At 49.0% G+C, this 71174-nt stretch overlaps 1 protein-coding gene and 1 long non-coding RNA gene across 2 annotated transcripts; one reads left to right on the forward strand and one right to left on the reverse strand.

Moving 5' to 3' along the window:
* Nucleotides 1-249: 249 nt before the first annotated feature.
* On the reverse strand, nt 250-54330 carry FA2H (fatty acid 2-hydroxylase). Its single transcript, XM_047079253.1, has 7 exons — nt 54061-54330; nt 27560-27652; nt 15372-15514; nt 14454-14560; nt 6135-6307; nt 4586-4838; nt 250-1775 (listed from the first exon to the last, which is right to left on the reverse strand). Exons 1-7 carry the CDS (start codon nt 54328-54330, stop codon nt 1696-1698), a joined length of 1119 nt encoding a protein of 372 aa, XP_046935209.1. The 3' UTR covers nt 250-1695.
* On the forward strand, nt 11109-19625 carry LOC124511863 (uncharacterized). Its single transcript, XR_006961969.1, has 3 exons — nt 11109-11183; nt 18519-18640; nt 19397-19625. It is a non-coding gene; the product is annotated as an uncharacterized LOC124511863 (long non-coding RNA).
* Nucleotides 54331-71174: the final 16844 nt, after the last annotated feature.

Genomic DNA, 71174 nt, shown 5'->3' on the forward strand with positions numbered 1-71174 from the left:
TGCGCCTGCCTGCTCTCTCAAAATAAGTAGAATAAACTTGAAAAAAGAAAGAGTCGGCAAGCTTTTTATCATCACTGTGCTCCAGCAAGTCCACACAGCCTGGTCAGTAGTCACATAAACACCCCTCCCTGCTGGACCAACTGCCTTCACCCCCCCCACCGTCACCCCTCCCCCACTCCCCCCCCCACCCCACCCCCCCGGCCATGAAGTTTGGTGAGGTCCCAATCAACAAGTGCCAACAAACTTTTGTTGATTTCTTTTTCAAGGTTTTTATTTTTCAAAATATACAATTTATTTACACCTTTATGTCACAACTGTAGTTTGTATATTTATTCCAAAATCTTTAAATAACTCCACAGTAAACAGTACAAATCACAGGATCCGTCAAGCTGCTTCTCCGTAGCCTTTACACTCTTAGAGATTCTAAAATGTTTCAAGTAGTAACGGTTTCTGGGTGAGAAGAGAACAAAAACGGGACAAAATGTCTTACATAAGCCTGACGTGTGGGATTAGATACGGCGATCTGAGCAGCTACTCGGTCGGGGGCCAGACTAAGGGCATGTATATAGTTGATAAATAAGACCCTCTCATGAGCAGTGAGGGTTTTGGTTACGAGGCGGGGGTGGGAACCTCATCTGCTGGGGGAGGTGCAGGGAAGCAGCTGGGGAGGGGGTAAGGCACCGCATGAAGGCTCCTTCTCGGCGTGAGGAGGTGCTGGCTGGAAGGGTCCTGAGTGGGGCGGCAGAGGCCCACCGGTGCCAGGCGGAGGTCAAGAATGGCCAGAGACGGGGTGGGGCTCCTGCCCACCGAGAGGCCCCGGTCGCCTCCCCCGGGGAAAAGCTGTGTGATTCTGAAGGCAGGTGGGGAGGTGGCTAGAGGAGCTGGCGGTTCCTCAAGAAAGGGGCCCGGGGTCCCGCCAGCTAGGAGGCCATGCCAGAGGCCCCCCGCCCCTCTGCACAGGCGGTAAGGGCCGGGCGTGTGGGTGGGGCACGTGTGGCAGCCTGAGGCATCCGGCGGTGCAGCTGGCATTTGTGATTGGGGGCAGGGGACAAAGGCACTGCCCCGGGTCTGGAGGTGGCCCATGGGAGGCATCATGTTGTCTCTCTCTTTGTGAGAGCCCTTCATCCACCTCAGTGTTCTCCTCTCATCAGGAGAACAGCCAGAGCCACCAAACCCTCCCCGGGAAGGGAGGAAGAGGAAGACGAGGACCCCAGGCCCCGTAGACTCACTTTGCTGTTAACACCGGCAGCTCCACCACTGGGGGGTGGGCGGGTGGTTCTCCCAGGTGGCCCAAGGTGCTGAGACACAGGTGGGTCACAGGCCTGGCCCCAGGGGTCAGTTTCCTTCATTCCCCTTGGGAAATTCCCCATTGGCCAGGTCCTGAAGCCATCCTGTGGGCTAAGGCTCTGGGCAGGGAAGCTAATGGAGAGGCCAGGATGCTCTAGAAAAGAGCTAGACCCTGAGAGCCACCTGGGCACCTCGTGGACATGACCCTCCAGTGGGGGGTCAGGAGGGCAGTCTCAGGGTCTGTCTCAGTCTTCCGGGTCTCTCCAGCATGCCCCCACCAAGCCCAAAGGCCCGACAAAGCCTGTCCCGCCTGGCCAAGCAAACCTTCTTTGCAGGGTCTGGACGGGGGGTGGGGGTGAGGCAGGGGCCACGGCTGGGCTGAGGGCAGGACGGTGGGGCTGGGAGTTGTCACTGCATCTTCAGGTGGGGCTCTTCCGGCATAAGGGTGTGGAAGAAATGATCCCACAATTTAGTGCTGATGCCAAATCCTAGAGAAGGAGAGAAATGGGGAGAAGATGAGGGACCGGTGAAGGCGTGGGAGAAATTTCCTCGGGAAGGGAGCCTGGGGAGGGCTAGCACGCAGGCAGGGTTTGAACATCTGTCCCCGCTGGCCTTCCCAACTCTCAGGGCCCTCCTGGCAGAGGTTGAGAGCAGAGTACTTGTGTTTGTAGTCTCCCAAGGATGCCACTGGAATAAACCCAAGTTCCTTATCCAGCCTGTGTTTGGTGGGAGAGCCTGGCCCTTGCCTGAGTCTCTTCCCCTCTGTCTCACACTTCAGCCTCTTCCTTCTCTTTGGAGATGTCAAGTTCATTCCTGCTGCAGAGGCTGGAACAGAGGCTTTGCACCTGTTGCTTCTGGGATGTTCTTTCCCCAGACGTTGGATGCTGGCTTCTCTTAGCTTAGGCCTCAGCTGTAAAGACACTTCTGCAATGATACGTTCCTAGACCACTTTACCTAGTGCTGTTTCATCCAATGCGGTAGCCACTGACCTGTGTGGCTGCTGAGCCCCGAGAATGTGGCTGGAGCTACGGAGGCACTCGATTCCTAATTTCATTTCATTTCAGTTTTTTAAGTTGTTTTTTTTTTTTTTTAATGCTTATTTACTTTTGAGAGAGATAGAGACAGAGACAGAGCATGAGTGGGGGAGGGGCAGAGAGAGAGGGAGACACAGAATCCAAAGCAGGCTCCAGGCTCTGAGCTGTTAGCACAGAGCCCGATATGAGGCTGGAACTCGTGAACCACAAGATCATGACCTGAGCCAAAGTTGGAGGCTTAACCTACTGAGCTACCCAGGTGCACCCCCCCCACCTTTGTAAGTTTTAATTTCATTTTATTAAAAAAAAATTTTTTTTAATGTTTATTTATTTTTGACACAGATACAGAGCATGAGCAGGGGAGGGGCAGAGAGAGAGGGAGACACAGAATCCGAAGCAGGCTCCAGGCTCTGAGCTGTCAGCACAGAGCCCGACGCGGGGCTCGAACTCACAGACCACGAGATCATGATCTGAGCCGAAGTTGGATGCCCAACAGACTGAGCCACCCAGGTGCCCCAATTTCATTTTAAATAACTCTAATTCCAATTTAAAAATTTATAGTTGACTGAGTTACTGGAAAACTTTTTTTAATTAATTAATTTTTTACGTTTATTTATTTATTTTGAAGGGGGGGCAGAGAGAGAATCCCAAGCAGGTTCCCTGCTGTCAGCACAGAGCCCCACACAGGGCGTGATCTCCTGAACTGCGAGATCATGACCTGAATTGAAATTAAGTGTCAGAAACTTAACAACTGAGCCACCCAGGCACCCCTATTTATTTATTTTGAGAGGGAGACAGAGTGAGCAAGCAAGAATCCCAAGCAGGCTTTGCACTGTCAGCATGAAGCCTCACTCGGGGCTCAAACTCACAAACTGTGGGATCATGACCTGAGCCGAAATCAAGAGTCATGAGTTGAGTGATTATTCAACCAACTGAGCCACCCAGGCACCCCGATCTACTGAAAAACTTTTAGGCATGTTTAGGACAACTCACCTAGTGTGAATTCACTTTTTTAAACAGTCAATTTTATAAACTCTAAATATAGATCAAGTATTTCTAATAAGGGGCGCCTGGGTGACTCAGTCGATTAAGCGTCTGACTTCGGCTCAGGTCATGATCTCGTGGTTTGTGAGTTCGAGCCCCGCATCAGGCTCTGTGCTGACAGCTTGGAGCCTGGAGCCTGCTTCGGATTCTGTATCTCCCTCTCTCTCTGCCCCTCCCCTGCTCATGCTCTATGTCTCTCTCAAAAATAAATAAGCATTAAAAAATTTTTTAAAGCATTTCTAATGAAAACTTAGCACTTGAATTGAGATGTGCCGTAAGTACAAAGTACACACTAGATGTTGTGAAGATGTAACATAAGAAAAATAATGTAAAATATCTCATTAGCGATTTTTTATATTGGTTACAGGCAGAAATGGTAATATTTTGGTTGTATTTGGCTTAATAAAATATATTGGTTTTTTTACTTTTTTTAATGTTAATTTTTTTTTTTTTTTTTTTTTTGAGAGAGAGACAGAGTGCAAGCAGGGGAGGGGCAGAGAGAGAGGGAGACACAGAATCCAAAGTAGGCTCCAGGCTCCAACCTGTCAACACAGAGCCTGACATGGGGCTTGAACCCATGAACCAGGAGATCATGACCTGAGCTGAAGTCAGATGTCCAACAGACTAAGCCACCCAGCGCCCCTTAATAAAATATATAATAAAAAAATTTTTTTTAAATGTTTTTATTTATATTTGAGAGAGAGAGAGAGACAGAGAGAGAAAGCGAGCTTGAATGGGGGAGGGGCAGAGAGACAGAGACAGAATCTGAAGCATGCCCAGGCTCCAAGCTGTTAGCACAGAGCCTGATGCAGGGCTGGAACCCATGAGCCGATGTTAGGCGCTTAACCCACTGAGCCACCCAGGCACCTGTAAAATATATTATTAAAACTAACTATATCTGTTTAATTTTGCTTGTTAACGTGGCTACTAGAAAATTTGAAATCATATCTGTGACTCGCGTTGTTTTTATGACACAGAGCCGGACCCTCCCCGACATCTGGTGGTTTCTTTTCTTTGTGGCCCTTATCACTATCTAAAGTTATCTTTGCTATTTGTTGATTTCCCTGTTTGTCTCCCAGTGGGTAGGGTGGGAGCCCCCGGCTTGCCTTCCTGTGTATCCCCAGCACCCAGAACAGTACCCGACCCTTGGTAGGGGCTCACTGGTGGCTGTAAAATAAATACGAGAACGAATGAGGGAGGCTGGGAGTGGGCGGCCTCACCTGACTGCTGATGTGCAAAGTGATGCTTGACGTGGTGAGCCTTCATGTTGTACAGGTAGGAGCCCTTGTGCGGCGAGCCGAAGTGCAGGTAGTAATGTGTCATGTCGTAGAGGATGTACCCCAGGAGGCCCCCAGTGAACACAGTGCCCCCCACCGCCTCCGGCAGGAGGAGCTGTAGCAACGCGTAGAAGAAGGCAATCCCCAGAGAAGCCGGCACCGGGGGAAAGACCAGGCGGGACTCGTCGAAGGGTGCCTGCGGAGGGAGAGGCTCACGCGTCAGCAGACGGCCGGGCCGGGCGGCCTGCCTGTGGTCCCAGCACCGCAGAGGACAGGGGCAGAGCCGCCCGCGCGTTCCAGTGAGGCGGCAGCAACCTGTCACGGGTGGGCTTGGCACCTTCGGTGGCTTTGGGGAGGGCAGGCCACCATGCTTGAAGGCCCTTGAGAGACTGTCCCGCTCCCGATTTCCAAGCCAGGACGGGCCCTGGAGACCTGTCCGAGAACAGGGCGGCGGACGTGATGTGGGCGGCGGGCTCCCAGCCCACGAGGCCACGGTGGCCCTGGAACTTGTTAGGTGCTAGAGAGGAGCCTCACCGCCAGATACCATGCGGGGTACCCGGACGGAGGCCTGATGTTGTCTGGGGGGCCAGCACACCAGCAAGAGGAGGTTAACGCAGGCTCACAGGGTAGACCGGTACCAGAAGTGTGAGCGGATGCGGTCTCCCTGTCCCCACCTCCTAGGGGGCGTTCCAAGGGGGTGTGGTCACAGTAAAACAGATACGAGAGCCAAGCCTTAGACTCCAGCTTCAAGAGCCAAGGGCCTGGCATAGAGGTAAGGTTTTAGAGACTGCTTGGTGAGTGTTCTGAGAAGGGACAGACCCTCTCTGGGCTGGAGGAGAAGAGAGAGAGAAAGCAGGTAATAGCCACAGAGCAGTGCGCGGGTGTGCGCCTCCCCACCCCCCCACCACCCCAGGACCAGCTCCTGGAAGCAAAAGGCAGGAAGGGAGGGAAGCGGGGAGGGAGAAAAGAAGAAAGACAGTTGAGAGCACAGACTCTGGGGTTCACAGAGTGGGGCCCAACATCCTGGCTGTGCCAGGTGTGACTATGGACAAGTTCCTCAGGTTCTTAATTTCACTAAGCCTCAGTTTGCGGCTCTGCGGAATGGGGAGAACTGTAGCACCATCCTCAGAAGGAAGCTCCACCAGGACAGTGAGTTTTTAGTTTTGTTCTGTTGTATCTAGAACAGTGCCCGCAGGTAGTGAGCGCTCAGTGAACGTCTGTTGAACGAACGAACAAATGAATGAGATGCTGTGAGGATTAAAGATGACGGCTGAAATGTACCTGCAGCGTGCCTGGTGTCAATAATGAATGGTGTGCAGACACGCATGCTCACTCTGTCCGCGCCCGCTTCCAGTTAGGACCCAGTCACCCCTCTGAGCAGCAGCAAATGCCCTGATGGCCACTTGTTCCCGGCCTGACTCCCAGAAAGATCAGCAGCTCCCCCGAGCGGGTCACGGTTGCCAGCCCCCGGGCAGGAGCCTGCCCTGCTCACCTTGTGGTGCTGGCCGTGCAGGACGAAGTGCAGCAGGATAAGGTAATAGCTGTCCCCGGGGGGCTTCATGTGGAACAGGAAGCGGTGGATGAGGTACTCCGTGAGGCTCCAGAGGAGCAGCCCCAGCACGAAGAGGCCCGGGAACACGGACTTAGGCATGGCCACCGAGTACTCTGCAGAATGGCCAGACAGAGGCAAAGTCAGGGCAGACAGCCCCAGTGGGCGCTAAGGCCTGGTGGCTCCAGACACGCCATCTCACGGCCCCGTCACCTTGGGGGCTGCTGCTCTCCATCCAGCAGCTGTGGGGCCGGGCCACACTGATGGGACTCTTGGGTCAAAATGGGAAGGAGGCCGCGAGGGGCTGCGGCGCTCAGAGGGGTCCTCCCCGGGAACAATGGGGCTGCTGGCCAGAGGTCTGAGATCTTCCTTAGGGGGACTGAGGGGAGCAGCTGTTGCCAGTGCTGGAAATTTCTCTGGTGCTATGTTCTGAATGTGTCCCCCCCGCCCCAAATTCATAGGTGAACAGAAACATCACTGCCAATGCGATGGGATTAGGAGGTGGGGCCTTTGGGAGGTGATTGGGTCATGAAACGGGAACCCTCCTAAACAGGACTAGTGTCCTTATAAAAGAGACTGCACGGGGCGCGTGGGTGGCTCAGTCGGTGAAGCGTCTGACTTCGGATCAGGTCATAATCTCGTGTTTCTTCAGGCTCTGTGCGGACAGCTCAGAGCCTAGAGCCTGTTTAGGATTCTGTGTCTCCCTCTCTCTCTCTGCCCCTCCCCCGTTCATGCTCTGTCTCTCTCTGTCCCAAAAATAAATAAACGTTGAAAAAAAAAATTTTTTTTTAAATAATAAAAAAAATAAAAATAAAAAAAATTAAAAAAAAAAGCGGGGGGGGGGGGTCGAGAAAAAAAGAAGGACAGAGACTGCACCTAGCTCCTTCCCCTTTTGGCCATGTGAGGACACGATAAGATATTTGAGACCTGCAAGAGAGGCCTTCACCTGACCAGGCTGGCATCCTGATCTGGGACTTTTAGTCTTTTGAACTGTGAGTAATACATTTCCTATTTTTTATAAGTCACCCAAGCTGTGATGTTTGATTAAAACGGTCCAAATGGCTGACGCTTCTGGGAAGGGTGACTTTGTTTCGGTGGCGTAAGGGAGAGGGAGGGATGATCCCAATGAAGCCAGCAGAGCCTGGGGGTTATTGATGAAAACTGTTAAACAACCCAGGATCGGTGGGGCTGGGGGTAGGGCAGGAGGGACAGGAAACCCAAGCAGAGAAATCTTAGCAGACAAGACTTAAAATCACAGCTGTGAGGGAGACGTGAAAAAACCGAAGATGATTCGCTTGGAGACCAGAAGACTTCAGAGATGTAACTGTCATCAGGTGCGAGTTCCCAACACCCAGTGGTCTGAGGACAGCCTGCAGTCGCTGAGGGTCTCCTTCCCTTTCCCCATTCATTCTTTGACTTCATGGTGACGTCAGCTCTGGTCACTGTTTTCTCCAAGCCTAACCTCACCCTCTTAGCTTTACTTTTCCCCACAAGCCACTCCTTTGGCCAGACTTCCTCTCCCTTTTTAAAAATAATAGTCTCACTGAAATATAATTCACATGCCGTACAATTTACCCACTTAAAGTGCATAATTCAGTGGTTTCTAGTATACTCAGGATTGTGCCACCATCACTAGTCAATTTAGAACATTTTCATCACCCCAAAAAGAAACCCTGTATCCATTACCAGTCACTCCCCACTTCCTTCCACACCCCTGCCACTTTGCAACCCATGGAAACCACAAATCTATGTTCTATGGATTTGCCTATTCAGGACAGTTGATATAACTGGACTCATAAAATACGTGGTCTTTTATGACTGGCTTCTTTTACATACACTATTTTGAAGGTTCACTGATATCGGGTGCCTGGGTGGCTCAGTCGGTTAAGTGTCTGACTCTTGATTTCTGTTTAGGTATTAATCTCACGGTGCATGAGATCGAGCCCTGCGTGGGGCTCTCTGCTGACAGCTCAGAGCCTGCTTGGAATTCTCTGTCTCCCTCTCTCTTTGCCCCTCCCCTGCTCTCTCTCTCTCTCTCTCTCTCTCTTTCTCAAGGCCCATGGACGGCTCAGTCGGTTGAGCGTCTGATTTCAGCTCAGGTCATGATGTCACAGTTTATGAGTTCCAGTCCCGTGTTGGGCTTGCTGCTGACAGCGCAGAGCCCGCTTTGGATCCTCTGTCTCTCTCTCTCTCTCTCTCTCTCTCTCTCTCTCTCTCTGTGTCTCTGCCCTCCCCCACTGCCGCCACTCTCTCTATATATGTCAAAAATAAACATTTTTCAAGAAGGTTCATCCATGTTGTCGTATGTATCAGGACTTCCTTTTTAAGACTGAATATTTTTCCATGTTATGCATAGACCGTCTCCGTTTATCCATTCCTCAGTTGATGGGCATCTGGATTATTTCTATTTTGGGGCTGTGACGAATAATGCTGCTATGAGCGTTCATGGACAAGTTTTTGTGGGGGCATGCTTCAGTTGTCCTGGGGATAAGCCTAGGAATGAAATTGCTGGGTCGTATTGTAACTATGTTTACTCTTTTGAGGAACCACCAGACTGTTTTCTAAAGATAACCGTTCTCTTTTGATCTTTCCTCCATCTCCCTTACCCACCCCCATGAATCCTCAACCCAGTACAAGAACCTGTCTGTCCTCTGCATATGCAAGCTGCTGAGCACAGAGGGACAGCTGTGTAGACACGGGTCTGGAAGCTTCAACCTCAGCTCTTGCGAGGTGATCCTTTTATGTCTCCAGGCTTAGATCCCTTCCTGCTGCTCTCAAACACTGCCCCCCTCCGTCCACCCAGCCTCCTACTTCAGACTTCCTCCACACCTTCCCTTCCACCTTTAACCATACCCAATTCTGCCCCCGCCCTTGAACTTCTTTCCTGCTCCTCAGGGAAGAGAGAGGCACCCAGGCACCTGGGTACTGGATGGTGGCAATAATCATAACAGCAGGTGTATACTGATCAGTAACTACATACAGAGCACCATGTAAGTGATTTACATGGATTACTTCATGTTTCCCTTCACTGCAACCTTATGAGGGAAGCCCTGACATTACCCATATGGGTGAGGATATGGAGATACAGACAACTTAAGTTACTTGCCAGGCTCAACCCACTAGGGAGTGCAGAGGCCACAGCCTGCTTCCCCCACCCCCTCCATCCCAAGCCCCTCCATCCCAACCAACTCCTCTCTGGGCATCTTCAACTTCTTCTCTAGTGGGCTTTCCCGTCATAGACTCTGTCCCTGATTCATAGCCAAGCCTATGGGAAAGACAGACTAGACTCATATCTCTACTTGATTGCTTCCCATTTGATTCTCAAGCCCCTACAGTCCGTCTTCTGCCCCAAGCCACTGGAATTGCAAAGGCTATTCAGGATGTACTTCTTGCCAGATCTAGTAAGCTTTTCAATTCATTCCCTGCTTGGCTGTGGCATATGATATTAGTGACCAGTCTCTTCTTGAATCTGGAGCCCCCACGAGTTCCTAACCTGAGGTTGTTGAACACCCAGAGTCCTCAGCCGGATTCCAGGGTGTCTGTGAAACTCCTGAAATGGTAACCCAAATGATGCCTCTTTGTACGATTTTTCAGGAAAGCGAGTCCACAGCTTCTCAGAATATCTCGAAGGATCTACGACCAGTATGGTTAGAATACAAAGCTTGGCTTTTCTCCTCTTCTCTAGATGCCCCTTGTCAGGTTCCATCATGGAAATGCTGCCTCAGTCCCCAGCGTCAAAGCCTTCCTGCTCTACTCTCCCATACTCCCTGCTCGATGTGGGAAGGTGGCCACACCCACAGGCTGACCACCCCCCACCCCAGACCCACACTTCACCCCAGCCCCGGACAGCCACTTGCTACAGGGGAACCTCCACATGGCTGTCCACAGGCCCCCAAAGTCAACAGTGGCCAGACGAGACCAATCTTCTTCCTCTTCTTCGTGCCCATCCTATCACCCCACAATGCTCCTCTTGGGTTCTTTCCTCTGCCAGAGGCACCAATATCCACATGTGACCAAAGGCTTAACTTATCCCTTTCTCTCACATCCATCCAGGCACCTGTAGGCTCCCCCTCTTTAACATGTCTTGGCAAAGCAAAAGAAGCCAGACACAAAAATCCATGTTCTGTATGATTCCATTTGTATGGAGTGTCTAGAAGTGGCAAATGTGTAGAGACAGAAGGTAGATGTGGTGGTTGCCAAGGGCTTGGGGCGTGGGAAATGGAGAGCAATGGGATTTCCTTTTGGGGTGATGAGAATGTTCTGGAACTAGACAGAGGCGGCAGTTGCACAATGTTGTGGATGTACTAAATGGCACTGAATTGCTCGCTGTGAAATGGTTAATTTTGTTATGTGAATCTCATCTCAATTAAAAAAAAAAAATCTCTCTCTGGTCGATTCTTTGCTCTTAATCCCCTACTACCTTATTACTTCTTGCCCAGTAATGGCATCTGCCTCCCATCCCAGTCCCCTGCCTCCGTGCATGTTCAAACCCTTCCACGGCGCCTCGTTACCTTTAGGTAAAGTGAAACACCCAACGAGGCACTCAGAGTCCCTTGAGACCCGCCCAGCCAGCCACATCCCGCCTCGGTTCCCTGTTGCCTGGTAGTGGGACCAAACCAAAGCATGTGTGGCTCCTTCGATGCACCACATCCTCCCACCTCCCCATCTTATCCCTAATTTTGTTCATATTTTCTTTACTGGGATTCCCTCCCTGCTCCCTTATCCTCGGAGATTCAGCCCATGTGTCTCCTGCGAAAAGCCTCCGCAGACACCCCTCGTCCCCACTGGGGCTGGTTTTGAAGCTCCTGCCCCACCCTTCATATCATATCACAGCTACCGTGCTGCACCCTGGCTTGCGGGTTTTATCATTGGTCCCCATTTTATGGCAAGGGAGGCCTTTCATTTGATGTCTCCAGGCCTTCACACAGCAGGTGCTTGGATACTTGAGAGATGGGTGGTTGGAAGCAAGCCCCTCTGAAGGGCTGTACCCAGGTGAGGTCTGATCTGTGTCATTCTAAGGGTAGAACTGGGCCTAGAGGAAGGCAGCTTCGGGTTCTGTTGAAGGAAGCGTGGATGGCCACAGGTGGCTGCTGAGGAAGGAAGAAAGCCCAGGAAGGCAGGGAGGAGGAGGTGAGCTTCTAGCTCTTTGGAACAGAATCTAGGCCCAGCCCCATTCTGACAAAACAATGAAAGACCAAGGTGAACCTGACCTTTTGTACCAGGCTGAGCTGAGGGTGGGGGGAAGGGTGGGCAATAATCATGACCTTGGCTTGAAAGCTTCTCAAATGGGACCGTAGTGATGACTGTTGGCTCAGTGGGGAGGGAGCAGTGGCTTTCTAAAACCCCTCCCCCACACAGGGCCTACCAGCCACAGAGTGGTAATTTAGAGCCGGATCCCTAAGAACGGGCACTGAGAGGAGGCTGGCTTTCTCCGCTCTACAGTTCCTGACCTGCAGCTCTGCAGGTTACTGTCCCACTGTGGTGGGCTCAGTGGGTGGCAATTTATCAGGACATCAACCTACGCCACGTCCACATTTGGTACAAGATGCTTCCCTAACAGCTCTGTGCGAGTGGCCGCCTGACCTTGGCTGAGCTGCTCTCGTAGGCGAGGAACCCTTCTTCTAGGGAGGTCCTGACACCTTTGGGGTCCTTCAAAACACACTGGTTTTGGGCTTTGGCTTTGCAGACGTGGGTTCAAATCCTAGCTCTGTACCACCTACCTCGGTGTTTTCTCAACAGTAAAATATCCTACGCATTGTGAAAGGCTGTTGTTAGGATGGAGGGAATAGACCACCTAATGATATGATAAGTATAGACAATACACAGTAAGAATAATATATTTTCAGATAGTAATACTGATAATATAATGCTCCTCATATATAATAAGTAGCTACTATAATATTTATTTATTTATTTAGCTACTATAATTTTTAAATGGGACCATTCACATTTAAATATGAGGCAAAATACATCTAAGTTCTAACTTGTGGTCCTACTGTGCCCATCTTCTCTTGATTCTCCTTGTAGAGCTCTGGAGGGTCCCTGGTTGAAGAAGTTCCCCAGCCCCCCGCCTCCCCCTGCCCAGAGTGCAGGAGCCCCACCTCGGTGCTCAGCTTTCCCATCAGCAGGGAGAGGACTGGACACACAGGAACATTCTGTGGCCACAGACTTTGGTCTTGACCTTGGCTCGCACTCCCACAACAGAGCCCGTTGGAGGCCTGCAGCGCCACCTGGGGTGCCGCTGGGCAATGGTTCTGGCTCAGCACTCCCTCTCATCTGCTCCCAGGAACCGCTCTAGGGGCCATCCTCAGTTTCCAGAACCCCTCTGCCTTTCAGAGCATCCTCATTCACGCATCTAGGCACCTCAGCATCGCACTGGTGTCTCCGTTCAGCTTCCACTGCCTCTCGGCCTCCCGAGTCCTCTGCCTCTATTCCAGCGCGCCCTCTGTCCACCAGCTGCACCGGGACCCTGCTGAGCACCCCCCTGCCTCACTTCGCTGGCTCTTAGTTTCTCTGCTGGCGCCCGTGCCTTGCCTGACGAGCTTGGGGAGGAGGGAGGGATGTGGACACATCTCTCTCACGCCATCATCACTGGCATCACGGTCACAGACTCTACACTGGGCCTCTATTAGCGCATTTCAGCGCTCCGCGGAGGTCTGCCTTCAGGCCAAGCCCCCAGGTCACCCTCCCTGCCACGCAGAAGAGTCCCCTCCTATAGGTCAAGTCTCTGCCCGCCCCCTCACCCCAGCATCACCCCTGTCGGCCCATCCGGCCGGAGCTGGTACCGAGTGGCATCTCTGGAGGGCTCCTGCAGAGGGACCCGGGCCAAAGCTCTGGCATCCCCTTCCCCCTCCGGCTGCCAGCCCCGGCGGCCCAGCCACTGTTGGTGATTGTTAGGGGAGCGCCGGGTGGACAGTGGGCGATTCAGCGAGCAGGCCTTCTGAGCAACAAGCCTTGTGCTGTGCCTGAGCTATTCAGCGTGGGCAGAAAAGGGTAACCTTGGCATGTGGGGCGTGCATATTAACCCTTGGTGACCGGGAGCAGTTTGGGGCTCAGGGGGACTTCCTGCCCTTGTTCGTCCCCCATCCCAACCTGGGCCAGGTGGGAAAACTGAAGCTCCCATCGCTGTGGCCAGGGCCCCTCTCACCTAAGCCATTCAGGCCCTCAACTTGTCCCCCACCCCGCAAAGGTGGGCTGGGAAGAGACGTTGGAGTGTGGGGAGAAGGAGCCTGTGTCCGGCAGAGAGAGGGAGGCTCTGAAGGTGCACAGTCAGGAATGGGAGATGTGCGATCAGGAGAGGAAAGCCCACCTCACTCGCTCCCGGCACCCCTCCCCTGCCTGTCCCCTAACCTTGCCTGGGTCCGAGCCACCCACCAGGGGCTAGCACCTCCCTGAGGCAGGCTGTGACAGGACATGGGACCATCTGTGCAGGCGGTATGTTTCTGGGGACACAGGTAGGCGGTAAGCTTGGGAGGCAGCGGGCAGAAGTGGCCACCCCCAAATCTTAGAGACCCAGTCACACAGGCTCTTTGGAAGTTGCCCCACATCGGCCCTTCCCTCTGTCCCCTGATCCTCAAAGCGGGGGGGGCACCCGACATTCACATTCTAGCCATATGACCCTGAATCCTCACTTGACTTTTCTGAGGCATTATGTCCTTGTTTCTAAAAGGGCATGATGATAGTACCTTTCTCATGGGGATGCTGGGAGGGTTAAGTGAGGTGGTCCCTGGAACCTGACACGTGGTAAGCGCCCAATAGTGGTTAGTGGGGTTCGTACTCCAAGTCAGGGGTTCTGTTGCATGAGCTTTTGCTCAGGAGACACCGTAGGACACTTCCAGATCTTTCTCTCCCAGGTTCTAATCTGTGCTGTGTTCAGTGGGCCATTTTGAGTTAAGCTCTCAGCTGTGCATCTAGTGAAATGATTTCATTTTGGTTTCTTTGACAGTCCCAAGTCATACGTTTTATAGTATTACACTCAGCAAGAAGCCCTCTCCTTCACTGCTATGCCCCCTGATGAGATAATTTCGTTTAGTTTCTGCTCACGTGTTGTTGTTGTTGTTGTTGTTTTTATCCATTTGGGGCTGCGGTCGGGGGGGGGAGCCTGACAGTTTTCTTTGTCTATTGCTACAGATAGGTCTCATTTACAAATGTTTGTGAGGTGGTTTGGGGTTCTGTGTTCTTCAAAACTCAGGACCAGAGACACCACTGAAATTTCCTGCCTCCAGGACCCAGGGGAGCAAATCAGGAAGGAACCAACGTTACCTGTGGAGAAGGAAGCAAAGAGTCGAACGTTGCCCTGGGCAAAGGTTCGGTAGTAGGACCAGCTGAGGTACAGCACCAGGGGTGTCCAGATGAGGGGGACAGAGTACCTGCAGGAGGATCCTCAGGGTGAGAAAAACACATGCACAGGGGCTCGACAGGGTTCAGCTTCCCCAGAGACGCATCGCTCAACTAGAGGAAGGAGTAAATGATACCAAAGCATGTGCGGAAAGCATATGGAGACATAGGGCCAAAGGGACACTGCTTTGGGGATGGGGAGAAGAAAAGAAGAGAGAGGCTGTAAGTCTATCTCCTTCTGTCTCTGAAGTGAGTTACTGGCAGAGAAGAATTGCATCCCTGTGGCCAGACTCTGTGCCGCTGGATTGATGCCGACCTCTTGTGGCGAAGAAGCCAATTGCAGGCAAAATTGTTCCCATGGGCTTTCCAGGCTGGAAAACCCTCCTAAGAGTCTGGAATAGAACAGGGGTGGCTGTTCTATTGAGCCTGGGTGGCTCAGTTGGTTAAGCATCTGACTCCATTTCAGCTCAGGTCATGATCTCACGGTTGTGGGATCAATCGTGGTGTTGGGCTTAGCACGAAGCCTGCTTGGGATTCTCTCTCCCCCTCGCTATGCCCCTCCTCCACTCATGCTCTCTCTTAAGATAAATACATAAACTTAAAAAAAAAAGAATGAGGTGACATTTAAAGTGGCTTCTGGCTACATGTTAGGTTGCCACTCACTCAATGGATAAACCATGCATAGGAATGGATTGTATCTATGGCATGTTCCACTATCCCCAAGAGTTGACACTACAGCTCTGGGCTCTGGAGAGGGACCCAACTGTCCCTTCCCCTTCTGTATCCGACTGGCGGCAGCAGGAGAGAAGGACAGCCCCACCATGGGCCCAGAGCAGGGCTCACCAGGCAGTCTTGGAGAGGGCCTCGATGAGGTCGGAGTGGAAGAGGCGGATGGGCCTGGTCACTGGCTGGTGGACCCACTCGTCATACTTCTCTCCCAAGTGGCCTACCTGCCACAGCAGGGGCTTCCGCCAGTCTACCAAATCCTGCAAGAGACAAAGTCAAGTGGACTTGATATTCACACCTGTGCACATTCACTCTCCCATTTGCTGGTACGACATCCCAATCTCCATTCCCCACCTGAGCTCACATGATCTGTACCCGCCCCTCCACTTCAATGATCCTAGAACTGACCAAGACACTCATCTCAGCCTTCCAGTCACAGAAACGGGATCCAGGACAGGTCCATGACCTAAGCCGGTGCAATGAGCTGTCAGACACCCTTTCTTCCTGCTGGGGTTGCTAAGCTGGCACGGCACGACCCTGGAGTTGCTAGCAGACTTGGTCAACACAGAGGATGGCCAACCTAGGAGCTAGAGACACTGAATCTGGGTCATGACACCCGAGCACCCGGATTCAACCACACCCGAAGACTGAAGTCTCGCTCAGGACTCTTTAGGTCCAGAAGCCTCAGACAACAGGCCTGCTCTCTCAGCTGAAGGTGGGGCAAAAGGTGCAGCATCAATCTGAGGACACAGCTGTGAGGGTCCGTGTCTGCATCGTATAGGCATGTTTAGAATCCAGGCCTGCATGTTGATGAATTGGAGGTGATGTGCTGTTGGAATTCTCCAGTGTTAACTTTGGAACTCTGTATCCGATTGGGACAAGAGTGCTGTGGAGCCTTTATGGTCAGCAACCCAGTAAACCTCACACAAAGTGAAGGCTGTTGGACACCGTTTTGAAGGTCATGGCTGGCAGCTGACACAGGTCTTTTCTTTTTTTTCAACGTTTTTTATTTATTTTTGGGACAGAGAGAGACAGAGCATGAACGGGGGAGGGGCAGAGAGAGGGAGACACAGAGTCGGAAACAGGCTCCAGGCTCTGAGCCATCAGCCCAGAGCCCGACGCGGGGCTCGAACCCACGGACCGCGAGATCGTGACCTGGCTGAAGTCGGACGCTTAACCGACTGCGCCACCCAGGCGCCCTGACACAGGTCTTTTCTGATAGCACAGCAGTGCTGAAGCCGGAAGTTGCGATGAGATTTTGGTAGGAGAGAGACCCTAAGCTTTCTGTACATCTTTGCTCTTCTCCACTGTAATTTTTATTTCTTTGCACATTTTGAGCATGAACACTTGATGTGACATTGTAGCAAATGATGCATGACTTGCCTTCCACATCTAGCTTTAGTCCCTCAAACCCATGGCCGGGTCGTGGGCATGGACTTACTTTAGATAGGAATGGGAAAAAATGTCTATGATAGGCATATTAAGTCTGCAATTTTATGAAGTTAGCTAGAGAAAATAAATTATTTGGCCCCTGCAAAAATGAAAACAAAAACAATAAAAAACAAAAAAAAAAACTATATTAGTGGGGCACCAGGGTGGCTCACTCGGTTAAGTGTCCGACTTCAGCTCAGGTCATGATCTCCTGGTTTGTGAATTCAAGCCTCACGTCGGGATCTGTGCTTATAGCTCAGAGCCTGGAGCCTACTTTGGATTCTGTGTCTCCCTCTCTTTCTGCCCCTCCCCCACTCGTTCTCTCTCTCTCTCTCTCTCTCTCTCTCTTTCTCTCTCTCTCTCTCAAAAATAAACATTTAAAAATTAAAGGGGCGCCTGGGTGGCTCAGTCGGTTAAGCGTCCGACTTCAGCTCAGGTCACGATCTCGCGGTCCGTGGGTTCGAGCCCCGCGTCGGGCTCTGGGCTGATGGCTCAGAGCCTGGAGCCTGTTTCCGATTCTGTGTCTCCCTCTCTCTCTGCTCCTCCCCCGTTCATGCTGTGTCTCTCTCTGTCTCAAAAATAAATAAAAACGTTAAAAAAAAAGTTTAAAAATTAAAAAAAAACCTGTAGTAGCAATAAAATAGGCCTTTTCCCTTTTACCATGGGCTTTCTTCTTGATATTGGTCTGAATGATTCATTCATTCACCCATTCAAACTATTATTCATTCAAAAATTTGCTTGATATTTCATATATGTGTATATTTTTATGCAAGCAGCTGGGAAAAAGAAATGGAAATGTAAGAGACCATCTTTGCTTTATATAGCTTAGTGCTTAATTAGAGTTGACTGTAGAGTCAGGCCTAGGTGCAATTCCTGCCTCCATCACTTACTGTGTGACCTTAGGCAAATTACTTGACTTCTCTGAGCCTCAGTTTTCCCAGCTATGAGATGGAAGTAATGATACCTGCATAAAGTGTTCAGCAAGCTAAAACACGCCAGGGGAGGGGCGCCTGGGTGGCTCAGTCAGTTAAACGTCTGACTTTGGTTCAGGTCATGATCTCACGGTTTGTGGGTTCGAGCCCCACATCAGGCTCTGTGCTGACCGCTTGCTCAGAGCCTGGAGCCTGCTTCGGATTCTCTGTCTCCTTCTCTCTCTGCCCCTCCCCCACTTGGACTCTGTCTCTCTCTGTATCTCAAGAATAAATAAATGTAAAACTTTCTAAACAACAACAACAACAACAACAACAACAACAAACACACCAGGTGAGGTAGTTTAGTGGTGATGCAAGCAGACTGAGATTAGAAGGCAGAATGATTGGTACCAACGCCTGGGTCCAGGGTAGGAGAAAGGCCTTGCAGAAAACCTAGGGTTTGGGTTAGAGCCCACAAAGCTTGGAAGACTTGGAAAGAAGAGGGGAAGGGTGCAGGAGGAGATATGGAGTTGAGACTATGACCTCTGGAGGTCAACTCTATGGAGTTGAGACTGTGGCCTATCTGGTATTTTGACACCAGTCTGCAGGGCAGTAGGAAGAAATCTGTTGATGGTCTTAGATGACAGAACACCCAGTACCAGGTCCAGGAGTTGGTACTTTATCCTCCAGGCCAACTGTCTCCAGGGTGGGGGTGTATGCATCCCCTAGGGGTACTCAAGGCTGGTCCACAGATGCAGGGAGAAAATTTTAGAGACTCTTTCCGTTTGTGACACATTTATCTCATCTTTAAACCACGTATGAATATTTTCCAATACAAGAGTACATTAGCACATGCAAATAATTTAGAGACAATTAAAATAGACATGTAATGGACAAGGTGCTCTAAATGTTTTACTCATAGGGATGCAAGATCAAAAAAGCCCGGAAGCTGCAGCTCTAGGAAATGCAAAGCCCTTGAAGATTTCTGAGGAGTCCGCATATTGAAGAAGATTAACCTGGGCGCAAATCAGTAAACCACAACCGGTAAAGAACAATGAACTTGTAGTGAGAGACCGCTTTCAAAGCCAGCCATGTATCAGCCATGGGCAAGTGCCTTTACCTCTTGGAGCTCCTAGGCTCTGGCATCTGTAAAGCTGGGTGTGCCCTGACCTTCCACCCACAATAGGAGAGGGGGTCAGATGCGCCCAGTGCATGGTGGGTATCAATAAATCTCCAAAATAAGGGAGTTAGGCAGTGTCAGGAAACTAAGAGTGTGTACGTGGAGGAAGAGCACTCGCGCCTGGGACAAGGAGTCAACAGTGATTCAGAGACCTGCTTTCCCGCGTCCCTGGCCGGAACGTCATCCTTGCACAGGCCTCCATGCCAAAGCTGGTGTGGCTTCAGCAGATCCCAGCCCTGCCAGAGGCGAAACGAGCCCCATTGTCACAGCCTTGGAACAGGGTTTAGGGGCCTCAGGGCCAGCAGGGAGTTCACTGGGCCTTCTTTCTGTGCCTGTGACCAGGGAGGAAAGGCTCCAAATCTTTGTGGTTCCTGCCATGTGAACTTGGTGATTCCCAGGTGGTGGCTGCCTTCCTGCTTCTCAGGCTAGAGGATGACTCATGTCAGCCTGGAGCCATCCATCCAGCACCAGTTATACCTGGCGATCACCCAAACCTCACCTGGCCCCAGCTCCCTTCCTGGCCCCAGTCCCCAAGTCTCCTTGACTTTCTCCCTTGGTTCTAGCAGCAGATAGATTCATTGGGTACACACTGTCTCATTCCTTCCATTCCTCTGCCTTAGGTCTCTACACACGCACGTACACAGCACCATCGCCACCAGGAAAAAGAACTGGAGGAACCAGCTAGCGGCCTTTGTTTACACCTTATCTTGCAGCGCCTCCAGAGCCCCACCTCAGAGGAAGCTAAGCCGGGGTCATGGTGAGAGCTTGAGGCTTTGTCCCAATTGCAATAACCTTAGAACTAACATTCACAGGGCATTTGTCATCTGTATATTCATCATGTACCAAGCACGGTTCTAAACATCTTACGTGAATTAAATCATTTGACCCTTGCCGTACCCCTAATTAGGTAGCTACTATTATTATTGTTATTTTGCAGATGGGAAACGAAAGTGGGTAACTTGCCCAAGGTTGCCCAGTTACATCTTTTTGATGAGTTGGCTCCTTTATCATTGGGAAATGGCCATTTTGGTCCCTGGTAATATCCTTTATCCAAAGCCCACTTCGTCTGATTTTAATAGAGGCACACTGGGCTTTTTTATGCTTGGTGTTTGTACGGTCTATCTTTTCCTACCCTTTTACTTTCCTCTTGCATTTGTCTTTACATTTAAAGAGCATCTCTTGCAGACAGCATATAGTTGGGTTTTGCTTTTTTATCTAGTCAGACAATCTCTGCCTCTTAATTGGAGTGTTTGGTCTATTTACATTTAATGCTGGGTAGGTCTACTACCTTCTTTACTACCTTGTTTTCTATTTGTCTCCTCCACTTTTCTTTCTTGTCTTGTTTGCATTAATCAAGTACTTAAAAATATGCTATATTATAATCTCTATTGGCTTTTTAGCTATGTTTTTGTATTTTTCCTCCAGCTACGCTCTAAGGATGATAATACGCATATTTAACCTACCACCATCTATTTTTTTTTTTAAATTTTTTTAATGTGTTTATTTATTTTTGAGACAGAGAAAGACTGAGCATGAGCAGGGGAGGGGCAGAAAGAGAGGGAGAAACAGAATCGAAGCGGGCTCCAGGTTCTGAGCTGTCAGCACAGAGCCTGACGCGGGGCTTGAACTCACGGAATGTGAGATCATGACCTGAGCTGAAGTCGGACGCTCAACCGACTGAGCCACCCAGGCGCCCCTATCACCATCTATCTTGAATGAACCCCCTGGATTTTATATGTTCCATTTTTGCATGTTACACACAACACTCTATGCCTGTACATTTAGTTCAGACTTACCTACCTTAGACAATGAACGTTTCTAGCTATATATAACACAAGGGTATGGCCAGGCAGGCCTCTCTCTCAGCCTAGCAGTGATTTGGGCAAATTTTTGCCTGTTGATCCATTTTGCCCTTATTTCATAAAGTGAGTAGAAAACAGCATAGGATTTATAAGCTTCATTCAGTTGAGACACAGGAAGAATGTCTAGGTGAGCAGCAAGCTGGGAATCTAGCCTGAATCTTATACCCAATTGCAAAGGGAACAAACAAAAGGACAGAGCAGGTGTGGAGAGCTGGTTGTTTACAGGTGGGGTAGATAGGGCCAGCTCCCTCAGTCCCCCCCCCCCAACATGGGCATCTCTTGTTTGATGTCCTGTGGCCCACCTGGTCTTTGGACATGACTTTGGTTCCTTCCTGGGTAGGCCAGTGGACACTGGCCATGTACGAATGGAAGACTTGCTATCTAGAGTTGGTCACAAGGCTGCCTCCGACCTGATCACTGGCCTTGGAGGACCTCAAACCTGGCTCCATGTCTAGCCCACAGTACATTTCTGTGAGGGAGCCCTCCTTGGTGCCAGGGAGGGCCATGTCACTCTGGGGGCTGAGGCACTGCCCTGAAAGGATCCCAAGGAGGCTCATTTTCCCCTCTGCAAACATCGCCCTCAGTCCTCGATAGCCAACACCTATATTTCCACTACTGGAGCATTAGCCACTATTCCAGGGGAAGTAAAGCGAGCCTTCCATGCAAGTATAGAAATCCAGGCCCACCGCCCTCCTCCCCATTTTATGGGTAAGGGCATTGTGGCCCAGAGGGTACAAGTGACTCTTGAGATGGGACTGGTTGGTCCTGGGGCAGGGGTGACCCCGCCACCCCCCCTTCCCTCCACACAATCTCCTAGGAGCTGGGACATTCACCATATGCTCAACCTTCAGTTAGATATACACGCACTGACAGGGTGTCTTTTCTCAATTCTCTTCCAGCCCCAATCCCTGCCCGAGAAAGTGTCAGCTGGATGCTAATGCGTCCAACACTTCTCACTTACTGGGTCATTTCCAACATGGCAGCTGGCTGGGAACTGGTCTTGAGAAGGGAGGATGGTAGAGAGGAGAGCTCAGAATGCAGGGAGATGGGAAGGGTCTCAAAGTAAATTTCACTTCCTCTTCTCCCTGGCTGAGGACGCCTAATCCTCCCATACAAATGGCTCTCTTCCTTCCCCTTCCAAGCTGGCCCCAGGTCCTGGCCCCTCCCCACCTCTATGTCCTGGGGCTCTGCGAAACAAGGAACTACAAGGAAAAAGATCTGCAGCCTTTGTCTGGTCCTGAGTGGGGAAAGGAGGGGGGAACAGACCACTGACCACACTTCCAGTTCCCAGGCATCTGGGGGTTTCCATAGCAACCTTCTCAATAACAAATCCTTTTTCAAATGCGGAACCTGATGCTCAGAGACAGCAAGTCGTTCACTCAGGGGTGCCCAGCTAAAACTGACGGCATGGGTGAGGGTGAGGATGTATCCAGAAACTGTTTGTTGGGGAGGGGGGTGGTCATTTAATGAACTCAAAAATCCTGAGCTACAGCCTGGGCCCCGGAAAACACATGTAAATCGGGATAAATTTGGCCCAGAGTCCTACGCCCCTCCCCCACCCGGCTCTGCCCTTGACCCAAGGGTGGGGGAGGGCTCTCCCGGGCTATGTCTGGAATGCAGCTGCAGCAAGGCCTGCAGGGGGAAAGGGCAGCCTGCTGCCCAGAGGGAGCCTGGAAGGGTTTGCATGCTGCCAGGGTTGGAAGGGAGCCTTCTCTGCTCCCCAGGTCCCCCTCCCCCCAGGCAGCACAGGGGTCTGCTGGCACAGAACTCTTCTGAGGGCCAGCCCCAGCTCAGGAGTGGCAAACTGGGAATCTGCTCTTCCCCGGACAGGGCACATGTGGGGAAAGGGGACGGCAGCTCTGTGCCAGCAGCTCCTCCCACCTCTGCAGCCATAACCTAAGGCAATTGTTTAAAGAAATGTCCACCCCAACCGCAGAGCTGCTGAGCTCATAGCTCCAAGGATGGCTTCTGAGCCAGAAAGGTGGGGGATGGGCTTCTAACCAGCAGCGGCCAGTGGGGAGGGGAGTGAGGGCTAGAAGCTCTACAAGAATCCTGGCCACTGTTCCTTTATCCTTGTCACAGGTCCCCTGGGCTCAGACTTCATGTCCGTTATCCTACATAAGTTGCGATTTTGAGAACTGGAGCCTGACATGGTCCCATTTTACAGGTGAGGAGACTGAGGTCAGATGCTCAGTGGTATATGCTGCAGGGGGGACGTGCGCCCAAGCCAGCGCAGCTCCAGAGCCCGAGGTCTCAAAGGGCCAGGAGGCCTCCTATCAGCTGGCTAGGCGCCGCGGTGACTGTGAATTCGTCAGCACAGAGGCTTTGAGGGTCCCACAGGAGGCCTTACGGGGTGCCTGAAGGCCTGTCCTGTACAGTCTAACTGGGGGTTCCCAGCTGGACAAGCTCAAACCCACAAAGGCAGTTGTGGACCACCCACCTCCACCCTATACCCCCGGGGGAAATGGTGGCCTTCCCCCATGAGGGTTCAGAGATGAGAGTGGTTGGGGAGCAGGAGGTGAGGGCAAGACCCCAGGGAGAGAGGCTTGGCCATGTCATACAGAAAGCCAATGGGAACTCAATCCTCAAGGCTGAAGAACCCAGAGGGGACCTGCCCTGCCCTCACCCCCATCCCAAAGCGAGGTGGGCTCTTCTTTAACCCTTTCTATACCCTTTCCTACACTCTGGGCAGCCTGGCTTCCTTGACACCTATCCTGGGGAGGGTCAAGGTGAGACAGGAGGCCCAAGGAGACCCAAGGTGACCAGGGGACAGAATGCTGGGTGGTGAGCCAGGCCTGCACCCACAGTGTTGAGGTTGACCCTTCCCCAGATGTGGGCTGGCCAAGGGGCCCTTGTCTGATCCAGTTCTCAGTGACATATTCTCCCCAGTTCTCAGTGACATATCCGGGTGTGCTGAAAAGCTAAACCCATGCAGCCAACGTCAGCATCTTTGTAGGCGCAGGGGCACCCCGGAGCAGCCCCTGATGCCGAGGGTTATGTGTGTGGGGACGTGTGTATAGACCTAGGGTTAGAGAGCTTCCCAGTGCTTATTGCTTCGTGACACACCTGGATGGATGGTTCTACCGGTTTCTTAGGGGAAGAGAGTGGGCCTCACCCCCTGGTAGCCTGTGGAGCTAGAGCACTTCTGGCTCGGCTCAAGGCAAGATGGGAAGGAAGACTATAACTCAGCCTCCGCCCTCCCTTCTGCCCTCCCCTCCCCCAGTACAGGCCTCAGGGTCTTATTCTTGGCCAGCTGTCAGGGTGGAAGGGGCCCAGGACACATGGAAGGAACAGGTCAGGGGAGGGGGCTCAACAGCCCTATGGTTACAGGCAGGGCCACTGAGCCAACCAGCAGAGTCACTTGGGACAGGAGCCCTGAGCTCTTCCTCATTAGTAAAACCAGGATCATTTTTTTTAAACTTTATTTGTTTTGAAAGAGAGAGGAAAAAAGGCAGAGAGAGAGAGAGAGACAGCATGAGCAGGGGACGGACAGTCAGAAAGACAGAATCCCAAGCAGGCTCTAGTCAGCACAGAGCCCAACACAGGGCTCGAACCCACGAACCGTGAGATCATGACCTGAGCTGAAATCAAAAGCCAGAGCTTACCTGACTGAGCTACCCAGGTGCTCCAAAGCAGGATCATTCTAATCCTTATCTTGTCCTGGTGTTCAAATGATTGGATCAGACAATAGACAATGTATGTAAAGTGCTCAGCCCGGCATCTGGCACTTGGTAAGAGCTCAATGAAGAAGCGTTAATTCAGGGCTAACTCCGCTTCCCCGGGGGGATCTGGGGCTGGGAACTTTTGCAAACCCCTCGAATCCCTCCAGTTCTGATTCTTGGGAGGCTGGCCCCCAAAGTGGGGAGGGTGGAGGAGGCTGGGGGTGCAGAGAGACTGAAATGGACACAGTCGAGCGGTGAAAAGAGGCAGTGGAACAAATAGGACAGGTGCATCTGGAAGCCAGGAGCAGTGGGCGGCTCCGGCCATCTATACGGAGACAAGCTCCAGGCTGGCTGGGTTCCAGAACACGGGGAGAGACATGCAGGGGCTAGTGTAGGGTGAGGAGCTACAGTGTGGTTTCTCATCCCACAAGGAAGCTGGGCATGACTGAGTGATCCAGTGGATGATTTAGAAATTGTTCCAGTAAAATCCCATGCAGAGCCTGAAAGTCAGCCGATATTGCACCTGTAAGCAGGGCGAGGCACCCTGGGCTTGCTTCCCGGCCCTTTCAGAAGCTTCCGCCCTTTGCCCAGGTACCCCCACCTCAGTTTCCCCTCACTCTTTCCAGAAGAGCCCACTCTGTCCTCCAGCTTCCAGGCCCTTCCTTAGCAGCCCCCCCAGAGGGGCTCCCTTGAACGCAAAACACGAAGGGTTAACTTTGGCAAGTCCTGCCCTAAGAGCGGTGTCCAAGTCCCCGCCAGGCCCGGGACCCCGGCTGAGTCAAAGCGACTGCCCTGTGGGCCTCTCTCCTCAGCTCCTCAAGGTCCAGACCCAACGGACGCCCCCAAGCCCCTGGCCTGGGGCAGAAACAGGTGTAGGGTCTAAATCAGACCAGGGGCTTAAGGGCTCGCCCAGCCTCTCCACTCCCCCAAAGGGACTGGGATTGAACCTGTGGTAGACGAATGCAAAAATAAGGAAAAGCGGGGCACCTGGTTCAGTCAGATGAGCGTCCGACTCTTGATGTCAGCTCAGGTCATGATCTGACCTGGTTCGTGAGATTAAGCCCCGTGTGGGGCTCTGCAGTGACAACGCTGAGCCTGCTTGGGATTCTCTCTCTCCCTCTCTCTCTCTCTGCCCCTCCTCAGCTCACGTTCTCTTTTTCTTTCTCCCTCTCTCAAAATAAATAAATAAACTTAAAAAAAAAAAAAAGAAAAAGCAAGCCAGGCACTGTTCACTCTCCCTGGGAAGCCCAGCTCTCCAGGCTGACCCCCACTGCTCCCAGTGGGGCTGGGGGCCCCTTCCCAGGGCAGGTCTCCAAGCCCTCTCTCAGCCGGAGACACGGGAGGAGCGGGGAGGAGGAAGAGAGAAAGTGTGTGAAAGAATGACAGAGGGGCAGGGAAGGTGAGTCAGGCTGGGCTGCCAGGAGCCAAGAGCAGGCCCTGGGAGGGGAGGAGGAGGGAGGCCTCTCTTCCACTCTGGTGGGGAGCGGGGCTGGTGGGGAGCGGGCACGGGGCACACGGAGGAACAGGACTTGATTTCCCCTCCCCCTGCCACGTACAGTGACAGGGCTGGAGTCAGCCTTGAACCTGCAGCCTGGGGAGACTGAGAGGACCCTGCCCCAGGGCGGGGCTGGCAACACAAGATCCCCTTGTCCCCTGGGGTGCCGGGGTGGCCCAGTCTGTTAAGCGTCAGACTTTGCCTTGGGTTGTGTGTTCATGGTCCGGTTCGTGAGTTTGAGCCTGCTCTGTGCTGACAGTGTGGAGCCTGCTTGGCGGGGCAGGGGTGGGGGGCGGGACTCCTCCTCTCTCTGCCCATCCCCGGCTCTCGCTCGCGTGCTCTCTCTTCAAATAAATAAATAAACTTAAAAAAAAAAAAAAAAAGAACCCCTTGTCCCCAGCCAGCCTCCCTTGGCAGTCCGCTCCCTTCCAGGATCATTCTCTCTGATTCTCTCTTGCCGCGGTGCCACTGGGCTGCCCACATCCATCCAGTCCTGGTCGGCTCTCTCTTTATTGCCTTTCCTACACTCAACCCTCCAGGCCAAGCTCACGGGCCCCAAGCATCCCTCTTCGCTGCTCCTTTCCAGTCCACCCGGCCGCTGAGCCCTGAGCTGGACACCCGCAGCTCACTCTCTGGGCCTGCCCCCATCCCCACACCCTCCCCGCCTTCAGCTGCTCCTGTTTTTCCAGGATGAGGCCCTGACGCCACAGCTTCCGGGGTCCCTGTCCCATTCAAGCTGGCTGTCTCCCCATCCGTCCTACCCATGTGCAGAACAAGTCCAAGCCCCCAAAACTTCCAGAGAAGACACCCAAGGGGCGTCTTTGCCATGGGCTGAGGGGCTCCCCCAGAGGCAGTGGCAGTTCCCGTGTGACAGCTGCTGTCTCCGGGTTCCCGGGGTCCTTCCTGAAAGGGGCCCAGGAAACAAGCAGCTTTGTGGATCCTCCCCACCTCTGGCCACCTATGTTCTCTGGGTGTGCTTCTCACATCTCCCCAAGTTGTAATAACTGTTGGCCGGGATGCTCGGTCCTCCCCAGCAGGTTGTGTGCTCCTTGGGGGCGGGGGCCTGTCCTGTTGTCTCCTGACCCCGGTGTCCAGCACAGGTAGGGGACATTCATGGATGTGCACGGTGGTGTCTATTCCAGGCTTGGGACAGTTCCACAACCCAGGTTGGAGGGAAACGGCGCTCAAGTCTGGTTCCCCCCAGATCTCCCAGGTGATACAGCTTCTACCCCTGTTCCACTGAACGACCTCACTTCCACTGTGACCCGTCAGCTCATCCAGGATTCCTCAAACCGGCATGTGTGACCCGCTTCATCACAGCAGGAGAGGTCAGGTGCCACAGATGGATGTTGTAAATGGTGGCAGCTGTCTCCCCCAGGGCCTCAAGGCTCCCCCCCCCACCCCTCCCCTGTATGGGCTGGTGACCCCTGAGAGTGATTATTAGCGCCTGGGGGCAGCTCTGCCCTGCAGGCCGGTCAAGCTGGGTTTGTCTGGACCTTCTGAACTTGTCATTGTGTTCTTCTCAGCCCCAGGCTCTGTGGGAGACCACCCTCTGGGGTGTTTGGTCTGAAGAACCCCCGTGTGCGCAGTTTCCCCACACCCACCACCTCGGCTCTGGTTTGCTTTCGCGCTATGAACGTCTGCTTCCCCATCTCAACCCTCCTGGGAGGATGTCACAAACGCGCACAGCCTCTGGCTCCACACACTCCCGCCTCGGCCCCAGGAGCCCCCGATCATCTCCCAGCCCTGCCCTCTGCCAGCTACCTTGTCCCAGTCCACCACTTTGAACTTTGGCTCCATCAAAGGGTCTGTCTTCTGAGTGTTCACAGAGGCCACAGTCCCATTCTCCACGGAGCCCTGGGGAGAGAAGATACAGGTGGTTATCTATGGTGCTGGGGTGGGAGTGGGGGGAAGGGAGCAGGGAGCCAGCCCAAGGCGAGGCAGCCCACAGTGACGAGAGCCTCTTGCTGGGGCAGGGTGGGCGGAAATCAAGGACACTGAGTGCATCTGAAAATAGGTAGACGCTACTTGTGTCGGTCTTTCTCCGCAATTTTCTCCTCCTTTTAAAGAATAATTTCTGTAAGAACAAGAGGCAGAAAGGTATGGGAGAGAAAAAAAGCTGGCAGAGAGGCTGTAGGAAGTTAGAGCCATCAGTGGTATGCTGTGGGCAAGGGAGTCCCCGCCAGCCTCTCTCTCTAGGTCCCTGGCAGGTGTCAGGCAGAGGGAGGCACAGGGTGGCACCCTGGGCACCTGGTAGGCTCACTGTGCCGTTCCAGTGACCACCGCACCTCCCTCCCTTCCCAGGAATTGCAGAGCCCGTGGGTCACAGGCTGGGGCAGCTAGGTCCACATGCCCATAAGAAATGCAGCCCAGAGAAGAAGACGGTCCCTCTAGGAGCTCCCATGTGTGGGTCAGCAGCTGTACATGGGGCAGAACTGGCAGAGAGGTGCCCAGATGGGCTCAAGGTGAAATCGAAGTCGCAGAGAAGCCAAGTCAGAAGGAAATGGAATTGTGGAATGTACCAGGAAAGTCACATGGCTGCAGCTGGCCCTGACGTCATGGGGTGGTGGTGAGGAGGCTGGGGAGGGCAGGAGAGAGGTGGGGAGAGCAATGCCACTGGGAGGCCTGCCCTCAGATGCCCTGTGACTAAAGCATACTGTGGTGCTGGTGACCGTGGTGGGGACCCCGGAAGCAGGGTACTTGGCAAGGACTGAGGAGCCGAAGCAGCCCTCTGGGGTTTCTATTGGCACAGTTCTTACGTTTTTGCTTCCAAACGAACCAAGAGAAACTGGGGGTGACGGCGAAGCTGGAATTCTCTGGGGAAACCCATATCAACCCAAGTAAAAGTAGACTTCTGTGGTCCTGTCTTGGGGTGGATATGTCAGTGTTTTTAGTCTGGGTCACCGTACTGATACCTGAATTCTTTCCTTTCCTTTCCTTTCCTTTCCTTTCCTTTCCTTTCCTTTCCTTTCCTTTCCTTTTCTCTTTTCTTTTCTTTTCTCTTTTCTGTTCTCTTTATTTCTCCCTTCCTTTCTTTGCTTTCCTTCCTTCCTTCAGTGTTTTTAAAGTTTATTTATTAATTTATTTAGAGAGAGCACACACAGTGGTGGGGCAGAGAGAGAGGGAGAGAGAGAGAATCCCAAGCAGGCTCTGCACGGTCAGCACAGAGCCGGATGCGGGGCTTGAACTCACGAACTGTGACATCATGACCTGAGCCAAAATCAGGAGTCAGACGCCTAACCGACTGAGCCACCCAGGCACCCCTTGAATTCTTAGAAAAGGATCTTGGGGCACCTGGGTGGTTCAGTTGGTTGAGCATCTGACTTCGGCTCAGGTCATGATCTCACGGTTTGTGAGTTTGAGCCCCCCATTGGGCTCTGTGCTGAGTGTGCAGAGCCTGCTTCATATCCTCTGTCTCCCTCTCTCCCTGCCCCTCCCCCACTTGCTCTCTCTTAAAAATAAACATTAAAAAATTATAAAAAAGGATCTCGAATGACCTCTTAAGGTCAAGGAAGAGTGGATTTCATAGCATATTGTACAATGAAATTCCCTAAATATCCAATACAAATGTCACATAATAAACTCGTCCCTTCTAGTTCTGTTCTACCCTCAAAATACCCTGGAGCACCCCCAGTCACCGAGCTATTGATTCTCCCTTCCTCCTGATAGTTATTTTCTCCAGGGCACCCCAAATCCTTTCTTAAAATTTTTTTTAACATTTATTTATATTTGAGACAGAGAGAGACAGAGCATGAACGGGGGAGGGGCAGAGAGAGAGGGAGACACAGAATCGGAAACAGGCTCCAGGCTCTGAGCCATCAGCCCAGAGCCCGACGCGGGGCTCGAACTCACGGACCGTGAGATCGTGACCTGAGCTGAAGTCAGACGCTCAACCGACTGAGCCACCAAGGCACCCCCCCAAATCCTTTCTTAATTGTGTAATCTGACCCTTCTCTGCACCCCCACGTCCACTCACTGCAACCCCATCGGTCCCTCTCAATAAAACAAAATGCTGGTCTTGGGGACCTGCCCGCCCATCCCAAACAGGGAAGGAGTCAGCACACGTATTATCATTTAATGTTTCTGTGCTACGCTTTTCACACATCCCTGAATGGCAGACACAAACCGGAAGCAGAAGAAAGGGCCATCCCCCTCACGGCCCTGGGCCGTGTCCAACCCGTGTTTCTGCTCACTCAAGTCTGCACTGTTTCCTGAGATTTCCAGTCCTTGGAGAAGTCTTCTTTCTGCCCAACTGGCTGCCTCCGATTTTCCAGGAGTCGCTCCTGGTTCCTTCCCTCTAGGACTGTGCACGCTTTCTCCTTTTCACCTGCGAGGCTCACACCTATTTGAGGCTACGCAACGCCCTAGCCCTCTGTCATCTGCTTTTCCTCAAGACCCTCTTAGCACGTATCAGGGTCTCTCAGCGTAAGGATTGGCCGGCTGTTCCTCGTCTAAGGCAGATGTGATGGGGCCAGCACAGAACCCAGCAGCGTTCACGCCTCCCTGGTGTGGAACGTGAGGGGAACTGAGCTCCCGCCGGCCCTTGGGGACTGCCATGCGACGCACACACGTTCACTTAGCTTCCACCCCCCCTTGAAGCCTTTCGTATGGACGTCTGCTGCTGGCATCGTGTGGCCCGGGAGGTGGTTTGGACCGGCACACCTGTTCGCTGGAGGGCCCCAAAAGATATGTGATGAGGGTCGGGACGCCCAGAAGAGCAATGAAGGACAGAGCAGCAGGCAGCAGGAAACAGAGAAAGACCTGCAAGGGGGAGTTTGCAGGGACCGGAAGCCCTGGCTCCTCACCAGCTTCCTCTTCGGGGCTGATGGTCTCCGCGCGGCACCACCGCGGCCCCTGCCTCTTCCCTCACATCTTTCCCCCCACGCGGCTCTCATCCACAGCCACCGTTTTCATGCATTCATCCGGCCACACACGTCTGAGCATCCACGATGTGCCTCAGCATCAGCCCAGAAGACTCCCCATCTCTATCTCTCTGGCCCTGGCCCCACTCCTTGCCTCCGGAGAATGTTCCCAACTACCCACATTATGGTCTAACCGAAAGCCCTGCTGTCCCCTGTCCCCTCTGACACCACTTCCTAAAAGCGAACACAGAATCACCCCCTGTAAATCGGCTTATGGTTGACTTCCCTATATTTAAAATCTTTCCCCTGTATTTCCAAACTGCTCTGCTGTCACGCCCTTGGATTTAACTCTAATTTTCCCCTCTAGCCAGCATTTTCCTTCTCGATGTCATCCTTCCAGGATGATGACAAAGGTGAATATTCACAAATGCTTCCTCTGTGCCCAGTCCTTTAATCTTCAAAACGACTGTATGAACAACTGTATCATCTCTCATTTGCCAACTTTTTCTTATTTTTGTAAATATTTATTTATTTTTGAGAGAGAGAGAGAGAGAGAGAGAGAGAGAGAGAGAGAGCGCAGAGAGAGAAAGGGAGACAATTCCAAGCAGGCTCCACATTGTCAGTGCAGAACCCGACGCGGGGCTCAACCCCCACACACCATTAGGTCACGACCTGAACCGAAATCAAGTCAGACGCTCAACAGACTGAGTCACTCAGGCGCCTCTCATCTGTCAATTAAAAAAAAAAAAAAATACTGTCGATGTGTCCCCCCTGCCTCAGTTGGTACTTATAATTTCCTGCCTCCTGCTTGGGCAACGTACGTTTGGGCAATTATATCATTTGTGCAATGGATCCCAATAGGGCAGGATATATTTCCTCTTTCTTACGGTGCCTAGGATGGGCTCCTGGAAATATTAGGTGCTCCACTCATTATTTCTTGAATGCACCACGTTTCAATGTTCTTTGCGAAACGCCCCGGTTCCCTGAGGGTCAGGCAGTAGGGGGGCGTGGCCGCCGGGGGCGTGGCTGCCGGGGGCGTGGCTGCTGGGTATAAAGTCCCAAGGCTCCACAGGGCTCCTGCTTCCTGAGAATGTAAAATAAACCTTAGATGAGACAAGTGGCCCGGGACACTTAGCACACCTTCTTAAAACGCCACTCTGGATAGGGCGTGCCCAGATACAAGGGTCAAAATTACAATAATCCGAGCCATATATTCTTGGCGCTCTTTGGCCAAGTACACGTGTTAAGCAGAATTAAAAGTGAGTCAGACTTACACAGGAGTGCTAGCATTTTATTTTGCCAAATAAAAATATTTTTTAGGGGTACCTGGGTGGCTCAGTCTGTTAAGCATCCGACTTTAGCTCAGGGCATGATCTCAGAGTTCGTGAGTTCAAGCCCAGCATCGGGCTCTGTGCTGTCAGTGCAGACCCTGCTTTGGATCCTCTGTCCCCTGTCTCTCTGCCCCTACCCCGCTCTCTCTCTTTCTCTCTCTCTGTCTTAAAAATAAACATTAAGAAAATTTTTTTAAGTACCATCAGCAGCATTTAATAAATGAACGAAAATTTCAACACCAAATAGGTAGGAAACACATACTTTCAGAATGAAAGACAGTTCTTCCTAAGGAAGGACATTTGGCAACTTTACATTTACTTTTTTTTAAAGGGACCTATTTATAAATATTTATTAATGCAGAAAAATTACAACCTAAAATTTTGTTTTGTGAGAACTAATTGTGCATCATTATTTTCTTGATTCAAACTGGCCTGTGTGGGGCTCTCTCATCTACACGTGACAGGAAGTAGAGTCAATGTCTACACGTTCCACTTCCAAGGTTTTCTTAAAAATTAGTAAAAACCCAGTTTCACAGACAGGTGTGTGGGCTTCCAATGGAAACAGAACTTTTACTTTTTTTTTTTTTTCCATTCAACTGGAAAAATCCTAGATGAAAATAGGGAAGTGGGAGAGAGCCACGCCCATGGCATGGCCAGCACGCAGCGGCTAGGGATTCCCTCGAGGGGCGCCTGGGTGGCTCAGTCGGTTGAGTGCCCAGCTCTTGATTTCGGCTCAGGTCATGATCCCAGGGTCATGGGAATAGGGCTCCATGCTGAACTTAGAGGCTGCTTAAGATTCTCATTCATTCTAATTCCCTCTCTCTCCCTCCCCCTCTCCTCTTTGCCTCTATCCCTGGTTTACATTCCCTCTCTAAAGTAAATAAAAAAAAAAAAAAAGATGGGTCCCTTGAACCCTGGATCAGGCCAGTGAAGGCTGGCAAGGGGGGGGGGTGCGCTGCCCATGGAGGAGGAGGGCAAGAGGGAGGGAGGAAAGGGAGCAGGCACCCTTCTTCCTTTCCATCTCCTCCCTCTTTCTGGGACCCCAGCTTCCTCTCCACTGGAGAGTCCTGGAGCCGCCAGGTAGCAATGTCATGGGTGACATGCTCTCGGCAAATAAGTTCCAGACTGACCACGCATAAGCCAGGTGCTCTCTGGGTGGCCTCCTCAGGACCACACCCCTCCTTGGCAGACGCCCAGGTTATTAATCACAAGACTGTACACACCTCTGGTCCGGGAGGAGACTTCAAGGGGAGTCAGCACGCTGGTAGCACCAGGAGCAGATACACTTGGGGAGCAGGAAGTGTCCTCTAGCGTGTCTTTCGTTGACTATTTTTCTCGAGTCCAGCTGTGAGACTTCCAAGGCCTCAGCGCCTTTACCCCCACAAACAGGACAAAGACCCTCCCGAAGAAGGGCTTCCACCCCCACTCTGGAGGCTGCTCCCATCTGACCCTGGGCGCGGGGGTTCCAGGAACGGGTCCTCCTGGGAGCCGCTGCCCCGCACGCACTGGTCTGGGCCACATTTTCCAGCCTTCCGTGCCCCGGTGTTTATTTTATAGTTGAGCCGGGCTCACCCTTGAATTCCACAGGCAAACACCATCCATGAATCAGAAGTGTGTAAAGGTCGTTCCTGGGAACTAGGGTACAAGCTGAAGCGTTAAAAAATATTTTTTTTAAAAAGTTTCTTGGAAACTTCCACAATGCATTATTTAAAAGACTCTCCCGCTCCTGGAAGCAAGCCAGAGAGATCTTTAAAAACCGAAATGCGTCAGAGAGGGAAGAGCACGTGCGTTCTTTTCCAGTATTTGGAAACCGTTCTGCCTTTGGGCTGAACAAGTTTCAGTGTTTTGGTAAAGGAGGGGAGAGGTAGGTAGTCAGGCTCTCAGTGGCTTTTGTGAGAGTGGTCGGCGCAAGTGCGAATGAGTGTAGTTTGACAGGGGGTGTGCGGCCCATCTGTGGAAGGCGATACCTTCCTCAGAGGGTCCGCCTGGAGGACACGGGTGGCTGTGGGGCAGCAAGAATGGAGTGGAACACCCGCCTCCTCGTCCTGGCATCCTTCCCCCCCTGTGAAGGGGGCAGGAGACATGGCTAGAGGCACTTTGATGGCCAGGTCCGAGGCTGTTTGAGAAGAGCCTGATGGCCGGAGCAGGGTGGTGCTCCAGCGGTGGTGAAAGCATCTCACTCTCCTGCATTTCCCCGTAACGGTCTCCCGAGCTAGAACGTGAGCTCCATGAGGGCAGAGGTTCGCTGTCTCGCTCACCGCTAGGTCCCCAGATGATGGCACAGGGTCAGTATTCGTGCTTGTGGGATGACACATGAATGCGTACATGGTGGCCTGCTGAGGCTCTAGGGGCCCGGGCCCGGAGAGGCCACAGAAGTGTGGGCGGGGCAGGTGGAAAGAGAGCTCCCCGATGCTTTCCAAACCCTGTGTGTACTTAGCAAGAGATGGTCAACGTGCTCAAGAATGGCTGATGTGATCGGCCAAGGAGACCCGGTAGGCAGGCCCCGCCCATTCTGAGGTGAGAAACTCTGAACGTGTTGGGAAATATGGCGGCGGTGGCAGGAGGGCGTTTCCATCTCCTCAGATCCTCCAGCCCCTGTTCAAAGCTGCAAGGAGAGAAGCCGGTGGGACAGCAGTGCCAGCCCTAGCTTCTCCCAGGGCAATGCCAGTTCCTGGCTAATCAAGAGGCATTATATCCAAGCCTCGGCTCTCCTCTCGTGGAGAGTCCTATGGACACAACTGCCCCTCCTGGGTTCTATCCTCCTCCGTCCTCTCTCACACTGAGTTCAGCAATCTCAGACCCCAACTCAGAGAGGACCCAGGAGTCACTCCTGTCAGCTCCCTAAGGTTCCAGCCAGTGCCCGCGACACCCGTCTCTCAGGGAGGTAGTCCTGGGGGGCAGCCTGGGGCCGGGGGAACAATCTGGGGCCAGCCTCTAGTTCTAGAGGCTGCAGATTCACCTCTAGACTAAGGGGCATGGTTCTAGACCAGGCTCCATTACCAACTTGCTATGTGACCTGAGGATCCTTCTCTAGCAACAAGAAACCGCTTAGGCCTGACAGGGCATCCCGAGTTCCTGCCCTGCCCTTAGAGGTTGGGCCGGTGACACCAATGAGTGAAGTGGGCAAAGTGTGGTTCGTAACATAGACTCATTTTGTTTGCATAAAAACACGTGGGGATATTCTTCACCTCCACAGGGAAAAACGCTCACTCTCATTTTTAAAACATGAGGTGCCGAGACACAAACAAACAAAAAACAAAACCGTGAGGCACCTTTTTGCTGGAGATGAAAGAAACATGGGAAATGCAGCAGGAGCAGAAACCAAGGGTCATGGTCACTTGGTCTTGAATGGAGTGGACCTCAGGAAGCCTGAGGGGGTGCGCCCCACCGAAGGGGGAGCAGCCGTGACTCAGGTCCAGGTCAGGTGAGGAAGGAGCTGAGCGTTGCAGACCTCCCGTTTCTAAGAAAAGCTGGAAAACTAGATATTTGTGTGAAATTTCCAGATTTTAAGATTTGTTTTGCATTTAAAACCAACAAAGGATGTGGGCTAAACCGCCCTGAGTGCAAGCGCAGCCCCCGGTCTGCCGGGTTGAAGTGCTGGGCGAGCTGCGGCCCTCCGCCTCACGGTACAGCCACAGAGAAGGATGCGCGTGGACAGCCCAGAGCAGGGGTTTTGTTCTCCCGTGCAAGGCCCAGAACACGGACTCTGCACCCGCGTGGGGCAGGCCTACAGCCAGCTGTATCAAGGCCCTGAGTGGATTGGGTGCCAGGGCCCCAGCAAGGTTCATGCAGGGTGACCGTCGGCCTCCTCCCCGCCTCCAGTCTAGCAGAGAGGACTCCAAGAGGAAGCCAACTATTGGTTCTCTTTCCCCATGTGTGGCTGGAAAGGAGACAAAATCTGTGGCGGTGTGAAGGAATCACAGCGGAGACACGGGCCGGGCCCCAACGGTGTGACCTACGGGGCCTCCTTTCCCAGTACAGAGGTCTGGTACGGGTTGAACTATGCCCCCTCCCAATTCATATATTGGAGGGCTAACCCCCAGTATTTCAAAACGTGACCTTATTTGGAAGTAGGGCCATGGTAGAGGTGATTAGTTAAAATGAGGTTCTAATCCTATACGATCTGTGTCCCTATAAAGAGGTGAAATCTGAAGAGCAGGGAGGACACCACGTGAAGGCAGGGACGGGGGGGGGGGGGGCGGTGAAGCACCTACAAGCCAAGAAACTCCAAAGATTGCCAGAAATCCCCCAGGGGCTAGGGAGCGGCCTGGAACCCGTGCTCCCTCCCAGCTCTCAGCGGGGACTAACCCTACTACCGACACCTTGATCTAGAGCTTCTAGCCTCCAGAACCACAAGACAATAAATCCCTGTTGCCTAAGCCACCCAGTTTGTGGGACTTTGCGACCCTAGCAAACTAGCACGAGGCCTGAACCAGGTTCCTCCGGGATGGAGACAAGACCACGGAAGGAGAAGGAATTGAGCCAGAAAACAACTGGAAGAGGCATCCAGGGACGTGTGGAGAGTCTGTCGCTCATCCTCTGCGGGGGAGGCGGCAAAAACCAGGGTCTCGTGCCCAACCCAGCCTTCCCACCAGATCTGCCGTGGCAGCCGGCACAGAGAGCCCTCGGCGGGGAAGATGTTCAGGCACCGCCCCCTTCCTAGCCCGCTGTTGGCTGTCTGGCAGCCAGGGCTGGCCTGGTTCCCCTTCCTCGGGGCCTGAAAAGTCACTCCTAGTTTTCCCCACAGGGAAGAGGCAGGCTGAACTGGGGAGGGGGGCGGGTGTCGGGCAAACTGCCGCCTTCTTCAGTGGAAACCGTGGCCAGCTTTGCCCCGTTCCCCCTCCACTGGGGCACGTGGCTCTGGGACAGACGAGCCACCTCCATGGTGAGCGCCCTTCCCACCCCACGTGTGTGGCCGGCATCTCATTGGTATCGACACTGTTGTCCCTGAGAGACTGGCATGAGGTATTCCACGGATGGGGGAAACAAAGGCACAGAGGGACCAAGGCACCGCTTCCAGGAGTCTCAAATGGTTGCTGGGACAGCCAGACAGGAAGCCACGTCGAGTGCGGTCCCACTAAGGTTCTTCGCGCACCACCCCTGCCTCTTCTGGGAGGGCTCACCGGGAGGCTCCCGGGTCCCTGGCGGGGACTCTGCCTTAGCCCCCCAGACCCTGCTGTCCCCAGGGAGGGCTTGCCTGGAGGGCGCACAAGGGGGAGAGAAAAGAGAAGAACAACAGAAAGCCTGCACTCTGCAGGGTAAACAAACAAGCCGACCCAGAGGCGGTGAAAGGAAGCAGTGTGCTGAGGGTGGGGGCCGCAGGAGGCGGGGGCTGGCATAAAGGAATGTTGTTCAGGAAAGCCGGGGCTGGGCACCCAGGGATGGACAGATGGCCTTTTATCCCGCAGCCTGGGTTTGGCCTGAAAACCCTTTCTCTGAAACGAGATGGTGCCCAGGCCCTGTGTCCAGCTGCCTCCGGCCTCTAGGGGCCCAAAGGAAGGTGGGGACTCCAGTCCGCATTGGACTCGATGCGGTCCTGGGAAGGTAGGAGGGGGGTAGGCCGGGGTGGGGGGGCGGGTGCAGACCCAGAACCACAGCTGCACCAAGAGTCTCCCTTGGGGGAAGCCTTCTGTGTTAACAAGCCCACCCCTGAGGCCTGTAGGGGACCACTGGTTGCTTTCAGTAGCTAGAAATTTAGGCCTAAGAGGAAGGCAGCAGGATCTGCTTGCTTTCATTTCTAACGAGCTGCCCTCTGCCAGACTAGGTCCAAACCAGAAGCCCTGGGGCCCATCCTCTCCTTAAAACATTTAAAATAAAGCCTTCCTGTGCAAAACTAAAACACGACAATACCTGGCAGGTGACAAGGCACCCCTCCAAACACCCCCACTTGTTAGCCACCCACGATGGCTGCAAGGTGATGAACTCTGCTGGCCGCTGTCCCTGGATTCACGATAGGAAGAAGAAAGGAAAAGAGAGCGAGTGGCAAACGTGTGCCTGGGGTGTGACCAACTTATCCCGCTCAGGAGGTGTGGGGGCATGGACCAGACCACCCCAGCCTCCAGGGTCCTTGCCATCGGTTCGCTGTGGACCTGGTATTGCTTCCCCTGATGACACGATCCCCCATGGAGCACGTCACGAGCCACCTTGTCACCAGAAGCAGAAGCCTGTATAGGTGGGCAATCCAGGACATCAGAAAAGGGAGACAGTGGATTAAAAATACTAAATCACTACTCAGATCTCTCCAGAATACACCCACAACTTTTCAGGCTATTAACTTGATTCTCTACTAGGCTCTGCCTGCCATGGACCATCTGCATCCACAGGGAGCCTCTCTTCTCTACCTCTAACCTCAGATTAGGGCACCACACCCAGGAACGCACTGAGTCAAGTGGACACGTGTTTTTTTTTTTTTCCAATGGAAGCCTGACTCTGGGATTTGGGGCAGCTGGGAGCCCGAGGTTGGGGTGGGGGTGGGGCCTGGGCTTGGTCAGGGCGGACAGGAGGAGATCTGAGGCTCACCTCCTCAGTCCCGCCTTACAAAGTCCTGGTGGGCACTACAGCACCCGACTTTTAACCCCAATGAGCGGCACCAACAGCCTGCAGGACTGGATAGGACACTTCTAGACTGTAGTTTCTCAAGATTTAGGCCTCAAAGCACCTCAGGCAGGCTTATAGAATGTGCTATGTGCAAGGAAAATACATTTAAACCATCTAACATACATTATCTCCTCACTGGCCCAACTTCTATGTTAAAATACATTTTGGACTTATCATGGAATGCTCCAGTCCTATAAGGAGTATGCTGAAAATACTATATTCTGCTTATTTTGTTTGTTTTGTTTTAAGGAAGCTTCATACCCAGTACAAAGCCCAATGTGGGGCTTTAACTCACAACTGTGAGATCAAGACCTGAGCTGAAATAAAGAGTTGAACGCTCAACTGACTGAGCCCCCCAGGTGCCCCTATGTTTTGCTGTTTTTTTTAAATCTTTTTATTTATTTATTTTTGAGAAAGAGAGCACAGATGGGGGAGAGGCAGAGAGAGAGAGAGGGAGACACAGAATCAGAAGCAGGCTCCAGGCTCTGAGCTGTCAGCACAGAGCTCATTGCGGGGCTCGAACCCATGAACCATGAGCTCATGACTTGAACTGAAGTCGGCCACTCAACTGACTGAGCCCCCCAGGTGCCCCTATGTTTTGCTGTTTTTAAAAGAAGAAACAAGACCACTGTTTACAAATGACCTCATATCTCACTATCCCAGAAATAATATTCCCAAATTTTCCTTTTATGATCTACTAGTTTAAGAGAGATAATTCACTGCTATTGTCAACGTTGGTTACAGATGATTATATTGCCAAAAATAATAGAAGGCACTGAACTGTTTTTTTTTTTTTTTTTTTGGCACTGAACTGTTTTGCAAGCAAAACAAAACAATAACAACGACAAAAATCAACCTGCCTTATACCTGCTACTTTTTACGGATTCCAATCTACTGATGCAAACTATTCTCTCTCTCCATGCCCGGACATGGAATCTTCTCCCATTTACAGTCGAGGATGTTTATGTTCAGGGAGGTTGACTGGCTTGTCTCCAGGGGTATGATTAGTTCTAGAACACAAGACTGTTGGGTTCTGAGCCTGTGTCTTCTTTTCCACTCTCATTTAACCTAGTTCCAAACTCCGGGCACGTCTCTTAAACTAAGAAAATTGCCATGGCGAGTCCGAGAACTGGTGTCTCCTGGTGAGCTACAGCCTGTACTCCATGTTTTACGCTCATTAAACATCATGTTTATACTCGTCGCTATAAGGTGCTTTAAGGGATGATGTCCTTGAACAGTCCCGGGACAAACTGTCCTTCTGGGTATTCAGTGCCTCTTTGATATAGCTACCGCTCAGGGACATCACTTAATACACAATCTGGTGTGGTCAAGGGCAAGAAGGAACTATTTGTTGAACAACACAGGGATACCAACTTCCTGGAAAGAGTCACCAGATTAGGATACCATTATCCTAGAGAGAAATACCTTTCAACTCTGGGTCACAGCTCTAGCTAGACCAGTGCTACCCCAGAGAGCTTTCTGCAATGATGGAAATGTTCTAGATCTGTGCTGTCCAATATGGTCCCCTATGTCTACTGAGCACTTGAAATGTGGCTCATGTAACTGAAGTACTGAACTTTGATTTTATGGCATTTTAATTAATTTTAAATTACAAAGCCACATGTGGCAAGGGGCTACCATATTGGAGAGCATAGCTCTGGACTCATATATTCAACTACCACTTAAAATCTCTACCCGAGTGTTTCCTTGGCATTTCAGACGCAATGTGGCCCCAAGGGACTTTGATTACCCCACCCCAAATCTGGGCTTACACCCAAGCATTCACTTCCCATATATCAAACCACCCAGTTACTCAAGTCACCTTGGCATCATCCTCAACTCTTTCTCTTACTCTCAGCGTTTGGTCCATCAGCAAGTTGTAGTGGTTCTACCTCCAAGACATTTCCAATTCCTAGACACTTCCTCTGTCTCAATAGCCGCTCAGTCCAGGCAACCTCCCTCTGTCATCTGGACAATAGCGATGTCTTCTTAGCTCTCTTCCTGCTCCTCCTCTTGGCCCCCTGCAACCTACCCTCCACAAGGGAGCAGGAACAATCTAGTAAAATACAGACCAACTTTGTCGGTCTTCCACTTAAAATCTTCCAGCCTAGTCTCGAAATAAAATCGAACCTCCCCGACGATGACTGTGAGCTCCACAGAGGCAGGGCTCCTGCTTCCCTCCCCACTCCACCCCACACCACACTCCTCTTCACCTGCAATGCTGTAGCAGCAGAAGAGCCTCCTTTTGGATTCCTGATGCCACATACCCCAGGACCTTTGCACTTGCTGTTCCTTCTGCTTAGAATTTTTTTTTGCTTTTTTACCCAGTTCTCCTTTATGACGACTCCTTTGTTTCCATCAGATATCAGGTCTTCAGAGAAGACTTGCCAGACTACTCCTGGCAGAAGCTGTAGCTGTTACTCTGTCACAGCCCCTGTTCTAAAATACATGATCTATTTTGCTGTATGATATATGCACATATGTATATGTATATACACATAGACTATAACAGTCTATATAAAATAGGATATTCTGTTGTAGCTCTTGTCACCACCTCTAACTGTCCTATCTGTCTCCTGCCCTCCGCTGGCAGGTATACCCCATGAAGGCAGTCATCGGTTGTCTTTTTATCCTCAGCACTGAACTCAGTCTGAGCATGAGGAGACGTCGTCTATGTTTGTGCCTGAACAGGGAAAGGAACGGTAGGCAGAGGAAGGCAGGCCTGCAGGTCCCCGGGGCCACTTGAGGCTTTTGCCAGCCTCATCTTTGGAGACATCCCGTCCTAACCGTGGTCAGTTCCTCGGCCCAGTTCACTTGTCCAGGTGAAGATAGAATGAGGGCAGCAGGTCGGAACAGACCCCACGGGCCCTAGCTGGGGGAAGGGGCCACACTGGGAGATTAGGATGTCACCACTCTCCAGCTCCTCTGGGGGGTGCGTGGCTTTGCCCAAGAGGATCTGAGCTACGTAGCAACTCGGGTTCTGAAAACATCTATCTCTTGCCGCCTAAGAGAAATCTACCTTTTCTTGGCAGAAGCTGGGGCCGAAGGGGCTTATTATCACCCTGTTTTGGTTTAATCTACACGTTTCTGTCTTACAGATCTCACGTGATTTCACTGTGGCCACACAAATCTGGTAGGGACGCAGGGAATAAGGGAACCGAGGCCACGAGCGTTTGCGTGAGTCACACAGCATCACACAGCCAGGGCACAGGTCTTGGACTGCAGACCCCAGCCTCCTCCTCTTTCTGGATGGGTGGGTGAGAGGGTGGTCTGTCTGCACAACTGCTCTGTGACAAGCCCCACACCAGGAGCCTGGGGATGCCGATTCTTTAGGACTCCCAAGAGACCTGCCCACCGAGAAACTTTCATGTTCCCAGTTTTCCATCCCTATTTTCCCTCTGCCCTGAGCCTTCTAGGGCAGTGGGCTGCAAACTTTCCAGTGCTTCTGAGCCACACACAGTATTTGTTAAAAATACGGATTTCTGGAATCTCGTTTCCAGAGATTTTAATTTTATAGATTTGAGGGGTGCCCCCCAGGAGAAAAAAATATATATATATAATATATATATTATAATTACATATAATAATTACATATTATAATATACTATTATATTATATTATATATAGTATATATACTATTATATTATATATAATAATAATAATTATATCACATATAATAATTACATATTATAATATACAATGCTAAGTAAATCTTTGAGTTAGTTTACATGCATGTTTTTTCATTCAAATGAAACATCAAACTTGTCATCCAAGTCTTCAATCTTTGGACCTCTGTTGCTACTAGAGTAATTTTCCTGAAATCTAACACAGTTCTGTAGTGCATACCACACTTGCTTCCATCTAGGTTGTTCGAGTGGTAGAGTTGTTTAGTGACATCTGTACCGGGTGGAATGGTGTCCCCCGCCCCCACCCCCCCCACCCCCAACCAAATTCATGTTTACCTAGAACCTGTGAATGCGACTTTATTTGGAAAGAGGGTACCTGCAGCCGTCATGCAGTTAATTTAAGGTCTTACTGGATTAAAGGGGGCTGTGAGTCCAATATGACTGGTGTCCTCAAAAGAAGTGGGGAAATTTGGAGATGCAGACACAGAGATACAGGCAAGGACGCGTTTGTGAGGATCGAGGCAGAAATTGGAGTGGTATAATCTACAAGCCAAGACACGCCCGCCCCACCAGAAGCCAGGAAAGGGGCAAGGAACAGATTCTCCTTCAGAGCCTCCAGGAGGAAACGACTCTGCCCATACCTTGCAGTCAGACTGCTAGTCTCTAGAACTGTGAGATGATTAATGTCTCCTTTTAAGCCACCTAGTTTGTGGTACTTTGTTACAGCTTCTTGAGAAAGCAATACAATATTACTAGAAATGTAATGTTTTGTTGCGCTTAAATGTGCATGGGCTGTGGATTTTTCTTTTAGTTTTCCACTGTTCCTTTAAGAATTTTTCTCTGTGTGATGTCTACAATGTAACTACTTAGTATTTTTTCCAATGTTTTCTTAATGAAACATTTTAAACTGCAGTCCAGCTGAAAGAATCTCCCGTGAAGGCCGAGTAGTATCTCCACTACCTAAAGTCCTACCATTTACATTCCACAGGGTCTTATTGTAAAAGCAATCTTTAAAGCTTTGTATGTACCAACACTAGCTTTTGTCATCATGAGGTCGTATCTACAGGAGTGAGTTACTAAATAAGTATTAAATTTATTTACTTCCCTTTAAAAAAATTGGGTCTAATTCTCATAGAGTAAAAACAAAGACAAAACAAAACGAAACAACAAAAAAACTACTGATCTTCAGTGTATAGTTTGATAAGTTTTGACAATTACATGCCTCCTGGCAGCCAATGTCCAAGTCAAGATGCAGGACATTTCCATCAGTCCAGAAAGACCCAGGAATCTTTTTTAATAAGCTTCTCACTTGATCTTGATGAAGGAAGGTGGGGGCAAAAGCATCCACGTCCCTTGGCCGGAGGGACAAGAGTTGGAGATTTACGGCGCTTTGCAAGAAAGACACCAGGTTCCCTGTTAGCAAATACAGCTGCTTCACTGCTCTTCCAGCCTCCGGCCACGGGCTGCGGACACACTGAGGGTGAGCACACAGGACCCATCCGTGTGCAGAGCTCCAGCGGCAATGCTGCTTTCACCACACCCCTCCCCGCCCCTGCATTCCCCGCTGAAATCGCTACCATTCCATGACCGCTTGGACACCCACTTTGGACGCCTCCCTCCCTTCCAGTATTGGTGCCTGGGGCCTGTCGCCTGCGTGAGCTTCCTTGAACTCCCTCCGGGCTCTCGCCACACGACCTCAGGGTCCAGGGCATGCCAGGCAGCCCCAGCCCCTGAAAGTCAGACTGTTTCCCCAGCACCAGCAACATGGCCCAGAAATGATGCTCAGCCCCTGTCCTGCCCTTTGCTTTCGCTGGTGGAACATGTGACAGCAAAATCCTGGCTGGAATGGAACAGAAGGAAGGCGGTGGAGGGAGGAAACCCTAATGGTTAAAACCTAAAGAAAAACGAATGATTTCATTGGAACAGAATAAAGCCCCCACATGGACCAAAGTATATCTGTGAATGGTTGATGTGTGATAAAGGTGTTTTTTCAGCCAGTGGGAAAAACAACTATTTCATAAATCTATTGGGATAACCGGCTGGTCATCTGAAAAATATAAACCTAAAATAATCTCTATTTTTTTCCTGATATCAAAAAAATTTCAGGTAGATAATAAATTTAGGCAACTACAAAATCATAAAGTAGAGGTGTCCTTTCTAAGAATGATAAGACAATGTTTTATGTTTTAAAGGTTTAATTTTAAAGATTTAAATAGAGAAAAAAACATTAGACAAGTCAAAAGACAAATAACTGAAGGAAATACAGTAATACATATGATGGGAAATGGTTAATATCCTTTACATGTAAGGAGTGATTATCAATCAGTAAGAAAAAGATGCCCCTTGGTTTAATCTCATGCCTAAAATTTGTCCCTAATGTGTATGCACTGGAAATACTGGGCACCTAGAGACCAGCCACATTGCGGGATCTCTCAGAACTATAGGTCTCTCATCTATGAAATGGGAGAATGGATATCTGCCCCACCTGCCTTGAGGGTTCAACTAGAAATCTATGAGAAATATCTAGAAAAATGTAAATCGCTATACAAATTTGGATGTGTTACTATTAGTCCTAGAGGCATCGTTATTATCCAAGTGTTCTTTATCTGAGTCTCTGAACATCCAAGTTGCAAAGAATGGCAAAAATCCTCTGAACGTACAGCTATTCACAAGTCAACTGACCATTTGTGAATTTGATTCCTGCTCAGATTGACCACCGCCTCCCCCAAATCCCCAGTCTACCTAGGCAAAGTGATGGTTGGGGTTGCCATCTGACAATATACAGTGTAACGAAATGCAAGCTCACTGCAAAGTGAAATTGAAAATCAATGCCAAGGGGCGCCTGGGTGGCTCAGTCAGTTAAGCGTCTGACTTCAGCTCAGGTCATGATCTCGCAGTTTGTGAGTTCAAGTCCCGCATTGGGCTCTGTGCTGACAGCTCAGAGCCTGGAGCCTGCTTCAGACTCTGTGTCTCCCTCTCTCTGCCCCTCCCCTGCTCATGCTCTGTCTCTCTGTCTCTCAAAAATAAATAAATGGTAAAAATGAAAAAAATTTAAAAAAAATTAATGCCAAAATACAAAGAGTTTAATGAAGTCAGTGAAACTGAAGAAAACTGTTTTGCTCACAATTCTACTGCAAAATAAGGATTTGGCAAAGTTGGGCTGTTTAACGCTGAAACACAGGTAACCCACAAAGGACGAGGCTCTTCAAAAGAGAATGAATGAATGACCTGTTTATCACAGGATCAAGAAAGATCCTCAGGGGGCGCCTGGGTGGCTCAGTCGGTTGAGCGTCCGACTTCAGCTCAGGTCACGATCTCATGGTTTGTGAGTTCGAGCCCCGCGTCGGGCTCTGGGCTGACGGCTCAGAGCCTGGAGCCTGCTTCCGATTCTGTGTCTCCCTCTCTCTCTCTGACCTTCCCCCATTCATGCTCTGTCTCTCTCTGTCTCAAAAATAAATAAACATTAAAAAAAAAATTAAAAAAAAAAGAAAGATCCTCAGCTCTTAAATACTCTAGCTAAAATGACTCTCTTTACGATCATGCTGTGAACAGTCAATGTGAAGTTTGGAATGTCCCACTATCACTTTCACACAGTTTTGTCAGAAAAACCACACATGTGCACAAAAAACACACCGCTTGATTCGGTATTTGCTCAATTAAAGGACCTGCCCATGAATGCAATCTTAATTTTGCTGTCAGGTTAAAATAAACTAAAACAATTTTCAGTTTCATTTTTATTTTTTAATTGTTATTAGATTTTTCCTTTTTAAAAAAGTAATCTCCACACCCAATGTGGGGCTCAAACTCATGACCCCGAGACCAAGAGTTGCACGCTCTACCAACTGAGCCAGCCAGGCACCCCTTCCGTTTCATTTTAAAAAAAGAATCGCTTCCCCTCTCCCAAACCCCTGCTCCGTTTTCTATGAAAGTTTGGTCTTCATTTAAAGTAGATTCATTTTGGGGTGTCTGGGTGGCTCAGTCGGTTAAGCATCCAACTTCGGCTCAGGTCATGATCTCACTGTTCGTGGTTTTGAGCTCTGTGATGGGCTCTGTGCTGATTGCTCGGAGCCTGGAGCCTGCTTCAGATTCTGTGTCTCCCTCTCTCTCTGCACCTCCCCTGCTTGCACTCTTCTCTCTCTCTCTCTCAAAAATAAACATTAAAAAAAAAAAAGTAGATTCATTTCAAGTGACCTTCTTTCCTAGGAGTCAAAGACTTTCCCATGTAGGTCTAAGGAACAACTGAATTTTTTATGACACCCTGTTTTCCAACCTGCAAAAGCCATTACACTTGGCAGGCCAATGGGTCTTGCTGGGATAACCACTAAATCAGGTTAGTCTGACCTTTTTCTGGCCTGTGGGGGGTGGTGTACAGGATCACAGAGTCTTGATTCAGCCCCATATAAGTGACCCTTAATATTCCTCCATAGCAGTCAGTCTCACAGTGGGGGCCTTGAATTGACTTAAAGATTGGAGGTCTAACTTTCATCCTTGTGGATAAACGATGCCCGTTTCATAGCCTTTCATTATGATATAAGACTAAGGACTAGATCTTAGGAACTAAGTGGGTTATTATGGACCATTAACATCTGGAACTTATAAAACTAAAACTAGCCATTACTAGAGATCCCTAAAAACCCTGATTCCACTTTCCAGGGGGAAATCTGAGCATCATGCAATGCTAAGCAATGTTGAGAAGATTCTAATGGGCACAGAAAAAATGTAGAGAACCAGAACTCTACTCCTTTGAAATTCTGTTCCCTTTAAAGGAGAAATTAAGACTACTTCATGTTGGTAATTATCAGTCAAGTTTGTTGTAGATTGCATGGTTTAGTCTACGTGTGTAGTCACATGTTCTTTATCAACGGAATTTCTGGCTACTAGTTTTCCTATGACAGGACTTTACGATGTATCTATAGGAATCACAGTTCAAATACTTTAAATCCCCCCAAATTGATTATCTGGTACCGGTATTTAAATATTTTGCAATATACAATCAAGACAAGAAAACACAGTACTTGGAGAATTATGCTTTACAACAAAAAATCTTAAATCCGAGGTTTATACATCATATCGTGCAAGATGAGTGGCGATTAGAGAAGATTGGGAACTACTGTTCCGAGACACACACTTTAGAGAGATTTGCATGACAAGACACAGGAAAGAGTAAACGGAACTGGAAATCCAGGGAGCCCAGGTCCTGCCTGAGCACGTTGTACAGGCACTTACAGCCACATGGGGCTGGTCACAGCCTTGACAGCAAAGGAGGCTTTTGACTGACATTTTCTTTTCTTTTTTCTTTTTTTTTTTAAGTTTATTTATTCATTTTTGAGAGAGAGGGAGAGTGAGCAGGGGAGGGGCAGAGAGAGAGGGAGAGAGAAAGAATCCCAAGCAGGCTCTGCACCGTCAGTGCAGAGCCTCAGGTGGGGCATGAACTCACAAACCACGAGATCATGACCTGAGCTGAAATTAAGAGTCAGATGCTTAACCGACTGAGCCACCCAGGCGCCCCTTGACTGGCATTGTCTATGGTTCACTTCATGTCTTGTAGGCAGACCCATGGGCATGGGTGAATGGCAGTAGCCTGGTACGGAAGACATTTTGTCAACTCTCTCTGGCTGAGAATAACTGAGGGCGAAGGCAGAAATGAGTGATTCACTTGATAGCCCTCCATCCTTCCCATCAAACTCCCAACTCTTTTAGCCAAAAAGAGGAACTGGAAAGAGACTTAACTTTGTAATTCTTGAAGTATCTTGTGTGTGCTAATATTACCACTTTCCTTTCATTTTCATTTTCTTTTTTTAGTTAATTTAGTTTGAGAGAGAGAGAGAGAGAGAACGAGCATGCACAAGTGGGGGAGGGGCAGAGAGAGAGGGAGAGAGAGAATCTCAAGCAGGTGCCATGCTGTCAGCATGGAGCCCAATGCGGGGCTCAAGCCCACGAACCGCGCAATCATGCATGACCTGAGCCCAGATCAAGAGTCAGACAGTCGACCGACTGAGTCACCCGGGCGCCGCCCCCACCTCCCCGCCCCCACCACCCGCTTTCCTTTTCAATAGCGCACATGCCTCAATTTTCCAAGCAGCGCAGTCATTCATTTATTCAAACATTGATTAGTTTCTGTTGGCATTCGTCAGTGTGCTACTGTGCCCTAAAGAAACCCAGATGAATCAGACGAGTCCAGTTCTGGGGGTGGGGGTACATAGTTTCGTTGAGGAGATAAGACACATAGTGAAAATACAGTAAATGAGGAAGAACAGGAGCACTGTAACACAGGCACGGGCAAAGTGCGGGGAGCTCTGTGGAAGCAGCAGCATTGGAACCGGACTTAAACCGGGTGGCAGTGAGGAGCCCGCGAGGGCTTAGGAATCCTGCTGTAGCATGAAAAGGTCCCAGGCGGTAGAGTGTAGGGAGTACTGGCAGGGAGAGACCTGCCTGGGAGATTGCTGTAAGAATGAGCGGAGCGGGGCTCTGGCCAAAGTAGGGGAGTCGTGGGGAGACATCCTGGAAGGAAGACCAGGAAATTCATGCGGATCAGTGTGTGGTCTGTGCAAGCCATCCGCTCTGTCCTTCTAGTTAGTCCCTGTTTCCCCCCCTTCTACGGCCCTGGATTCTCCAGGACAGAATGGGGATAGTTGCTGTTCAGAGGAAGGAAAACACAGATAATCTCCCGTGACATAGTGTCGAGGGGAAGCAGCCATCCAGCAGATGGCGCGTTGTATGATTCCGTTGCAACTTTGCAAATGTTTCTTTGAAATGAGGAGCAAGAGAAATGAGCAACGGAGACTGAGAAGTAACAACCAGGGAGGGGGGTACAGGTGGCGAGGTAGGTAGAGTAACCCCCCTCCCCAGTCTGTGTCCCAATACCTGGAACCCGTGGATATGTTACCTTGCGTGGCAAAAGGGACTTCACAGATATGATTAAATTTAGGACCCTGAGATGGGGAGGTTTTCTGGATGATTCTGGTGGGCTTAGTGTGATCACAAGGGTCCTTAGAAGTAAAATATGGAGGCACGAGAGTCAGAGAAGAGACATGAGAGCAAAGGTTGGGGCAATGCAATTGCTGGGAGGGGGCCACGAGCCAGGGAATACCAGCAGCTTCTAAAAGCTGGGAAAGGTAAGAAAACGGATTCTTCCCTCAAACCTTCAGAAGGAAGTCTGCCCTACTGACTTATTTTTGACTTCTGAACTCTAGAACTGTGACAGAATACATTCGTGTTGCTTTAAGTCACGGAGTTTATGGCAATTTGTTACAGCAGCCACAGGAAATGATAGTGGAAAACGAAAGGGTGTGGCCTCGGGAAGCCCATGAAGAAAGCGTGTCAAGGAAGGAAATTGGTGACCACATCAAAAGCTGCTGCCAGGCCAGGTGAGGCAAGGTGCAAACTGGTGACCGGCTTTAGTGAGGCGAAGGTCCCCATGACCTTGACAAGGGCAGTTTCGGCGGCGGGGTGGGAACTCTGAGTCCTCCTGCACTCAGATATCCTACCCAGTGAGTTACTCAAGCCCTGGAGCTCTGAATGGCCAGCCTCCAAAGGCTGGCAGAACCACACAAGGCAGAGTCCGAGGACTTCTCAGCCGCTCAGAGATGGGTGCACCCTGTGGCATTAGGACACGGCACCCAGAGATGCTCAGACATCCGGGTTACCTGACAACAGTGGCTGGGGCATCCGTGTGTGTAAGATGGGGAGGTAGGAACCACCCTTTCCCAGTTATTAGCCTCTTGACGGCAGGTTCAGAGGGAGGGGAGGATCCTGGCTGGACTATCATAAAAGCTGTAGCTCTCTCACTAGAAAAAGGCACAGCCATGTATATACTTTACACACAAATTCATCTCTTTCACCAGTCCCAGAAAATGACCCACAGAACCCCAGGTGCCTCGGTGGCTCAGTCTGTTAAACATCTGACTCTTGATTTCGGCTCAGGTCATGATCTCATGGTTTGTGAAATCGAGTCCTGAGTTGGGCTCTGCGCTGACAGCACGGAACCTGCTTGGGATTCTCTTTCCCCTCTCCCTTCCCCTGTTGTCTCTCAAAATAAATTAATTAATTTTTTTTAAAAAAGGAGAAGCTATTCTTTGGATGTTTTCCGAAGTATGATATCCACTCCACTGATGGTACCCAAGATGGTTTTAGGGAATACAAGGGATGAGCCTTTCCTACCTTAATAGCTCTCTATTTTATTTTATTTTATTTTTTCAACGTTTTTATTTATTTTTGGGACAGAGAGAGACAGAGCATGAACGGGGGAGGGGCAGAGAGAGAGGGAGACACAGAATCGGAAACAGGCTCCAGGCTCTGAGCCGTCAGCCCAGAGCCCGACGCAGGGCTCGAACTCACGGACCGCGAGATCGTGACCTGGCCGAAGTCGGACGCCTAACCGACTGCGCCACCCAGGCGCCCCAATAGCTCTCTATTTTAAATTGCATGTAGAACTTGTGGTTTCACTGGTATTATTGCTTAGGGTGAGTAAATGGTAAAATAAAGAGTGAGTCTACTTAAATATTACATATAATACTTCGAGGGGTATACGAATTCAGAAAAAAAAAAAACTTGACAGTGATTCATGGATGACGCAAGTCTGGGAAACACAGTATCTATGATCTTGGGAGGAGATTTGAACCCAAAGTTCCTTCCTTTCCTATTTATTCCTTTTAAATGCTGGTGGCAGCTCAGTAAATGGACCTCATGTGCCACTAACAACATGAGCTCCAGTTGGAAGAGCACTGCTCGTATCTGAGCTTGGACTGAGCAGCTTGACCCTGTTAGCCCCTGAGGGCCCAGGAGGAGAAGGGGGCCTGACTTCTCTGCTCAGCCATAGCTCTGTCACTTACTCAGGGCAGGCAGCTCAGCTTTCTCAAGTCCAAGACCACGGCCACAGCAGACTTTGTTTCATCCCCACAGTATGTTGGCTCAAACGAGTTTGACTTGTTTTATGTGTGTGTGTGTGTGTGTGTGTGTGTGTGTGTGTGTGTGCCTTTGCGTGAGTGTGAATGTGTGTGTCAGAGTACATACGGGTGTGTGAAGGGCTGTGTGGCAAATTGGGGAACAGGGGAAACCAAAGGGACCGGGACTTCTCCCTGGAGATTTCACAGCAGAGCCCCAGGACACTCTCCTTCAAGGACCCCTCCAAGGGGCACAATTCAGAAATGAACTCCAAACAAACAGCTGGGTCATGACATTTCCTTTCCCATCACCCCACCTGGTCCTCACATTACAGAAGCTAGGCTCTGAGCTCAACAGAAGTCAGCATCCATGGCCTGGCAGGAGGAGAGAAGGGAGGTGAAGAAAGTGATATAGAGGGTGCTTGAAGGGCTTAGCCAGAAAAAAGAACAGAAAGTCTCCGTTCAGGCTTTAAGAAGAGGGCTTCTCTCAGTACAGGTACAGGTACGTTCCAGATTTCTCCTCTGACTACCTTTCTCCCTCAGTTTAAAGACAACATTATACTAGTCTCCAGGATAGAAATCTACAGACAGAAGCCGACAGGCCACTGCAGTATGGGGTAAGTACGGCTCCTGGTCAAGTTTGACCATGGGTTTGTGATGCGAACGTGACAACCACTACACTATGGAAACTGAGCCATGGGTTTTTAAGTGTGTTATTAGTTTTTAGGTTTTTTTCCCACATCCTCAGACTGGGGCCCAGATATAAAGATGCCTGCAACATGGCCACATTGGGACCCTTGGGGTAACAGGGGAGTGTAGGGGTAGGAATCAAATTTGGTCGCTGTCTTCTCTGAGTCCTCCCTGAGGGTGAGGTAGGGCGAAGCAAAGCAAAAGCATGGGGGGTGGGGCCATCTAGGGCAGCTGTTGGGGAAGGGGGGTGGGTTGGGAGTTTGGAGGGTGGCTCCCAGTAGCCATCACAAGCCTGGAAGTCTCTAGTATTCCGGTCCCAACCTCTCATTTCCTGCACTCAGCTTCAGTTGTATCCACGGCTAAACCTCTGCCCATTCAGGACCTGGCACCAAACGCCAACTTCCAAGATTCAGCTGGGCTCCCATTACAGAACGCTGAGCCCTGGTGCTTTACCTATGAAATCTCTCCAATTCAACCCCGTTCTGCCCTTGGTCACAGCCACCATCGTGCCTTCTCCTCTTGCCCAGTCCACGCGGTGGCCTCCTGCCTGGCCTCCTCACACCCACTTGGGCTCCCTGCATTCCTTTTTGACACTGGAGCCAGGGCGATCTTCCAAAGATGCAAATCTGACCACACCACACCCCTTCCTGAATCCCTTCCCTGGCTTTCTGTCATTTCTTAGAATCAAGTCCCAAATCCTGCCCACAACCTAGGAGGCCCTGCATGATGTAGCCCTGGCTGACCTCTGGCCTCCTCCCCCTTCTCTCTCCATGCCCGCCAGCCTCTGGCCACACTGGATTTATTTCTGTCCCTGGACTGCTGAGCCCTTACCCTTCAAAGTCTTCTTGGCACATGCTGTTCCCTCTGTCTGGAATGCTCTTCCCACCACACGTCACCAGGCTAATACCCTATTTATGGTTAGCTCTCAGTCCAAATGTTACTTTCTCAAGAAAGCTCTCCTTCAACTTCTCACCTCCAAATCCATATTCTGATAGCACTAGGTAATTAATTACTATGCAGTTAGTATGTTCCCTCATTAGCCTGTTTGCTCTACGAAGACTGTATTGGTGTTGATTACTGGCGCCTCCCCAGGCCTACCCAGCTCAATGCTGATAACCAGCAAGGGACCAAGCCAGTGAGTGAAGAAGTGACTGAAGTATTAAACAAGGTGGTCCAGTGCAGAGCCGCCAGGAACAGTGAGAGGCAAGTCCTTTTATCCAAAGATCTAAAAGCATTTGCTGGGCCCACCCTGAAAGCAAGAGCTAGAAGCAGGGAGCGGCTGTCAGCGTAATGCCCAAGCACGACAGCCCTGCTGTCACCAGTCCTACAGCTGAACCTGGGGAAGGCCCAAGGAGGCAGTTTGCCTCTGGCTCGGCCTACCTGCAGCCCTGTGGATAGGGGCCATCTCCCATATCCCGAGATCCTTGGGATGGAGATGGAATCGATTTTGCAGCCAGGTACATTTGGCTTTGGCGCTAACTAGCTCTTTGACTTTGGGCAAATTACAGAGCCTGCTCGAGCCTCAGTTTCCACATCGTAAAATAGGGATAACAAATCTACCCCAGGATCAGTTGGAGGTTTAACTACCGTAATGAGGCTGTACCGCATGGCAGCATGCTGTTCACGGTGCTAATCCCCCCTCCTCTAAATAACTAGCTTAGTCTTGTCATTTCGATCTTTTGGACCCCCATGCCCGCATGCAAGACAAGCAATACTGAGGGATGGAAGGACATAGTCCACCCCGGACACTGCCCTAACCTCTAGCGATCCAGGGAAGCCCTAGTGCCGGATAGGGCAGCACCAGGAAATCCAAACTGGCTGAGAAGGGTAACGGATCCGTAACTTTTGGAAGCAGGAGCAGGGTGAGGTGGGGAGGGGAGCACAGGTGAGGATGAAGCAATTATTCAACAGAAGTGAAGGACGGATGCAAAGGGGGAGAGGCTGATAAGGGAACAGGAAAGAAAGGAAAGATTGAGAGTGTGCGCGGCTGGTAAAAGGTGATCCAAACTGTCAGATGGCAGGGGCTGCAGAAGGAACAAGTAGGAAGGAGGGAGCAGATAGAAGCCGGTCAGGGGAAATGCTGGAGAGCAAGGGCAAGTCCTGGTGAGGGGGACCGGTCGTGACCTGTTACCTGGAGAGAAGGGGGAAGCGAAGGTGAGGGCGGAGGCTGTCACCTTGGGTCCTCCTAGAGGGCAGGTGAACCTGGCTTGCCGGCGAGGGGAGAGTGGGGGAGGGGGGAAGGCGAGTCGAGGGGTGCGACCCCGGGCCGGGCTGTACCTGAGGGTCTCCTTGCAGCTCGCCCACGTAGTACTGCTCGAGCCAGCGGCGCGCGTTGGCCGAGTGCCGGTGCGGCGGCCCGTCCAGGTCGGCGCTAACATCCTCTCCAGCCCGCGCCCGCAGCAGCTGCTCGCCCCCCGGGTGGTGCCGCACGAAGCCAGTGAGGTCGTAGAGGCGGGCCCCGCAGCGGACCCAGCAGTCGCCGGCCGCCAGGCGCCGCTGGACCTCGGCGGGTGAGAAGGAGGCGGCGGGGGGCGGAGCGGGGGCCATGGCGGGAGAGCGGAGCTCGCAGCTGGAAGCCCGGGCTTCTGCTCGGCGGCAGCCCAGCTTGCTTCTAACATCCCCGGAGCCGCGGCCGCCTTGACGGGCCGGCCGCCACCGCACCTGCTCATTTGCATGCCGCTCTCCTATTGGCCGCTCGGCCGGACGCTGCTCGAGCCCGGAGGCGCCCTCTTCCCCATTGGCCCGCAGGAAGCTTGGGCGACGCGTGCGGGGCTGGCCACCCGCTGCGGGGGGAGGAGGGGGGGGGCAGCCAGGTGGCCCCGGGCAGGTAGAGGGCGCGCCGGCCAGGTGTGTCCCGTCGCAAGAGACCGAAGGGGACGGGCGGATGCAGGCGGAGCAACTCTTCCTGTCGCGGGTGGCTGCCTGGACGGACATCCTCGGTGGCGTGATCGCTACTGGAATAACTCTTCCGCTGCTGTCTTTTTGGGAGAAATTTGCAGCTTTCGATTCTCAGGCTCCTAGAGGGGGCGAGGAGTGGGGGAGGCAGGGCGAGGACTCGAGTAAGTCGAGTGAGGCTCTGGGCTCGGACGCCCTCGAAGCCGGTAATCACAATATATAATATTTCAACGTAATATTTAAAAGATGTTCACAACAACGTGAATGTACTATTTAATACCACTGTACACTTAAACATGATTAAGATGGTAACTTTTACATTGTGCATATTTTATCACAACAATATAGAATCGTTTTTTAAATCATGTTTTTGTAAATAAAGTTTTATTGGAACCAGGGCTAGTGAGGCGAGAGAAGCAAGCTGGTTAAGTGCAGGATTGGATCTTGTCTTCAATATTTAAATTTCTGGTATTGTGTTCACCGTGGACTTTTTGCATTAATTTCAAAGTTTTAAAAACACTGCGTTAAAATATTCTTTACCTTGATTGTGAAGTGTTGTGGGCACAGACATAAACTGTGCACCCAGAGTGACTGCCTCATTCTAATCTTGTCCTGGGGAGAGGGAGGAGGACCCTGAGGGGAGAACAGAGAATCCAGCTAGCATCTGTCTCTCTCAGGAAGTTATTTTCAGGGTCACCTTTGTGCTCTCCTGGGACTGGGCACCTGTGCCCAGCTGGCCCTGTGAGAAAGCCTGGCCCAGAGGCCTTAGGGGCCACCCGAACAGTAGAGGCATCCAAGCTCAGGACACTTGTCCCTTTCTTCTCTCCCTTCTACTTCTCTCCTGGTGCGTCCTCAGGGAGTAGGCAAAAGTTGGGCTTAGCCTGGGTGGAACTGCTGTCCAACAGGCCTGGAGGCCTTAGGTCACAAATGTTTTTCTCAAGTGGTGAATGCATAGTCACCCTCACCCCATTTCCACACCTCTTCTGTTCCAAATACCTTGCCTGTGCAAAAGCAGTCTGCGGGACTTCGCCATTTGCATTTTACACCATTGCCTTAAACACCTGAAGTTGACCAAGTAGTTTAAGGCATCTACTCAGAATCGTAACACACTTACCATAGTAATTCCAATGATAGAAATTTGACCTTACAGATATACTGTATAAGGATGTGTATGTAATAGTATTAATTGCAACACTGCTTACAGGTTAGAAACAACCCCAGTGTTCATCATAATGGAGGACTAACTGAATAACCGATGATGCATTCCCACTGTGAAAGGCTATGTAGCCATTAGGAAGAACCAGGTAGATCTGTATGTACTGATAGGGAATAATCTCCAGGACATTTTCAGTGGAAAAAAAAATAGTGTGCATGGTGGGCTAAACATTATTTTGCTATTTTTAATTCTTTAATCTTTAAAAATATTCTGAAAGCAAACAAAAGAGTGTATGTAAATTTCAAAGCAAAAAGAATGTATTCAACTCAGTGAATTTGCCTCCCAACCCGGGAGCTGGGACATTATAAAACACCTGCACGTACCTCTGTACTCCAAAACTTTCATCTCTCTGCCTCTCCCCAAGAGGTAATCACGGTGCTGGCTTTTGTGCTTATCCTTCCGTTGCTTTTTATTTTTAATATTTTTATCACGTCTGGGGCACCTAGGTGGCTCAGTCGGTTAACCGTCTGACTTCAATTCAGGTCATGATCTTGTGGTTCGTGAGTTCGAGGCCCACATAGGGCTCTGCGCTGACAGTGCGGAGCCTGCTTAGGATTCTCTCTCTCTCCCTCTCTCTGCCCCTTCCTCACTCTCGCTGTCAAAATAAATAAATGAACTTAAAAAATATTTTAAAAATATTTTATCACATCTGTGTATATGCCTATACAATATGTTATTTAGATTAGCTTAGTTTTGAGTTTTATTAAAATCACATGATACTGTATTTTACTTTATGTGGCCTTGCATGTTTGACTCAATATCATTTTAAGATTTATCCATGTTGGGGGCGCCTGGGTGGCTCAGTCGGTTGAGTGTCCAACTTCGGCTCAGGTCATGATCTCACAGTTCGTGAGTTTGAGCCCCACGTCGGGCTCTGTGCTGACAGCTCAGAGCCTGGAGCCTGCTTCAGATTCTCTGTCTCCCTCTCTCTCCGCCCCTTCCCTGTTCATGCTCTGTCTCTCTCTGTCTCTCAAAAATGAATAAATTTAAACAAATTAAAAAAAAAGATTTATCCATGTTGTTGAGGGTCACTGTAGTTCACCAGTTTTTCAGAGCAGCGTCATATTCCACTATATGAATTTATTTACCCATTTTCTTTACTTGAGTTTTTTTTCTTTTTTCTTTTCTATTATGAGCATTCTTTAAAAATTTTTTTTTTTACATTTATTTATTTTTTCAGAAACTTAGACAGAGCACAAGTTGGGGAGGGGCAAGGAATCTACTCCTGAAATCATTGTTGCACTATATGCTAACTAACTTGGATGTAAATTAAAAAAATAAATTCAATTAAAAAATATATATGCATATATGTATGTATATATATATATATATATATATATATATATATATATATAGGGCCTTATTATTAGTTGCAAAAAAAATGCAAAGTTGTGACACCTTCCCTGTGAATTTAACCTTTTATCATTACAGAGTAAATCTGTTCATCTCTTTTAATGATTTCTGCTTTTCTGTCTATTTAGTATTCCTAAACCAGCTGTATTTTGGCAAGCACAAGTCTAGTATATATTTGTTCGTGCTCTTTTTTTTTTTTACTTTTACTTTTTCCATAATCATATGTTTAGCTTTCTCTCTTGTAATCAGTGAACAGTGCGCTTTTAAAACGTTTTTGACTGACAGCTTTTGTCTTTTAAAGATTGGGAAGCTTAAAAAAATTATTGCAAAGGAAAAGTTGAATTCAGCTTTCCCTTAGGTCAGCAGCCCCTTCCGGACTGACTTATTTCTTCTTATTAACCAACTGAGCCACCCAAGATCATGATATTACCGCTCACCTGGCCCCAACATCCAAAACGTTAGAGTCACCCAACACCTATGCCACACCCTCCTCCTTTATTTTTTTTTTAATTTTTTTTCAACGCTTATTTATTTTTGGGACAGGGAGAGACAGAGCATGAACGGGGGAGGGGCAGAGAGAGAGGGAGACACAGAATCGGAAACAGGCTCCAGGCTCCGAGCCATCAGCCCAGAGCCCGACGCGGGGCTCGAACTCACGGACCGTGAGATCGTGACCTGGCTGAAGTCGGGCGCTTAACCGACTGCACCACCCAGGCGCCCCCACACCCTCCCCCTTTAAAAGGCATCTCCTATTTTTCCTTTTCCTTTTATTTTTTTTTAAAGTTGGTTTATTTTATTCAAGTAATCTCTATACCCAATGTGGGACTCAAAGTCATGACCCTGAGATCAAGAGTTGCTCACAGCTCCAACTGAGCCAGCCAGGTGCCTCTCACTTCCTTTTCATTTTAGAAATGTTAAAGTTAAGGGGCACCTGAGTGCCTCAGTCGATTAAGCATCCAACTTCGGCTCAACTCATAATCTCACGGTTTGTGAGTTCAAGCCCCGCATCGGGCTCTGTGCTGACAGCTCAGAGCCTGGAGCCTGCTTTGGATTCTGTGTCTCCCTCTCTCTCTGCCCCTCTGCCGCTCATACTCTGTCTCTGTCTCTGTCTCTCTCAAAAATAAACATTAAAACATTTTTTTAAATGGGTAAACACTTAAAAATTTTTAAAAAGCAAAGAAATGTTAAAGTTAAAAGTGGCCCAAGAGAAGGACCATGGCTCAATCTTAATTCTTTGGTAGATGAGGAAAACGAGACCCCAAATCACACTGCTAATGAGGAGTACAGCTAGGAGCCGAGTTCTCTTTCGCTTTAAGGTTAAATGCTCATTCTTTCATTGCCACTAGACATGAGCAGCTCAAGGCCCCGTCTCGCCTACGTGGTTGTTGCTTTGCTCCGAACAGAGCTTCCGACGCTGGAGGCGCATAGTAAATATTTGCCGAAACTGAACTTCACTCTCTAACTCAGATTCTCCCCTCACGCTGACTCCTGCAATGGCTCTGACAGTCTCTTTTCCTCCAAGCCCCAGCCCTTCCAGTCCACCTTCAACACCACGAAGAACGGACATTTCATTCAGTGCATGGCATCGCCCTGCTCAGAACCTGCCAGAGGTTCCCTCTGGCAAACACCGTGAGATTCGAATTCGACCTGGGATGTAATCCCGAAGTACCTCCTCAAACTCGCCTCCCTCTCCTTCAGAGGGAGAGATCCTTCTATCTCTCCACCTGGCTGGCCTGACCCCGCCATTCCAGGACCACCTCTCCAGAGAGTATTCTCAGCATACAGCGTCCTGTGCTGTTACCCAGTCCCTACCTAGACTGGTCCCTAACGAGAAGCGCTGGAGGCAGGGAATGTTTCTCGTGTTGGTTTGAGTCTCCAGCGCTTAGCACACAGGACAAACCCAATATGTGCTAATAATTATACCAGTAAACATAAACACACATTTGCCTCTGGCATACGTGTGCACACAGAAAACATACAGTTGCATACCCCTTTTAAGCACTCATCTGAATACTAAACATTTTGCCGCTGTTGGGCTATCTGAAGGTACTATCTTTTTATCCCACGGGTCATGGAATACGGGCCTCATTCACTGTGGCACAAACCCTAGGTTTTTCATTGGCTGGTTGTTTGGTTTGCTAAAAGGCAGCGTTGTGTGAGACGAAGCACTGAGTTTGGGTGTTTTTTTGTTTTGTTTTAGTTTTATTGAGATATAATTGATACGCAACTCTGTGTGAGTTTAAGGTGTGTGATCCCACTCATGTATAGAATCCAAAAAAGCGCCCAAACGTAGAGGAAAAAAAACAAAACAAAACAGATCACAGTTACCAGAGATGGAACCATTGATTTGTGACTCAGAAGCCCCGAATCTACTTTGGGTCCGGACACTGGCCCCAGTGACGTTAGCAAGTTTCTTAAGCTACTGAAGGCTGACTTCTTTCACTTTTCTAAAAATTGAATCAGAGTTCACCTAACATAAAATGTATCATTTAAACTGTTGTACGACCATCACCTCGACCCAAACATTTTCATCACCCCAAAAGGAAACCCCGTGCCCGTTAGCAGTCACCCCCCATTTCCTTCTGCCCCCAGCCCCACCCGAGGCCCTGGCTACCAGTAATCTGTCCTCTCTGTGGATTGGCCTATTCTGGATATTTAACATAAATGGAATCGTACAATATATTTGTGTCTGCTTACTTGTACTTAGCGTCGTTTTTTCGAGGTTCATCCGTGTTGTTGCACGTATCGGCACTTGATTCCCTTTTCAGGCTGAACAACATTCCCGCACTGTATGGACAGACCACATTTTGTTGATCCATTCGCCAGCTGAATGACGTCTGCAGTGTTTCCACCTTTTGACTCTTGTGAATGGTGCTATGAATACTTCGCTTCTTTTTGTGTAAAACTGCGATTTAATAGGCCCCCTGGCCTGGCTGCCTTAAGGGCTGGGTGAAACCCAAAGGAGAGCACATAAAAAACATTTCACGAGCTGCCGCCCCATGCACGTGTGTTGTGGGGTGCTGGTGGTAGACTATTATGGTTATGCTTCTCGGCTGATTTACCCGTTATGGCCTCCGCCCTTTCTCAGTGCCAGCTTGTCATCCAATGCCAGCTCCCGGCCTGGCAGAGACCAGCTGCTCACAGCTGAACCTAGACATCCATTCTTGGCCATTTCAGGTAAAGCAATCAGGGCAAAAGGTGCCAATTAACTACGAGGACAATAACGTGCTTTGGGGTTCTGAGTCATAATCTGGCCTTGCTGCTGTTGGGCCTGAGTTACTTGTGGGTAACTGGAATGAGCACCAAACAAATCCGTTGGGTGGGGTGCCTCTAGACCGGTAGGGTAGGCAGTGAGTGATTGGGGTTATTGAGAAACTCTTTTAGTGGCTCTATGCTAGACAAGACTCCCGTGCAGAGGGTGACCTTCACTTCCTCCCTGTTGGCCAAAGCCCACTCTCTAGTTATCCAGGACACCAAAGAAAGGAAAGGTATCCATATGCCCCCAACAGGGGAAAAAGAACATGAAGCCATAGAGTATTTGTAAAGCAACTCATTAAAAAAAAAAAGTCTAAATTGCTATGATGTTGAGTACAAAAAACAGAATATATGCATTAAGAAATGATACTTTAACATGAATAGACACTTCTCCAAAGAAGACATCCAGATGGCCAACCGACACATAAGAAAATGCTCAACATCACTCATCATCAGGGAAATACAAATCAAAACCACCACAAGATACCACCTCACCCCTGACAGAATGGCTAACGTGAACAACTCAGGCAACCACAGATGTTGGCGAGGATGCGGAGAGAGAGGATCTCTTTTGCACTGCTGGTGGGAACGCAAGCTGGTGCAGCCACTCTGGAAAACAGTATGAAGTTTCCTCAAAAAAACTAAAAACAGAACTACACTATGACCCAGCAATTGCACTACTAGGTATTTATCCAAGGGATACAGGTGTGCTGTTTTGAAGGGACACATGCACCCCCAAGTTTATAGCAGCACTATCAACAATAACCAAGTATGGAAAGAGCCCAAATGTCCATCAATGGATGAATGGATAAAGAAGATGTGGTATTACTGGAGTATTACTCAGAAATCAAAAAGAATGAAATCTTGTCATTTGCAACTACGTGGATGGAACTAGAGGGTATTCTGCCAAACGAAATTAGTCAGTCAGAGAAAGACAACTATCATAGGACTTCACTCACATGAGGACTTCAAGACACAAAACAGATGAACATAATGAAAGGGAAGCAAAAATCATATAAAAACAGGGAGAGGGACAAAACATAAGAGACTCTTAAATATGGAGAACAGAGGATTGCTGGAAGGGTTGTGGGAGGGGGGATGGGCTAAATGGGTAAGGGGCATTAGGGAATCTACTCCTGAAATCATTGTTGCACTATATGCTAACTAACTTGGATATAAATTAAAAAAATAAAATAATTCACTGAGAAAAAAAAAAAAAGAAATGATACTTTAGAGGGGCGCCTGAGTGGCTCAGTCAGCTGAGCATCCGACTTCAGCTCAGGTCATGATCTCATGGTTCCTGAGTTCAAGCCCTGCATCGGGCTCTGCCCTGACAAGTCACAGCCTTGAGCCTGCTTCGGATTCTGTATCTCTGTCTCTCTCTGCCCTCCCCTGCTCGCTCTCTCTCTCTCTCTCTCTCTCTCAAAAATAAACATAAAAAAAAAAGAAATGATAGTTTAGAAAATTAATTAGAAAAAGCCCCCAGGCAGTGGGTGCTCAGGTGACTTAGAACAGAGAAGTCTGGAATTGGTGCAAATTACTCTATCCACCCCAGGTTTTTGCTTGGGGGTCAGGGGCCCCATCTGATTTTTGTGTGTGTGACATTTATACACTTGCTGGGACACAGTGTGTGAGGTTGGCGTTTTCCTCCTTGTTCAACAGATGAGAGCACCATTCTGCCGGCCTCCATGTTCTTACACCCACCACCCCCCGCCCAGATCAAAGATGAAAAGGGTGCAAGGGAAGTGAGAGCCACGGGTCTCGGGTCCTTGTAGAGGATTGGGAGCCTCTGTTCTCTCACTTTCTGCAGACCAACTTTGGCCCCAATGTGTTGATGTATGTGCACAACCATCTTAATGATGGCAGCTCTTATTCTGTTCTCGCTCTTTGGCTTGAACTCCTTGTGGATTCCAGCCCCTTCTCTGACACTCACTTTCTGAATGTTTATCAGCCTCTTTGATGGCCCCTCCTTTTTTTCCCCCATCACCAGCATATTTTCTTTTTCCCACTGCCCCTGAGATGGAGCTATTCACAAGGTCACCTTCAAGTCTCCATTTTCCCCTCTGTACTTTTCCCTTGGTGACTGTATCTACTACTTTGACTTCGACAACCACAACCATCTCTTGTTGTTGAATTTTATTTTATTTTATTTTTTAATTTTTTTTTCAACGTTTATTTATTTTTGGGACAGAGAGAGACAGAGCATGAACGGGGGAGGGGCAGAGAGAGAGGGAGACACAGAATCGGAAACAGGCTCCAGGCTCTGAGCCATCAGCCCAGAGCCCGATGCGGGGCTCGAACTCACGGACCGCGAGATTGTGACCTGGCCGAAGTCGGACGCTTAACCGACTGTGCCACCCAGGCGCCCCTCTTGTTGTTGAATTTTAAATCCATAGCTCCATCCCTGACCCTCTCTCAAATCCAGAGAGGTATTTCTGATGACACCTGAGCCTCCTGCAAGCCCCACATGCTAAACCCAAACCGATTATCTTGCCCCTAAAACCAGCCTCTCCTGTTTCTGCAATGACATCATGAAACTTTCAATACTCAGTGACGGACCTCAGCATCCCCATTTAGTGCTCGTCTCCCACACTATCCAAACCAACCAGCAGCTGAATTGTGTCCAGTCTACCTCTGAGATGTCTCTTATCTTCACCTCACCTTCACCGTCAGGATACAGATCCTTACGTCAATCACGAGGACCACAGAAGCTCACATTACTTCATTCAATAAAGGCTGTTGGGATAACAAGTCAATTACTAAGGCAAATGAAAGTCTGTGAGTCAATTTGGAGAGTAGGAAGCAAACATATTAAAGGAGCGTGTTAGAGCTGCCTAGATCGGCTCAATGTCTACTTGAGAAAGTTGGAAAAATATGCACCGAGAGGTTTTTGGAAGTTACCTCCCATTTGCATGTTTATATTTCCTGTCTTTTCTCCCCCCTGAAATGAACATGTGTGAAAAAGGGATGAGGAAAAATAACCTTATTGAGATTAACATTTGTTTATACAGGTAGTACACAAATGTGCTATTACCATACAAAAGTTTTATAAGGAAAAAAATTGGATCAAGGGCTGGTGGTGAGGGAAAGAATGGACCATAAATTGCATGAAGAACCTTTTTTGAGGGCAATGGAAACATTTTAAGTCTTTATTTTGGTGGTGGTAACATGACTATATTTGTCAAAACTCAGAACTGTACGTCTAATAGGGGTGAATTTTACTATATGTAAATTATACCCCAATAAACCTGACTTTAAGAAAAGAGTTATGTAATATAGAAATTTATAGAGTGAGTCAGGCAAGCCTTCTTTCAGTTATCATCCCCCCAGCCCAAACCCCCAGTTCTACTTCCTGGTCAAGAGGTAGCCGATATCCAGTTTAGCTTATTTCCTTCCGTTCTCTCCCCACCCCCACTTCTGCTCCACATACACATTTTTTTTTTGAAATTGACATAACATTGCATTCGTTTCAGGCACCCGTCTTAATGGTTTATGTATATGTTGTGACACCATCACCACCCTAAGTTTAGTTAATATCCATCGCTGAATGTAATTACATTTTTCCTTGTGATAAGAACTTTCAAGATCTATTCTCTTCGCAAATTTCAAATATACAGTACAATATGGGGGTGCCTGGGTGGCTCAGTTGGTTAAGCGTCTGACTTCAGCTCAGGTCACCATCTCTCAGTTCATGAGTTCAAGCCCTGCGTAGGGCTCTGCACTGACAGCTCAGAGCCTGGAGCTTGCTTCAGATTCTGTGTCTCCCTCTCTTTGCCCCTCCCCTGCTCACATTCTCTCTCTCTCTCTCTCTCTCTCTCTCTCAAAAATACACATTAAAAACATTTTTTTTACAGTACAGTGTGTTAGCTATAGCCATCATACTTTACATTACATCCCCAGGATTTTTTTTAATGCTAATTCCTTCATTTCTTGGGTACATTTTATTTACTTATTTATTTTGAGAGAGAGAGAGCGTATGTGAACAGGGGTGGGGCAGAGAGAGGAAGAGAGAGAATCTCAAGCAGGATCCTCGCTGTGAGCACAAAGCCCAACTTGGAGCTCAAACTCATGACCTGTGAGATCATGACCTGAGCCGAAATCAAGAATCAGTTGCTTAACCAGCTGAGCCACCCAGGCACCCCCGCAGGACTTTAAAAAAAATCTTATAACTGGAAATTTGTACCTTTTAACCATCTTTACCCATTTCACACACTCTCCTCCTCATGCCTCTAGTAGCCACCGAACTGTTCTCTGTATCCGTAAGTTTGTTTGTTTGTTTGTTTGTTTGTTTGTTCTTTAGATTCCACATATAAGTGAGATCATACAATATTTGGCTTTCTCTATTTCTTTTTTTTAATGTTTATTTATTTTTGAGAGAGAGATAGGCTGAGCAGGGAGGGGCAGAGAGAGAGGGACAGAGGATCTGAAGCAGGCTCTGCACTGACAGCAGAGAGCCTGATGTGGGGTTCAAACCCACAAACCACGAGATCATGACCTGAGCCAAGGTTGGACGCTTAACGGACTGAGCCACCCAGGCACCCCAGCTTTCTTTATTTCACTTAGCACAATGCCTTCAGGGTACATCCATGTTGTCACAAACAGCAGAACTTTCTTCTTTTATATGACTTAATATTTCATTGTGTGTACACATGTATACACACACACACACACACACACACACACACACACCACATTTTCTTTATCCAAGTCACCCATTGATGGACATATAGGTTGTTTCCATATAGACACCTATATCACAATGTAGCTTAGAAATGGGGGTGCCTGGCTCAGTCAAAGTACATAACACCCTTGATCTCGGGGGCATGAGTCTGAGCCCCATGTTGGGTGTAGAGATTACTTAACTAAATAAATAAACAAAAAAAAAAAAAAAACCAAAACAGTCTAGCTTAGAAATCACTCCATATTAAGTCAAGGAGATTCTCCTCATTTTCTCTTCTAGTTTCCTAGTGTTTCACAAGGTGGATATAACACAGTTTTATTAAAACAGCCTCCTTTGTGTAGAAGTACATTTAGATTATTGCCCATATTTTGCAATTACAAATTATTCCAGAACGAGTAGTCGTATACATATTATTTTTATATGGCTTAGATGAATATTTCCAGGGTGAATTCCTAAGAATGAAATTGCTGCGTTTGGGGGTAAGTGCATTTATAGTTTTGTTAGACGGGCCCAAACCCCATTCCACAGAGGAAACACCCCATTGCTCTCCTACCAGTAGCACATGAGAGTCGACAGTGTGGTCAAACTTTACAATGCTTGCCCATCCGATAGGGAAGAAATTGTGTAGTCGATTTGCATTTCCCTTTTTAACAATCGGAGTTATCTTTTAAAAAGACTATCTGGGGGCACCTGGGTGGCTCAGTGGGTTGAGCGTCCGACTTCGGCTCAGGTCATGATCTCGCGGTCCGTGAGTTCAAGCCCCGCGTCGGGCTCTGTGCTGTCTCTGTCTCAAGATAAATAAACATTAAAAAAAAATTAAAAATAAAATAAAATAAAAAGCCTTTCTGATGCAAGTCTCCTCCCACTTAAATACTCCCTCCATACTGACTATTGCCAAGTTAAAAATATTTGAGCGTGTTGCTAAAGCTTTGCTGACTGTAACATACACTCCCTCTAGTACGCAGTGTCATCTGCCCCCTGTCTCAATCCACTTTTCAACTGTACCTCCAATTCTTGTTTACATATCAGAAGAGCAGACCGGATTCATTAGCGCTAAATACATTCTTTTTTTTTTTTTTTTTTTTTTTTTGCCTCTGAGGCTTTTCTCACTGTGGTAGTGCCCTCTTTTGGGGATGACAGTTATTCTCTTCCCAGGAATTGATATTTGTCTCTATCTCAGGGCCCAGCTTAACTATCTACCCTAATTTCCCTCATTCATATTTGTCGTATCTGTCCATCAGTCATCCCCCTTACCAGACTGTACATTTTATACCAATGACTTTCTCTACAGGAAGAGGGGAAATACTGAATCACCAGAGAAGGATTTTTCCTTTGTTTTTCTTTTAGAGCACGAGGTGGGGGGAGGATGAGACGGAGAGGGAGAGAGAGAGAGAGAAAGAGGGAATCTTAAGCAGGCTCCATTCTCAGCACAGAGCCCAACGTGGGCTGGATCCAGCCCCTGAGATCATGATATGAGCCAAAATCAAGAGTTGGATGCTCAACTGACAGAGCCACCCAGGCGCCCTGAGGATTTTTCTTTTAGCAAACATACTCTTACGTTCAGCTCATCACGCAATTATTACATGTATGAAAAGTTCTAGAGAAATTTGGCATGTTCTAGGGAGATTTGGATATAGTGGTGAAGAAATCAGGTAAGTTCTCTCTCTGAAGGAGGTGACATTCTGGGGGAGACCATTAATTTAAAAAAATCAGTAAATAAACAGGAAGTCAAAAAGTGAAAACTACCAATCAGAGAATTTAAAGCAGGGTGACGTGAAGATTTCCTCTTCCATTAAAGATGGAATAAATCAATGAAACCAAAAGTGGTTATTTGGGAAGATCATCAAAATGGATAAAATTCCAGACAGATTGATAAAGAAGAGAAAAGAAGACATAAGTTAACAATATCAGGAATATTGGGGCATCTGGTATGAAGACGGACGGTGACAATGGATGCACAACATTATGAGTGTATTTAACGTTTATTTATTTTTGGGACAGAGAGAGACAGAGCATGAACGGGGGAGGGGCAGAGAGAGAGGGAGACACAGAATCGGAAACAGGCTCCAGGCTCTGAGCCATCAGCCCAGAGCCTGACGCGGGGCTCGAACTCACGGACCGTGAGATCGTGACCTGGCTGAAGTCGGACGCTTAACCGACTGTGCCACCCAGGCGCCCCTATGAGTGTATTTAATACTACTAAACTGTATACTCCAAAATGGTTAAGACGAGTGGACACCCGGGTGGCTCAGTCAGTTGAGTGTCCGACTTCATCTCAGGTCTGATCTCACCGTTCGTGGGTTCAAGCCCTATGTTGGGCTCTGTGCTGACAGCTCAGAGCCTGGAGCCTGCTTCAGGTTCGGTGTCTCCCTCTCTCTGACCCTCCCCTGCTTGCACTCTGTGTGTGTGTCTCTCTCTCAAAAATAAATAAACATTAAAATTTTTTTTAACAATATCAGGAATGAGAGAGGTGAAACCTTCAGCTATTAAAAAGTTAATAAGGGTATATTACAAACAATTTTTTTCTCTAACAAATTTGACAATTTAGATGAAATGAACTAATTCCTTGAAAGACACAAACTACCAAAACTCATTGAAGAAGAAATAGATCACCTAACTAGCCCTATAACTATTAACTAAAGTGAAATTATAGTTTAACATTTCTCACAAAAGGGGCACCTGGGTGGCTTAGTCAGTTAAGTGTCCAACTTTGGCTCAGGTCATGATCTCACGGTTTGTGATTTCGAGCCCCGTTTCAGGCTCTGTGCTGACAGCTCAGAACCTGGACCATGCTTGGGATTCTAGGTCTCCCTCTCTCTCTGACCCTACCCCATTCTCTCTCTCTCTCTCTCAAAAATAAATAAGCATTAAAACGTTTTTTAAAACTTTCTCACAAAGGAAATTTTAGACCTATATGACTTCACTGGTTAGTTCTACCAAACATTGTCTTCACTGATCATTTTACTAAACATTTAAGGAAAAAATAATACCAACTCCATGCAAACTCATTCAAAACTTGAAGAGGCAATACATTAACTTATATTTTGAGGCCAACATTACTCTAATACCAAAACTGGATTTTAAAATTACAATCAAGTAAAACCACAGACCAGCATCACTCATTAACATCATTGCAAAAATTCTTCACAAAACTTAAGCAAATTGAACACAACAGTACATTAAATAGATAATACATCGTGACCAAATGGGGTCTATCAGGAATTCAAGCTTGGTTTAACATTAGTAACTCCGTCAATAATATCATCTTATTAACAAGATGAAAAATGCAAAAGCATATGATCATCTCAGTAAATGCAGAAAAAGCATCTGACAAAATCCAATATTCATTTCTCATTTTTCAATTTTTAAAATTGTAGTAAAATGCACAAACATTAAAATTTACCATCTTAATCATTTTTTAAAAAATGTTTCCTGGGGTACCTGGGTGGCTCAGTCAGTTAAAGTGTCCAACGCTTGGTTTCGGCTCAGGTCATGATCTCACAATTTGTGAGTTTGAGCCCCACATCGGGCCCTGCACTGACAATGTGGAGCCTGCTTGGGATTCTCTGTCTCCCCCCTCTCTCTTCCCTTTCCCTGCTCTCTCTCCTTCAAAAATAAATAAACATTAAAAAAATTTTTTTTAATGTTTACTTATTTTTGAAATAGAGAGTGCCAGCAGGGAAAGGGCAGAGAGAGAAGAGGACAGAGGATCCCAAGCGGGCTCTGTGCGGACAGCAGCGAGCCAGATGCTGGGCTTGAACTCACAAACCGTGAGATCATGGCCTGAGCCAAAGTCAGACGCTGAACCAACTGAGCCACCTGGGTGCCCCCTCATCTTAAGCATTTTGAAGTGTACGGTTTAGTAGTATTAAATACACTCATAATGTTGTGCAACCATTGTCACCGTCCATCTTCATACCTCTTTTTGTCTTGCAAAACTGGAACTCTATACCCGGTAAACAATAACTCCCCATTCTTCCCCGCCCCTAGCCCCACACAACGACTATTACACTTCCTGTCTATGATTTTGACTACTCTAAGCACCTCAAGTTTCATCCATGTTGTAGCATATGTCAGAATTCCTTTCCTTTTTAAGGCTGGATAATATTCCCTTGTGTGTACTACATTTTGCTTATCAATTCCTCTGTTGACCGATATCCATTTCTATCATCCCATCATATCCCTTCTTCAAAGGAAGACTAGAAGGCAACATCCTCAGTCTCCTAACGGGTATCTTTGAAAATCCTACAACTAATACAAAACTTAATGGCAAAAAAATGGATACTTTCTCCAAATATCAGTAAGAATGCAAGGATTCTACTCTTACCACCTTTATTCAACATTATACTAAAGGTTAGAGCCAGAGCAATTGACAATAAAAGGAAATGAAAGGTTTCCAGATTGGAGAGGAAGTCAAATTGTCCTTATTGAGAGATTACATGACTAAAATCCAATGGAAGCTACAAAAAAGCAACTAGAAGTATTATATGAGTTCAGCAAGGTTACAAGGTATAAGGTTAATTTACAGAAATCAATTATATTTCCGTATACTGGTAACAAACTGGGTTTGAAATTAAAAAGCAATACTGTTTACAAGGCATTTAAAAACATGAAATAATTAGGAATACATTTGACAAAAGATGTGTCAAACCTGAATCAGGAGAACTACAAAACATTGTGAGAGAAATTAATGAAGAACTAAATAAAAGGAGACATACTATGTTCAAGAATTGGAATGCTTAATATTGTTAAGATGTCACTTCTTCCTAAATTGATCTACAGATTCAAGGCAATTCTACTAAAAATCCAGCAGAGTATTTTTATAGAAATCAACAAACAGTTTCTAAAATTCAGTGGAAACCCAAAGGACCTAGAATAGGCAAAATAAATTAGAAAAAGAACAATCTGGGGGACTTAAACTACCTGATTTCAAGACTTATTATAAAGGTACAGTAATTGAGGCAGCATGCATAGTGGGGATAAAAAAATAAATAGATGATAAACCAGTGTCTAGAAACAAACAAAAAAAGCAAATAAATACATTCAAATATGTATTTTATGTAACACTTTATCAAGCCATAATCCACAAAACATATAGTTAGTCCATTTAAAGTGTATAATTCAATGGTTTTAAGTGTATTCGCCAAGTTTTGCAATCAACATCACAATCAATTTTAGAACATTTTCGTCATCCTGAAAAGAAACCCAATATCCATTAGAAGTAACTTCTTAATCCTCTCATTACCCTTCCCTACCCAGCCCTAAGAAACCACTACTTTACTTTCTACCTCTATAGATCTGCCAATTTATTTCCACATCCTATAAATGGAATGATAAAATATGTGACCTTTGGTGCCTGGTTTCATTCACTTAGCATAATGTTTTCAAGGCCCATCTAGGTTATAGCACATATGAGTATTTAATTTCTTTTTATTGATGAGTAATAATCCATTTTACGGATAACACACTTATTATTTATCCACACATTACTTGATTAATCTTTAAGTTGTTTCCACTTCTTGGCTATTGTGAGTAAGGCTGCTATAAACATTCATTACAAGTTTTTATGTAGACATGCGTTTTTATTTCCTTAGGGGTAGAACTGTGGCAACTCAATATTTAACATTTTGAGGAACTGTCAGATAGTTTTCCAAAGTGGATGCACTATTTTCCATTTTCACCAGAAGTGTATGAGGGTTCTAATTTTCCTACACCCTCACCAACATCTGTCATTGGCTGTTGTTGCTACCATCCCAGTGGTGTGGAGTGATATCTGATTGCAGTTTTCATCCTTACTTCCCTGATGGCTAATGATGTTGAGCATCTTTTCATATGCTTATTGGCCGTTTGTTTGTTTTCTTGGAGAAATGTCTATTCAGACCCTTTGCCCATTTTTAAATTGGGCTATTTGTCTTTTTATTATTGAGTTGTAAGTGTTCTTTATATATTCTAGATGCAAGTTCTTTATTAAATCTATAATTGCAAATTTTT

This window comes from Lynx rufus, unplaced genomic scaffold, assembly GCF_022079265.1.
Source record: "Lynx rufus isolate CCGP_SWC_20201006 ecotype Redwood Valley unplaced genomic scaffold, mLynRuf1.p SCAF_16, whole genome shotgun sequence".
NCBI lineage: Eukaryota > Metazoa > Chordata > Mammalia > Carnivora > Felidae > Lynx > Lynx rufus.

Coding starts and splice junctions, on each gene's coding strand:
- FA2H (XM_047079253.1), bottom strand. CDS start 54,330: ATGGCCCCCGCTCCGCCCCCCGCCGCCTCCTTCTCACCCGCCGAGGTC. Junction 15,515..27,559: donor AAGTGGTGGACTGGGACAAG/GTAGCTGGCAGA, acceptor TGTCTCTTGCAG/GATTTGGTAGACTGGCGGAA. Junction 6,308..14,453: donor CTTTGCTTCCTTCTCCACAG/GTAACGTTGGTT, acceptor GCCATTCTGCAG/AGTACTCGGTGGCCATGCCT.